The 71,142-nt window shown below is 39.0% G+C and overlaps 6 protein-coding genes across 10 annotated transcripts; 5 read left to right on the plus strand and 1 right to left on the minus strand.

The window, feature by feature from the left end:
* Window positions 1–2,156: 2,156 nt before the first annotated feature.
* LOC138904632 (uncharacterized) lies at window positions 2,157–4,548 on the plus strand. The gene is made up of 2 exons (XM_070193137.1): window positions 2,157–2,444; window positions 3,979–4,548. The coding sequence occupies exons 1-2, from the start codon at window positions 2,157–2,159 to the stop codon at window positions 4,546–4,548; spliced, it is 858 nt and encodes a 285-aa protein (XP_070049238.1).
* Window positions 4,549–17,376: 12,828 nt separating this feature from the next.
* LOC104115958 (elongator complex protein 5) lies at window positions 17,377–22,838 on the plus strand. Its single transcript, XM_009626705.4, has 9 exons — window positions 17,377–17,688; window positions 17,802–17,894; window positions 17,984–18,150; window positions 18,235–18,281; window positions 20,192–20,261; window positions 21,422–21,648; window positions 21,734–21,823; window positions 21,984–22,059; window positions 22,216–22,838. The coding sequence occupies exons 1-9, from the start codon at window positions 17,522–17,524 to the stop codon at window positions 22,407–22,409; spliced, it is 1,131 nt and encodes a 376-aa protein (XP_009625000.1). The 5' UTR covers window positions 17,377–17,521; the 3' UTR covers window positions 22,410–22,838.
* A 3,153-nt stretch (window positions 22,839–25,991) lies between these two features.
* LOC117281403 (uncharacterized) lies at window positions 25,992–26,594 on the plus strand. Its single transcript, XM_033661242.2, has 2 exons — window positions 25,992–26,194; window positions 26,294–26,594. Exons 1-2 carry the CDS (start codon window positions 25,992–25,994, stop codon window positions 26,592–26,594), a joined length of 504 nt encoding a protein of 167 aa, XP_033517133.2.
* A 40-nt stretch (window positions 26,595–26,634) lies between these two features.
* Window positions 26,635–27,355, plus strand: LOC138904633 (uncharacterized). The gene is made up of 3 exons (XM_070193138.1): window positions 26,635–26,694; window positions 26,754–27,292; window positions 27,352–27,355. The coding sequence occupies exons 1-3, from the start codon at window positions 26,635–26,637 to the stop codon at window positions 27,353–27,355; spliced, it is 603 nt and encodes a 200-aa protein (XP_070049239.1).
* Window positions 27,356–33,499: 6,144 nt separating this feature from the next.
* Window positions 33,500–39,429, minus strand: LOC104115956 (uncharacterized). The gene is made up of 10 exons (XM_009626703.4): window positions 39,227–39,429; window positions 38,963–39,058; window positions 35,160–35,244; window positions 34,835–34,956; window positions 34,676–34,700; window positions 34,499–34,582; window positions 34,392–34,421; window positions 34,204–34,309; window positions 34,062–34,126; window positions 33,500–33,815 (listed from the first exon to the last, which is right to left on the minus strand). The coding sequence occupies exons 1-9, from the start codon at window positions 39,317–39,319 to the stop codon at window positions 34,063–34,065; spliced, it is 705 nt and encodes a 234-aa protein (XP_009624998.1). The 5' UTR covers window positions 39,320–39,429; the 3' UTR covers window positions 33,500–33,815; window position 34,062.
* A 17,838-nt stretch (window positions 39,430–57,267) lies between these two features.
* On the plus strand, window positions 57,268–60,258 carry LOC104104417 (probable tRNA-splicing endonuclease subunit sen54). Of its 5 annotated transcripts, XR_011413788.1 has the most exons (6): window positions 57,268–57,418; window positions 58,143–58,299; window positions 58,406–58,537; window positions 59,180–59,575; window positions 59,662–59,721; window positions 59,884–60,020. XR_011413788.1 is itself a non-coding variant. In XM_009612494.4 (5 exons), the coding sequence occupies exons 2-5, from the start codon at window positions 58,172–58,174 to the stop codon at window positions 59,663–59,665; spliced, it is 660 nt and encodes a 219-aa protein (XP_009610789.1). In that variant the 5' UTR covers window positions 57,268–57,418; window positions 58,143–58,171; the 3' UTR covers window positions 59,666–60,027. The 5 variants fall into 5 exon arrangements, 3 of the variants coding, with proteins under 3 accessions (XP_009610789.1, XP_009610788.1, XP_009610787.1); XR_011413787.1 differs by having other exon boundaries at window positions 59,180–59,721; XM_009612494.4 differs by having other exon boundaries at window positions 59,662–60,027.
* Window positions 60,259–71,142: the final 10,884 nt, after the last annotated feature.

The following is a 71,142-nucleotide window of genomic DNA, read 5'->3' on the forward strand; positions in this document are numbered from 1 at the left end:
ATTCCTCAAGAATTGGGGAAGTGGTCTACTAGAGAACTCAAAATTGAGTAAGTTGTTTTAGTTGAAGAAAGAGAGGCGAGGAAAACAAGGCTCTGTTTTGTTGAAGAAAAAGAGAAGGTGAGGAACAAGGTTATGTTTTGTGGATTTTCCATAGTGGTTGGCGTTGACTGATGTATTTGAAGCCAAATATTCCAATTGGTACCAACTCAACATGGTTATCACCATCAAATTCTGGAAGGGAAAAACCATGGCCGCCCAATTTGGCATAGACTCAGACAATTGCATAAATTAACGCGGTAAAAAGGAACAAGCTTTTCGACTGAGGTGGTGGTAGCGGCAACTAGATCTGAACAAAAAGGAAAAAAATAGTTGACTTGGTCGATATAGCCAGAGAAGAGAAGAATGTAGGCTAAAAAAGATGATCGTTGGATTTTTATTTTTCTGCAAGAACTTGAGTTTCCGGTAGGATAGTGTTAAATTAATGCTTTTACACTTTAGGAAGAAGTGAGAACCACACGTTTTTACACATCAGCAAAAACTGTTTAAAAGACATATTTTTTACAACATTAGGTGTCTAATAGGTACAAGTCTTGGTATAAGTAAGCGGAAAAAGGTGCAAGTTTAAGGGGCTGCCTATGTATTCAGCCATATATTTATAAACTACTATAAATCTGCAATACTTCTGCACATTTATTTGCCTCCTCCTAAACTTAGTACTTAGTAGTGGTATTATTCGCTTGTGAGATTTTTTGCAGCGAAAACTATCCTATATATGATCTTATGCGTGCGGGCCTTCCTCTTAAGATAAGTTAGTAAGTATGAGGATAATGCTATTTCCATGCCTAACTCTGTGAGACATTGTTTAATGCTCTATAATTCTAGCAAGTCTTAATGTAAGTTAAATCTTTGTTTTGGCAGGCATATTTGTTTGACCAAAAAATGTGACTTCCGGTTAAACTATTAAATTTATGTAATACTGGATTAAATCTAGTTAGGGATAACAACTCTAGATGCTAATCTCGAAAACGTGCAGTAGATGGGGACAGATCCCGTAAATGATGGATGGCGATAAGTGTAACATATTCTTAAAGCATAAACATTAATGGAGATATAACTAACCATAAATGGCAATAGATGATATTTAAGTAAATAACGAGAATGATTCACCCAATAATGGAATGATTGGACAAATATTTCTCCTCACAATGATGAGTGACAGAAAGGTCCAAGATTTGTATGAACAATCTTCGGATTTGGTAGAGAGGAGGAAATAATATGAGCAAGAATCTTTATCAAAATGTAATCTTTGTATTTTTATATGAGAGAGAGAATCTTATTCTTAAAAGTGTTATTATCAAATGAATATATCATGCCCCTATCATTGTCTCTTCTTTTTATATATATGGGGTATTTTCCTAAAAAACCCTAATAATACAAATAAAGAGAATATCCATTAGAATATTCCCTTTTAATACTCTATCCTTACAAATTAGCCGTTACAGCTCCTATCATCAATAGTCAACCTCGACCTCGACCTTTGTTGACATCTCGACCACGGCTCTCGTCGGCACCTCGGCCAATGACTTTGATGCACCTTGGGCGACCTCGACCGACTCTTTTCTCAATGCCATATTACGCTAAATATCCTTAGAGCGGATTTTGGCTTATACAGTTAGTCCCTCCGCTTATTAAGGCCAACACCAAAAGGCTTTGATGAGCGGACTCTGTGTAACGTGACCGAAGTGTTTAGACGAGATGGATAAGCCATAGTGACTAGGGGCGAGTAAGCAGCGTGTGCCATTGTGAACCGTAAGTTATGGGGTCGCAAATCGAGGTGACGTCATGGCAGCTGACGTCATGGCAGCTGACGTCATTATGGCACAAATTCCCTAGACATTGCTTCGTATTGCGCTTGCTTCCCACCAGAGCATGCCACTTCGGTTACAGTGTCACGCAATGATGGTCAGTTTCTTGGTTTCGATGCGTGCATTCTTATAAATAGTGGTGTGTGTGTAACATCTTAAGATTTACGAATTTTCTTATACTCAGCAAACTCTGCATCTTCTTCTTCCTCTATTGTATGAAATTTTTTACCGGTTTTAGTGATTCTCGTTGTTTCCCACATTTCCTTGTTCGAGCATCTTCCCCTAATTAACATGACTAAGGCATCCTCTGTTCTTGGTATGGCAACTGATCCTACCCCTTTGGCGGTGTTGATACCCCCTCATGCCGATAGGATTTCTATCGCTACTGAGGAAGAGAACTTCCCTATGGTTGAGGAAATAGTTTCCCGTACTGAAAAAACTAGGTCCGATTTCTCGAAGATGCCTGAGGACGATCCTGAGGTCCCGGAATCGATGATGAAGGAGATCGATCTTGCTGAGTTTAAGGCGAGGTTCAAGATTCCTGCCCATATCGATCTGATCCCAGCGGGGCGCGATGTGGTACAAATACACCGCCCTAGGTATTGCGCGTTTTATGTGTATCCTTTCTACGTCGACTATTCCTTTCCTCTTCTCGTATTGGCAGAGGAATTTTATCGCTATTACGGCGTGTGCCCGGCCCAACTCTCTCCATACATATACAAGTTTATCCGCATATTAACGAAATTTGTGGAATTAGCGAGGGTCGAGATCACACATCGCCACCTGATGCATCTCTTCGCCCCTAGTTTCTATAAGGGGACGATGTTGCACCTTCGCTACAGATGGACGATAAGGCAAATCGTCAGTTCTGGCTCAACTATTTTTTTTGTCAAAACCGAGGATAGGTGGACAACGCGAGCGGATTCCCTGAGACTTGGAATTACACCCGTAAGTATCTCTTTTTCACCCAAGCATTTGTTTTGCCTGCTTTAGTCGTGGTCTGACATTCCGTCCCTTCTTCGCGTAGCCGAAACTATGCCCCCTTCTTTGGTCGGGCACATTTACGACTGGGTCAGCCGCACTCTGCCTCACATAGTGGGGGTTCGTGAATGGCCGGCCTTTCTCAAGAAGTTCGGGCATGCGCCTTCCGCGATCGGTGAGTTCACCTGTACATCTTTTCATCTATATTATTTTGACCTCACGGTCATTTGCCCGTTGTAGTTTTGTGTAGGAAGTGAATATTTTATTCTATCTTTTTTAGGCCGAGGACCTTCGTACAGACCGAAGGCCCCTCCTCTTGCATTTCATAAGAGGAAGGATGTTTCTTCGGGGTTCGTTCCCATTATGACCGCGACCAAGCCCGCCCGATTGTCCGCTTCTATTCCTTCTTCTACCGCGGCTAGGTCTGCCCAGTCGTCGACCACACCTGCAGCAGAACTTCCGATTTCCCCTATGTATCATCTAGTAGATGAGGACGATGAAGCGGAATCGACGCCGAGTAGAGATAACTTGCTTCCACGCAACAGGAGATCAGTGATGGAAGATTTTGTTATCCGAGAGACGACGACCATAGAGCTTAGAGGTGACGCCGAGTTGCCGCCCGTGATTCCGTCCTCGTGTGAAGCCGAAGATGGTATATCTCTCCCTGAGACCGTGATAGGATTCGAAGGGCCATCAGCGAGAGTCCCTGACGACTTGCGGTAGGACAGGCCATTGACTTCACGATCGGCCGAGGATCTTTATTCGAGGGCCGATTTAAAAGGAAAATGCATAGTCGGGGATGGTTACGAGACGGGCTCTGACATGGATGCCGAGGAGGTGAGGATAATGGGGGGAGGACTTACGTGACTCGAGGTGAGATTGGAGGGTACCGCGCGGACTATTGCGATCCCTTTGGATCGGGACTTGCTGGTAGACACGCAGGACATGGTCCCTTCTCTCGGTCCCCTTTTCTCTGATGTGGAGGGTAAAACCCTCGAGAAGTTGAAGGATGTCACTCTATCTAGAAGCATAGCCAGCCTCGCTCTTAGGCTACGTTTTTCGATCCCTCTTCGTTTTCGTATGGCGAGTTCAAAGTTTCGTTCTTACTTTTCATTTTCTGTTTTTCTTTCAGACCGTGATTTTGGAGATTGAGAGCGCCCGACGAGAGAAGAGGCATGAGACTATTTTTCAGAAGATGGAGCGAAAATATCATAAATACCGTGCCAAGCATCGCGAGATCTATAGACGGTTTGGCGAGAGCGACACCTTCCAGGCTCTCCGAGATGAACTGAAGGAGAAGAATGACGAGTTGGTAAAAGTCATTGGAAAATGCAGCGTTCTCGAGGGAGCGTTGAGGGAAAAAGATGAGGAGCTTGAGGTGAGCAGGGGGGTCGAGGACCAATGTGCCGACCTTCAAGCCCAAGTGGTCTCATTGCGCGCCGAGCTCGAGGAGTGTCAACTTAAGGCGGACGCTTTGAGTGGCGAGGTCACTGAGAAGGCAATGGGTTTAGATAAGGCAGAGTTAGCCCAATTATCGGCTGTGAAGAAAGCGGAGGCTTTGGAGATCGTGATCCGTGTTCTCCGTTCTGAGCGGGAGGGTGTTCTGGAGACGGCCAGGCTCAGAGATGAGCGACTTGATGAGCAGATAGGGGAGCTGGAAAAAGAGGCTTCGAGCCTTAGTGATCGTGTTGTTGCTCTCTAGGCCGAGAAGGCGCAGTTATTGGCTCAACCGTCCTCTTCCCATACTTTTGCTTTTCCTGATGTTCCGCGGGATTTGTACGAGGAATGGATTCACGCCGAGGCTCAGCTGGATATATTCAGGGTTCTGATAGGGGCGGGGGTTGTTTCAGAAGCCGACTTCGAGGATGCTCGTGCTAAGGCACGTAAAGCTCGGTTTGCTTGTGGCTATGACCCCGCTACACCGGAAGCCGATGATGACGAGGGTGCGGGGATGAGTATCCCGCTGGCGAAGAGGTAAGGTGGAGATGGTCTGGCCGATCAAGCTGGTGGTGCTTCTGGGCCAGGCAGTGATTAGTTATTTTTCCTTTTTTGTTGTTTAGCCGCAGACTTGTGTGTATTTTTTATAGGCGCGTATTCGAGCCTTTGTAAAAAAATATTATGAGTATGAAATGTTAGTTCGGTTATTCGTACCTGATTCTTTTTCTTTGTTCGGGTTTGTATGTTTTTTTGATTTTGTTGCTTGGTTGCCTTCATCATAACCAATTTGTTCGAGTAGGTTGAACGAGGTAGAAATGAAGTTTAGGTTTGATCTCGGCCAAGGGCCGATTAGGTGTTCATTCGAATGCGATCGAATATAACCTTCGTTTGGTTAAGGTTGTGGGCCGATTAGGTGTTAATTTGAACAAGGTCGAATGTGACCTTCATTTAGTTAAGGTTGTGGGTCGATTAGGTGTTCATTCGAACGTGATCAAATATAACCTTCATTTGGTTAAGGTCGTGGGCCGAGTAGGTATTAATTCGAACGAGGTCGAATATAACCTTCATTTAGTTAGGAGGTCTTAATTCGAACGAGGTCGAATGTAACCTTTATTTAGTTAAGGCTGTGGGCCGAGTAGGTGTTAATTCGAACGAGGTCGAATGTAACCTTTATTTAATTAAAGCCGTGGGCTGAGTAGGTGTTAATTCGAACGAGATCGAATGTAACATTTATTTGGGGAGAGCAGAGATGAATTTCGTGTACTTGTGCTTTGTTCATATTCTTGGAGAGATTTACATATTTTCTGGGTGTTAGCTGGTGGTCCAGTCCCAGTCCCAGTCTATCTAGTCCCTTAATTGGTCGTGCGCACTAGTCTTCTAGTGCCTTCGTCTGTGCGCACTTCAATCCTGAATTATCCCCGTCATCCCCTCATTAAAAACCTCCTCGAGAAAACCCAATTGGGGCAAAACTCTAGTGAGGGAAAATGAGTGTGACTTTGGGGACCTCATCCTTTAAAAGTTGAAGTACTTGAGGTATGTAATATTCCAGTTGTTTGGTAGTCGCTTTCCTTCCATTGTTTCTAGTGTGAATGACCTTTTGTTTGCTGCCGCCGTGATTTTGTAGGGACCGTCCCAGTTTGTTTCTAGTTTGCCTTCATGTGGGTCTTTGCTTGGTTGTGTTTAAACTTTAAGCACGTAGTCCCCGACTTTGAGTGGCCTAATCTTCACCCTTTTGTTATAGTAGAGTTCTGCTTGTTGTTTTTAGGCGAACATTCTCACGTAGTCCATATCTCTTCGTTCCCCGACTTCGTCGAGTTCCTGCCTTCTACTGTCATCGTTCTGGGGTCCGCTTTTGCGGAAGTATCTTAAGTTGGGCTCTCCGACCTCGACTGGTATTGTATGGCGTTTCCCTGGTGCTCGCTTTTGGCATTGTTCGGTAGGCCCAGAGTACTTTTGGTAATATTTCCGGCCATAGTCCCTTGGCGTCTTCGAGTTTCTTCTTCATGATGTTTAATATTGACTTGTTGTAGGATTCTGCTTGCTCGTTGCCCACGGGGTGGTAATGCGTTGAGAGTATTCTTTTGATATGCCATTTTTTGCAAAAGTCGGCGACCTTCTTTCCTGCAAATTGAGGTCTGTTGTCGCAACTGATTTCTTTGGGGAGACCGAAATGCCATATGATGTTTTTCCATATGAAGGCGATCACTGCCTGTTCGCGAATTTGGGCGAATGCTCCTGCGTCCACCCATTTAGAGAAATAGTCAGTTAAAACTAAGAGAAATCGTACGTTACCTCGTCCTGCCGGTAGGGGACCCACGATGTCCATTCCCCATTTGATGAACGGCCAATAGGAAGTTACTGAGTGTAGGTGTTCGCGTGCTCGGTGGATCATTGGGGCGTACTTCTGGCATTGTTCGTATTTTTCACGAAATCCGCAGCCTTATTTTTCATGGTGGGCCAGTAATACCCCGCTCGTATGAGGCATCTGACCAAAGCTCGATTGCCGGAGTGAGCTCCAAAGTGGCCTTCGTGTACTTCTTCAAGGACGTGTCGCGTCGGATTTGGGCCTAAGCATTTCGCCAGAGGGCCTCCATACGTCCTTTTGTACATGTTGTTGTGTACGATGATGTATCTAGCCGTTTGCATTCGCAACTTCTTGGCCTCTTTTTTATCGTTAGGGAGTACGTCGTCCTACAAATATGTAATAATACAGTTGCGCCAGTCCCAAGTCAAATTTATGGTTCTTACCTCGATTTGGTTTACCGACAAGTGTAGGAGGTGGACCACATTTCGGTCTCCGGTTGCAATGTTTTTGGTGGCTGCTGCTAATTTGGCTAGGCCGTCCGCCTCGATGTTCTGTGCTCGGGGAATCTGGTCGAGCTGACATTCATTGAACTCGGGTAGTAGTTTGCAGATTTTGGTATGGTATTTTTGTAACCTTTGCTCCTTGATTTGGAAAGTCCTTGTGACTTTGTTGACCACGAGCTGAGAATCGCAATGCAACCTTAGCCGCTTCACGCCGTATTTGAGTGCTAGTCTTAGTCCTGCAATTACGGCCTTATACTCAGCCTCGTTATTAGTCATGTCCGAGCACCTTATAGACTGGAGAATCACTCCGCCTGTTGGGACTTCGAGTATAAGTCCCAACCCAGACCCTGACGCGTTAGACGCGACGTCGGTGTATAGGACCCAAGGGTTTTGTGTTTGGTGAGAAGCGTAGACGGCTTCCTGTTCAACTTCGGGCATTATTTGCACACTGAAGTCGGCGACGAATTCGGCAAGGACCTGTGAATTTATCATCGTTCGCGGCCGATATGTAATATCGTGCTCGCTTAGTTCGATATCCCATTTGCCCAACCTGCCCGATAGTTCAGTTTTATGTAAAATGCTTCTTAAGGGGAAAGTCGTGATGACCGAGATGGGGTGGCATTGGAAATACGGTCTAAGATTTCGTGAAGCTAAGACTAATGCCAGGGCTAGTTTTTTAAGATGGGGGTATCTGGTCTCGAGGTCGACTAATGTCTTGCTAATATAATAAATGGGAGATTGCGTACCTTTAATTTCTTGGACTAAGATTGCGCTCACAACTACTTCGGACACAACGAGATAGACGAAGAGAGGTTGTCCTGGTTCTGGTTTTGAGAGCAACAGTGACGAGGACAAGTACACCTTTAACTCTTTCAGGGCTTGGATGCACTCAGGGGTCTATTGGAGGTCGTTTTCCTTTTTGAGTACGCCGAAGAACTTGTGGCACCTATCAAAGGATCTTAAGATGAACCTAGAAAGGGCAGCGATACAACCAGTCAGCTTCTGGACCTGCTTTTTGGTGGTCAAGTGCTCTGGTATCCCTTCGATGGCCTTGATTTGGTCGGGATTGACCTCGATACCTCGCTGCGACACCAGGAAACCCAAGAATTTTCCTGAGGCTACGCTGAATGCACACTTTTCGGGGTTCAGTTTCATGTCGTATTGTCTGAGTATGTCGAAGGCTTCTCTCAAGTGGTCGATGTGATCTTCTTTCCTTTTGGATTTGACCCGCATGTCGTCGATGTAGACTTCCATCATTTTTCCGAGTTGTTCTTTGAACATTTTCGTCACCAGCCTTTGGTAAGTTGCCCCCGTATTTGTCTATCCGAAGGGCATGACCCTGTAGCAGTATGTCCCCTAGTGGGTGATAAAGGTGTTTTTTTCCTTTTCCTCTTCCTCTATGAGGATCTGATTATAGCCCGAGTAGGCATCCAAGAAACTTAGTAGTTTGTTCCCAGCTATTGCGTCGATGAGTTGGTCGATATGAGGTAATGGAAATGAATCCTTGGGGCAAGCTTTGTTCAAGTCAGTGAAATCTACGCACATACACCACTTGCCTTTCTTCTTTTTCACCATGACTACGTTGGCGACCCATTGGGGATACTTCGACTCCCTGACGGAGCCGTTTTCCAATAATTTTCCCACTTCTTTGCGTACTGCATCATTAATTGCAGAGTTGAACTTACGCCTAACTTGCCTCACCGGAGGGTAGAGTGGATGAACGTTCAATTTGTGCGTGACTATTTCCTTTGGGATACCTGGCATATCTACATGGCTAAAAGTGAACAAGTCCGCGTTATCAGTTAAAAATTTCCGAAAACTTACCTAGTTCCTGAACTTTGCAACCGATGTAAGCATTCTTATTGTGATCGTTGTTGTCCAATTGAACTGGGTCGAGGTCCTCTATGGTCGATCCTGCGGCCTTGACCATATTGGGGTCTCTGATGATGTCCTCGTCGTCATCGCATACCGAACTCGACCCTGCTGATTGCTATGCCTCTTTTCCTTTATCCTTTGTTTGTTGGGTGGCCGTGCAGTCTAGGGCGATGCGGTAACATTCCTGGGATATGTGCTACTCCCCTCGTATACTAAATATGCCTCATGGAGTTGGGAATTTGATGACTTGGTACAAGCTGGAGGGTATAGCTCTCATGGTGTGTATCTGTGATCGTCCTATTATAGTGTTGTATGCCGTGTCCCGGTCCATGATGTGGAATGTGGTCTCCAGAGTGACACCGCCCGCCAGGACGGGGAGTGTGATCTCACCAGATGTTCGCTCAACTGCATTATTAAAGCCCGTTAATGTGATGCAACGTAGCACTATCTTGTCCTCAAGTTTCATTTGAGCGAGTACTCGAGGATGGATAATACATGTGCCGCTCCCATCGTCTACCATAATCCATCTTACGTCGGTATCTAAAATTCATAAAGTGATAACGAGAGCATCATAGCGAGGGAAAGCCAAACCGTTGGTATCTGACTTATCGAAGATGATACTTTCTTCGATTTCATCATACAGTTCGTGAGTGATCGACTGTTTGAGCTTTTGGGTTGTGGTGAACTTCACGTTGTTGATGGAGGCGTCATCCCCGCCACCGATGATCATGTGTATGGTGCGGGCTGGCGAGGGCAGCTTCGGCGGTCCTTGAGGTTGTTCGCGTCCTTTGGCAAAGTTGGTCCTTCCCCGATCGCTCAGCAATTCTTTGATGTGTCCTTGTCGCAGCATGTTTACGACCTCCTGTCTTAGGGCGATGCAATCTTCGGTTGATTGTCCTCGCTATTGATAGAACTGGCAGAGGGCGTCTGATTTTCTGGTATTCGGGTCCGACCTTATCTTTTGTGGCCACTTTACCTTTAGTCCGAGCTTCTCTAAGGCGTAGACAATCTCTGTAGGTGACACGCAAAAATTGTGAGCGGATAGTAAATGGGGCATACCTCTCTCATTCCGGTGAGTCCCTGTTCTTGATCAGGGTAGGCGTTCTTCATGGCGAGATGAGGATGCAACGGTAGTTCTAATATATGTGAGATGACGTTCCCTATTTGGTCGTGAGGCCACGGGATCTCTTCTGATATCATTTCTCTGATCTTTTTTGGATTCTGCTTATACTGAGGTTAGTCGATGAGTCGGCCCATTGAGGTCGTCTTCGTCTGCTCGGACTTCGGCACAGTATGCATTATGTATTTCGTCCCAAGTTGTTGGGGGATATTTCATAAGCCGACTTAATAATTTTCTTGTCGCCCTTGAACTATTTCTGCTCATCCCGTTTTGAAAAGCATCTACCGCCATTCCTTCTGATACATTGGGCAAAGTCATTCTTACTCGGTTAAAACGGGCGAGGAAGTCCCTCAGTCCTTCTCCCGGAGATTGTTTGATAGCAAATATGTCATTCACTCTTGCCTCGACCTTCTTGGCCCCGGCATGGGCCGTTATGAACTTATCGGCCATTTTCTCAAAGGTTTTGATGGAACGTACCTGCAGTTGTGAGTACCAGGTTAATGCACCTCCCGTGAGGCTTTCACCGAATTTCTTTAGCAGAATAGAGGATACTTGTTCCTTGGCGAGATCATTGCCTTTCACGGTGGTGACGTAATGGGTCACACGGTCCTCGGGGTCGGTTGTGCCATCATATATTTTCAGATAAGGCGTCATTTTAAAGGTCTTTGGTATGGCATGCGGGGCAGCGCTATCACTGTACGACTGCTCGACGGACCGAACGACATCTCTTTTCGGAAATAACTTAGGAGCGCCCGGTATTTTATCGACCCTTTTTTGGTGTTCTCTCATTTGGTCCCGAAGTGCCTTGTTTTCGTTTTCCATTCCCTCCATCCTTTTAAGAATGGCTGTGAGAGCATCGCCGTCTGCATTGTTAACAACACTGTGAGTAATACATGTCGTCGTGGGCGGAGGAGGAGGTTGATCATGTTGCTCGTCCACTGGTGGCGCAGCACAGGTTCTCGCATTTACTGCGGCCGCATCCTGAACGTGCTTATGGAGGACGATGGTCAATGTATCAGTTAGCCAGGCCACGAGGAGCTTCTTTATCGCTGGTGGTGTCTCCTCTTCCACGGATGTGGAAGCTGTCTTGCCAAGGGATTTTGTGATACTGCAGAGGGGATGGGGTGATCCACCTCGCGTAGGAGAGGCATTGGGTGTTGTGTCCTCGTCCACTGCTTCAGAGCTTTCGTGGATGATGTTCATGAGGTTGGTTGGGAGGTCACTCATTATCTTCGTTCTTTCTTCTCTGTTACCCGCCATGTTAGATCTATGTGTGCAGGGAGGAAAAAGGTTCTTGTTTTTTTTGTTAGTGATCAGTGTCGATTGTAGATCTAGAAGAAATTAAAGGCTTAACTAGAAAATCCCCACTGACGGCGCCAAATTGTTTGACCCAAAAATGTGACTTCCGGTAAACTATTAAATTTATATAATAATGGGTTAAATCTAGTTAAGGATATTTACTCTAGATGCTAATCTCGAAAACGTGCAGTAGATGGAGACATATCCCGTAAATGATGGATGACGATAAGTACAACATATTCTTAAAGCATAAACATTAATGGAGATATAACTAACAATAAATGGCAATATATGTCATTTAAGTAAATAAGGAGAATGATTCACCAAATAATGGAAAGATTGGACAAATATTTCTCCTGACAATGATGAGTGAGAGAAAGGTCCAAGATTCGTATGAACAATCCTCGGATCTGGTAGAGATGAGGGAATAGTATGAGCAAGAATCTTTATCAAAAGGTAATCTTTGTATTTTTATATGAGAGAGAAAATCTTATTCTTAAAAGTGTTCTTATCAAATAACTATATCATGCCCCTATCGTTGTCTCTTCTTTCTATATATATGGGGTATTTTTCTAAGAAACCCTAACAGTACAAATAAAGAGAATATCCACTAGAATATTCCCTTTTAATACCTTATCTTGATAAATTAGCCGTTACAGCTCCTATCATCAATAGTCAACCTCGACCTCGATCCTTGTTGACATCTCGACTACGGCTCTCGTCGGCATCTCGGCCAATGACTTTGCTGCACTTTGGGCGACCTCAACCAACTCTTTCCTCAATGCCATATTACGCTAAATATCTTTAGGGCGGATTTTGGCTTACACAATATTTTTCTTGATCATTCAAAAGATTCCGTCTAAAGCAGCATGACCAGTTTGGTTCTTAAGAAATCCATCAATGTTAAATTAATATTTACATGTACAAGGATGAGCTATGCTATTAATACAGCTCCTTTTTCCAACGACTTGTTAGTGAAAAATTTCTCCTATTTAAGGCGTGTTTATTACTTGTACTAACAACTGCGAATTGTGGTACAAATATATTTAGGTGGCAGCTACTTAATATTCTCCATAATTACCTTGATAGTTTTCAATTTAAGCCAAATAAAGGCTATTAATCTATATTTCCTTGGATGTGTACACACGTGAAATGATTTCTTAAAGATAACATATTAACGAAAATTAAGATTCTTCATGCTGGATATTGTCTTTATTCATTAAAACTATATGTGCTAATATATCAAGATTGGAAAACGTTTCGGGTCCATGTACTAATATATCTTCCGACACCCGTACCACCAACCATTGCTACCTCTCAGTCACGAATTTATAATTTACTGTCACTAAATTTTAAGTGATTATAGTTTTACATATTTTAATAGTATATTTATATATGATATTAGTACCGAGTTAAAGAAAGAAACAATAAACATTTAGATAATCCCTTCTCGCCCTTTGAATTACAAATCCATCTTTATCATAATCATTTTATAGTTTGATGGACTAATAATTGAGGGAGAGAAAGGACATTTTGTGACAAGTTAGACATAGACTTCAAAAGAATTATTCTAAGTGTTAGAGCGTTACAGTCAATGTGCCAACAATATTCCATCTAACTACAATTCTTCAATTCCTCTACTTAAAAAAAAAGCAATTTGCAACTTTATCCTTCAAGACTTATTGGACAACCTTTGTTCACCCAATTATTGAACGCCACACCGGAGATAAAGGCGCTACAACCTAGGAGGAATACTCCTAGGTTATAGTCATTAATTTGTTATCCTCTTGGGTTGTTTTTGAGGATCCAATGGATTAGAAGGTTGGAATATACATTTCAACCTACCGAAATTCTTTGACTTTCTACATTTTTAATCATTACCATACTTAATCAAATATTTTTTGAAAGACGCTGATCATGTTTAATTTAAGCTTATCTTGGGCCAATATTATGTAGTATTATTAAACAAGATGAATAATGTTGATACATAAATACCGGTTTACTTTTAGTTCTTCATTATTATTTATAGTATAATATTCTTAAATAACATAAAACCTTGAACTTCACATAACAATATTATTATTTATATTAGTCAGGATAATTTTACATAAATAAGATGTTAGCATGTATTTACAATATATTACCTTTACTATTGTTGTAAGAAATTATATTTACTAATATGAAGATTTAGGTAATTCAATTCAAAGTTCTAAAATATTTTTAATATTAAAGAGCAGACAGTCTTCCTTTCTTTCTTTTCTTACAAAATTTTTGTACCTTTTATTTTTTGCAAATTTTAATATTATCTAAATAGTGTTCTAAAAGGCGGATTTGGGGCGAGCCCTAGGGCGACGTGTAGGAAAAATTCCTAGGGCAACCCTGGGGGAGGGGGCGAAAGTATCGAAAAGCGCACATTGCACTGCCTTAAGCGTTCACCTAGGCATGAGGTGCATTTTTGTCGTGGGGTGTAAGTCCAAAAGACTATCCCAAATTAAAACAAAATTTTTCTAATAAGTTTTTAATTGGGAAAAGGGCCAAATTTACGCTCTACTTTAGTATATTGTTCATATCTACCCTCCGTTATACTATCGGGTCATATCTACCCTTACCGTTAACCAAACTTTTTAAAATTACCCTCCACCTAATGGAAAATCACCAAATTAAAAAAATACTTATTTTTTAAAAATCCATTAATAACCCGTTAAATCTTTTTTATTTACTGCACTTCTTCCTTACAGATTAGTCATCTCCTTCGTATTCATTTGTTGAACTTAAGACGTGAAAGACATAAAAATACCGATAATCATATATTTATTTATACATTGAGTCACGATTCTTTTAATATCCATCTACCTTTTCAATTTTTTCTTCTTCTAGCTTTTCTCTTTATTTTTTCCCACCATGCAGAATTGTGCCAAGTATTCACCATAATTTTTTTCCACCATGAGTCCATGACTGAATGTTTATAGCATCTTATTAGGTTGACAATTATGAAGTCTTAAGGCAGCTACTGAGGTATTTCTTCCTCCAACAATGAGCATTTGTTGATGAGTATTCATGCACCATATTTTCTTATTCTGCTTTAAGCATTTGAGCAACGAGTAATTATCACCAAATCACGCCTTAAGAATCAAAGTTAGATTTCAAGCTATGGGATGTGATACTCATAATTCTTAGTAGCAACTGAACTTATAAGGAACAAAAATTATAAAATAATTAGAGGAGATTCAATTTAATATCAAGTTAGAGTCTACGAAAATCATCAAGAATGAAAGAAAGTACACCAACAAGTTGGAAAGTAACTTAATAACCTAAGTGCACTAACTTCATGCATTAACCAAACACAAATATTGATAAAGTATATATCAGTTGTTACCGACATACAAACTAACTATCAAGTGTGCATTGTATTAGACAAAGGGATGCCATATTATAACCACAAAAAATACAACCAAAAGTGATAACATGACATCCCAACACCATCATGAACAACTAAGAACCAAAAATATAAATTCTTACTAATCCTACTTCCATCATTATTTTCGATCTCTCTCTAAATAAAATAAAATGTGTTAAGACGTCTCAGAAATCTAGGTTCCGTATTTTTATATGATGGGTTTAATGGGTTATGGGTTAATGATTTTTTTTAAATGATTATTTTATTAATCTGGTGAATTCCGTTAGATGAGGGATATTTTAAAAAGTTTTGTTAACGGTAATAATAGATATGTCCCGATAGTATAACGGAGTATAGATATAAATAATATACTAAAATAGAGGGGTATATTTGGCCCAATCCCCTTCTTAATTTAAGCCTAAATACTCAAGTACTACTTGTTAAATACCCAAAAGTAAAAGAAAAACGTAGTCAAATTATCAAAAGTTTTTTTATACTTAGCGCTGGCCTTTTTATTCTTTCACTTTTCTTCTTCTGCACAAGGTGAAACGAACAGTTCTTTTCAAACTACAAAAGTGAATACTTATGTAATTTTTTTTGTTCGTCAAGATAGGATTACTGTTCAAATTTGCTTCATCCTGAGCCAAAGAAATGCAAGACCATTGCTGTTAAATTTTTACGAGATGGAGTGAGTATTCTGTTTTCTAAATATAAGAATCGAAAGTGCTTTATTTTGATTACAAATGATGTGATTAAATAAAAATAGTTTAGATTCGGGACTAAGAGTACAAATCTTTTACTCGTTCTACTCATTTGTTGCTATATTTCAATATTTTTGAAGTAATATGAGTGCGTCGTGAGAAACTGTGTTGCTTGTACTAGGCATCATATGGTTGTTTCTTGTTAAGGCAGTGAAATGCTTCTACTAAAAAAACAGGTTTATATACATTGACTTGTTTTATATTTTTTTTGATTTTTTATAATTTCTCTGAAATTTTACATTTTTTAACTATTTTTTTCAAATATGTTATTTAAAAAATATTAAAAATTAAAAGTTTCATGTGCTTACACCTAGTGTCTCTCGGCTTACGCCTTGTCCCATAACAGTTAAAACTCCTTGTCTTATACCTACGTCTTTTAAAACACAGATATAAACTAAAATAATCATAAAATCTACCATTAAAATATCCTGGAGCCTCAAAATTTTGAGGAGCTAAATTAAGGCTTTACTAACCTCCTCTTTGAGCCACTCGTCCGTCCCTGACATTCTCAGTCAAAATTTATAAAGTATCAATTAAGATAAGAAACCAATGGAAAAGAACAGTAAAGGTAGTGACCGTGTCATTCAGTTACCAAATATAAATAAAGTAGGTTAAACAACATATTCGTGGGGCTGCGGTCTCAATAGAACCGGTGACCTAAAATCAAAATATACTAAAAGACCCCTAAACTTCTTTCATAACATCCGGTGGGAGCGCAACGCATGGTGTGTCGGTTAGGCATTCATCAGATATTAAACTCTCTCCTATATAAAAATATGATATTAAGTGAAACTCATAAAGGGGTGACCCATTATTCATCAAGCTTTGAATCTTGCGATACTTACCTCGAAATTTTCTAGTTAAAAAAGACGAGGCATGAAAGAACTTGCTTTATGATGTATGGATCTATCAAATGTGATAAAAAAAAAGAAGCTAAATTAGAGAATCTAAGTTAAAATTAGAAAGTAAAAACATAAGACACATGAAAAAAACTATACATGAGGAAGAAAAATAAAATTGACGAGAAGACAAATATATTATTTAATTTAATGAGACAAAAAAATATACTCATTCACTCAATCCTACAACAACAAACCCAGATTAATCTCATATATGAAGTATGAGGAGGATAGTGTATACGCAAAACTTACTCCTGCCTATTGAGGAATTCATTCAATCCTACCTTTATCAAATTTAAAAAAATATTAAAATTTAAAATTTTATATTAATAGTTATTTAAATTATATTTTCGGATCTTAAATATTTCGGGGCCTAAGGCAAGGACAACACCTGCCTTACCCTAAACTAAAGCCACCCTTGCAAACAAGATAAAGAAGAATATTACTTAAGAAGGTCGTTGTGCAAACTTGGTTGCTGTTTCATTTTATTTCTAATTTCCATCATCCCGTATAACTTTTTTTTTTTCCACAATTCATGGTTTGTTTCAATTAAATTTTAACAAAAGTTCAATTATGTTTTTACTTGTAACTAGTCTGAACTAATAATTGAGGGAGAGAAAGGTGATTGGTCCAATTTGTTTTTGAGGAATGTTATATGACTCTTTCTAAAAATATTACTCTCGCTGTTCTAATAGTTAGAGGCGCAAAAAATTAAGAATATTACTTATTTTCTCAAATTATGCTTGCTTCTATTAACTTTTATAATATTTATGCGTGCATATGAATATAGAAATTAAAATATATATATATATATATATATATCATCAAAAGTTGAATTAATTATATGATTGAAATTGGACTATTCACTAAGAAAATGGAGGATATTTTTGAGCTATTTAGCTATCACGTTCGGGCCAAAAAACGAAATTGATTCAAATAGTTCAGGCAAAATTGGTCACTTTCCTAAGAAAAAAAGAGTGGGTGTCGAGTGAATAATATCAAATCCAAGGGGCCAAAATAAACATTACGAGGTTTTTCTCCGCCATTTTCCCCCTTTGCAGCTCTTGGTGTGCTCTACAATGGCGGAAACAATCAGCAGAGCTCTCCGTGACGGAGCATTCGAAGGAGAACATGCTCCCGCTCTTAGTATAAAGGATACTATCCACACGCCTCTCGGTTCCGTTGTCTTCAACCATATTCTCACGCAACTCACTTCCAACATTCTCGCTGGTAAATCACAGTCTCGGTCAGTTCACCTCTTCACGCGATTTATTACTTAGTATTTATCACGCTAATAAGAATATCATGTTTTAATTTATGTGATAATTTGATAAATTCGTTGATTGATGGTTCATACAGAGGTGTTGTGCTGGTTGCTTTAACTCGGCCTCCGTCGTTCTATGCTGAACTGTTGAAAAATAAAGGTTTCGACATTTCTTCATCAAGTAAATGGTTAGAATCATCCTTCTTTTAGTGAATAAATTTTATTTATTATGAGAATAAAATGCGTGTTTTTTGTTAATGTACTGAATTTTGCTCAGGCTAAGAGTTTTAGATTGCTATTCCGATCCTCTTGGATGGAAAAACAAGTTGATGGAGAGAGGAACTGTAAAAAATCCGTACGAAGAGACCTTACTTAAAACTAGTTTGTGTAAAAACTTGAAAGAATTGGACAAGGTTTTGTCTTCGATTGTTGAACTTGGAAAAGGTAAGGCTTTGAGAATTTTTGTTAATGTAAAAATTATGTTGTGTTTTGATGAATTCAGACTGATCTTATTTTTGTAATTGGCAGAAATTGTTGAAGAGGGAAAAGGGAGATTTGCAGTTGCAATAGACTCGGTAATGCTACTTAATGTCAGTTTTGGTTTAATGAGCTAAGAGTGGATGTTGCTTGTGTGTCAAGTGACTTCGTCATTGATTAGGAACGGTTGGTTTGGTTGTCATATCTGCATACTGTAGTTTGTTGCGAAGATGTGTAGTGATCACTAGATTTTGAGCAACCAATAAGTAGTTTGTCCTTAGTTAGATTTTGTTGAAGGAAACTTCTTCATAGAAGTCGTGTAGAAAACTTGGTCCTGCATTCACAGAGAAGGTTCTCTTCTCTTATTACTGCGAAGTAGGAATCCTGACTTAAGCGAAAAGCACTTATGCCTTCAGTCATGCATTTCGACGGATGAAAATTTATTCTATACATTCTCTAAAGTTGAAATATCAATCACATAGAAAGCATGGCAATCGGCAGACTTAATGTACTATTGCACCTTCTATTTTGTCAATATGTTATTGGTCCTGCTATCTATGACCAGTTAGAACTGTGTGCTTGTTTGATGAGGAAACTTCCTAGATTTTTCTTAGTTTAGTTTTTCTGCATTGCTTTCCAGATATAAGACATGATAGTTCTTTTGTCCCTTAGTGAATGGCTGAATGCACACATTCAGTATTCATGTACTTTTACATGAGGAAACGTCTCTGTTTCTTATTTTAACTACTTTGATACATCCAGTACTAAATCAGAGCTATCATTTTGTTTTACTACAATCAGCAGTGCCTATCTTGGCTTTAGTGGCTATACACAGATAGTTCTTATCGTCTCTCATCAACTGATCCACTCTAGTTTTTTTGTGATGCTTAGAAAATTGTGGATATAATAAGTTGGGGTTCCATGATTTGTCAAATTATGGAAAATGTAACTGATTGCCTCATCTGGTTGACCACAATGGGAAAATCTTCTGCGTACGCAGTCGAGGCATCAGTTGCTTTGTTAAATTTCTTAAGTAATAAAGACCTCGATTAGGTTCAGAGAATTCTTGTTTTACCATTCTTGATTTAACTATCAAAAGATGGAACGTAAATAAGATATGGTTCCTAAATAGTTGCATAACCTTGAACTCTTTCTACTCAAAAAAACTGTTTCAGTTGAATGGATCGAGAAATTTTATAATGAGTTTGTGCAGAAACTGATACTTCAGAAATAGAAAATGTGTTTAAGAAGGCATTTATATCTCACTGAAACATGGTGTTCTACTAGGTTTCTCACTTCTTTTAAGTTTATTTATTTGTCTTCGCCAAATAGAAGGTGACACATAATTTATCTGGTGAAGCATAACATCACTAGCTCTGTGAAACTGAACTCTGTTTAGAATGCAATGGTCCATCGCATGTGCACCTGCTTTTGGAAATTCACTGCACCACAGTAATTCATTTACTTGGGCATGATAAAGTCTCTGATATACCGTCCTTAACTTTGCTTATTTAACTTCTCAAAAAAGAGCTGATATTTCATATTCATCTTAGATCAGTTTAATTCGAAATTCTAATGCAAAGTTTTTCCGCCACTAAAAGGTAAAATTGAAATAAAAGTATTTAACAAAATAAATAAGAAAAACTGACCGCTTAAATCTGTACTTTAGTATTAACTCTAAAATGAATCACTTTAAATAAGCTACAGCTTTGGTTGATTGCTTATGATAGCAGTGAATCAACTATTTAAATGTTTTATCATTACAAATAGATACTAAGGCACGTACAGTTTGAAGGCTATGATGATAAAATGAAGTGAACTACTTAAGTTTCAGTTTTTGAAAGAGACAAACTGTATTCCGCACTAAGATTTAGTCATGCGTAGCTTTTAATACTCAGAAATCCATTGATATTAGTTTGAACATTTGCATATTAGTGTTCATTTCGATACAGCAAATCTCTCCCTTCTCATCCTTCTTCCATTTATCTTAATACCGTTCCTTTTCCAGGTAAGTGAGATCTTGAGACATTCATCTCTACCTTCTGTTGCAAGAATCTTAAGTCATCTTCGCAGTCATGGTAGGCACAATTTTTATTCGGCCATCATGTGTTGTAGCTTAGTAATGAAAATATGTGGTGAAAATGTTATGACAGCTGGCTATGAAATCAAGATTTGCTGTTGGTTTCCATCTTTATCAATTCACTGCCACATTATATGTTAACATAGACAACTAGATATTCCTGCCAGAAACTCATGATATCTGCATCTCCCAGATTTAGGCACCAAAATTTTCCTTATGCTAGGTATATGCTGTATTCAGTATATCGTGGTATGCTTTAGGAGATGTCATGCTGCCTTCATAACTTCTTTCTGATTTAGATGTGGTGGCCTTGCTATCTATAGCAAATTGTAATTTGTTCTTATAACTGCTGCTTTGTCTGGATGTATCTTATTCTGGAAACATTTGATCCACTATTTTTGTTTACCTGACATAAACATGATGTAACACATGGAGGAAGTCGAAAAAAGAAGTCCACAAGCTTTGTTAATGCCGTCAAACAGAGCCCAAATGGAATATGAATGCCAGGTGCATTAGCCATTGAACCAAACATATTGACAGTTCTCTGTATTGCAAGTTATATAGCTAAAAGATTACTTGGTATTAATACAGTGTCCAGTATTGAGTATCCTCTCTGGAGAAGACACATTGGCAGAAGAAGCTTCTTTGTCATTTGCCTAAGAACTCTTTTCTGTTAAGGTGCATCTAATGTAGTGGGTTGATTTATATAGCTGATCTTTGAGGTAGGCTTAAGGTCCTCATCAGTTCAATTCATTAATTTATTCTTGGAGTCTCTTAGCTATTACTGTGTGCACTAAGAAATCAGAAAATCAAAATCGTACAAAGGCTAATCATTTTATTGATAATTAGCTTGAAACTTTTTGATATAGATAAGGATGGACATTCTTCGAAGGTAAGATTTCAAAACTATCAATTGGTAACCTTGTTCTCCTATTTGAAATGTATTAGGCAACTTTTTTTTAATCACCTGATATGTGGAAATGCTTTTCTTGGCTGAAAAATTCCATTCAGTAAATTCCTAAAAAATAAAGGAGGGAGAAATTGAGAATGGAAGAATTTGTCAAAGAATTTCTTTTTTTGTATTTTTGTTCCAACCAAATTTGCTTTCACTAGTTTGCATCGCAAGGAGTTGCTTAAACTAATTTATTTTTCTTGCAGACCAGGTCTCATGCATATTTTGCTTGTTGCATGTGGACCTTCATGAGGCCAAGGTGGCTGCCACTCTTGAATATTTGTCCACTATGCATGCGGATGTGGAACCAATAGTTCAAAGAACAAACGGACAGAGAAGCGCCTCAGAGGACCTCCTGATGGCGGAACAATGCTTTAAAAGAGGGAAATTTCATGTACGCTTTAAACGCAGAAATGGTCGTGTCAGAGTGATGGTAAAGGAAAAGCTATTGTTCCTTTGCATATTAAGATAGCACGAGCACTTATATTTATCTTATACTGGTAATGATCTATTCTTAGAGGGAAGAACTTTATGTTGAGGGATCAGGCATCAAATTTAAAGAAGTTTCATCTGAAGATGGTATGACTGCTCAAAGTCTTGTTCCAAAGGTGAGTTATTTTGCAGTTCAAACCTAGTAGTAGTTTCTTCCCATTTCGAATGGTGCAGCATACAGCTACAGTGAGCTCCTTTTGATATACATCCACGTGTTAGGAGGAGTTAGAAGTCAAATCATTTTACATCTATGTTAATGAATAATATTTGTGATAGGTTCAATTCAATTTAGAGCTGTCAGAGAAGGAGAGACTGGACCGGGCGAAAGTCGTACTCCCATTTGAGCACCAAGGTATGGGTGGACTTCTAGTTTAGGTTGTTATTATAGATTCAGTCCTTTTCTGTGAAGATAAAATGGAAACTCAGCCTATAAACCTACTTTTTTCATTCCTTTCGGCTTGTTTATCTTTTAGTTTGGAAGTAAATATTGTTGTTTTGCCTCTCTCAGGAACTGGTAGACCCATTCAAATCTATGATGGTCGCAGATCGCTTAATGAAAGCGAAATTGAGCAGCAACAAGCGTCAGTTGAGAAACCACAAACAACTGAGGATTCTGGCAGGGGTGAAATAATATATTTTCGGGATTCAGATGATGAGATGCCAGATTCAGATGAGGACCCCGATGATGATTTGGACATATGATAATGCGTATTACCACTTTTAAACATGAGGGTACCAGATTTGTACGATGAAGCTTCTAGCGACCAACTTACAATCTAAATTATGTCAAAAGGTCAGGCTGCTATTACCAAGTCCCATGCCCCAAATCTTTTGCTGGTAGGATACATGTACAATAGAACATCCTTGACCTTACTAGAATTGTAGGTTGATTGGCATGCCTGGTAAGTAGTCGGTTTAGTTGGTACGCTGCAAGTAATTTAAGCGCAGGGTTTACCGTGTTATGCCTGTTGCGTTTGACTACTCGTAGGTATAAGGGGTTGGATTTTACTGAACCAGTTAACCATTTGGGATTAGTACGTGGTAAATTTTGCTCATATCTGTGATTGTGCAACAGTGTTGCAACTTTTACTAAACTATTACATGTGTTATCTGAAGTTTGGCTGTGTGCAATTAACTGTCCCAAATGCTTGCTCTCTTTGCATATTAATGATCTATTGGTCCAGTATAGGAGAGCTGAATAGAAAGTTGATTGATTCGATTTTTTAATACAGACTTGAGATTTTGAGTACTAGCATTACAAATTCTATACGTTGTAACTTTGTGAATCAAAATGACCGAACGGATATGATTAAGAATCTCAGTTATCACTTCGTTCGACTCTTCGGAAATGAAATGGAACAATCCTTTTGGAAAAATGGAAGGAATTCTAAATAGAACAAGTTCCTTGATGTATCTAATGCAGGATGAGGGTGCATAATTTTAGTCCTTTATTGACCAACTTGGAATATAAAACCTGAAATGTGGTTGCCTTGGAATGGTAAAACGAGAAAATTATCAAAACTTGGAGGAATTTGCAGGTAGCACTTGAAAGGATAGTGTAACACACCTCAAATCTATAAAAGTTTCAAGACACGCTAAATATAGAATTTTATTTATTTATTTATTAATCTTAAATTATACTTCTATTACGGATTTAAACCCTTGTGATTGATTTTTGAGTAACTTTTCTATTTATAAATAATTGGATATACAATTAGAGGAATATTAATAATTTTAATATTATTAATTATTAAAAGTGGGTATCATTAATTATTAGTTAAGTGAAAATAAAATAAAACAAAAATAAATAAATAAAAACAATAAAACAAAACAATAGGAGGACAAACCTACAAGCCCATAAAGGGCTGTTGGAACCAAAAAGGATTGAAAAATCCTTTATACGAAAACAGAAGAGCCTTCTGTTCATTCTCACGAACAGAGAACCCCGAAACGGAGGCAGCAAATCTAGCGAATTATTTCACGTAGACAACACGAAAATTCTAGGCTTCTTTACAAATAACTAGTTCTTGAACACAGGTATGTAAAATTTCCTATTCTCAACTATCCTGCAGTATAAGAATTGGATAGTTAATTCCCTTCTTTCTCTATATCAACAATAAATTTCATGTTTAGGTATGAAACTTTGAAATTAATTAAAATGCATTGGTTGTTGTAGAATCAATTATTTGACGGGTATAAATTGGACTGGGGCCTACGTATTGCCTCGAGAAGTTTTGAGGTGAGTTGATATAACCCTTTACTAAAGTGGTTTAACTCACAAAAGCACACATACAGGGTGTTTGATGAATTGCTTAAAAGAGTTTATATGTACTTAATTGGAGCGAGTGAGTATCTATTAACTTAGAATTGTTCTAGCTAAAGTTTAGATGATTTATTATGATACATGTGCATAAATTTTCAGATTTTTGTGTTATTCTTATATGCCATTTTCATGTTGAAAATTCATGAAGGAGCAAGAATCTTTAGATATACTTTTGAATATTTATTTCATTCTTATGCCATGCTTTACAATTAAGGATACCAGTATGAGTATGTATAGGATGTTTCAGAAAAGATTTAGACTTGAAAAGTCACAAGAAGAAGTTTTAGAAAGAAAAGATTTTTTTTGGGAGTATCCTCTATTCTGAGAAGGGGTCATCGTCTAGGTCGATGGTCCTGGCCAAGACGTTGACTTTCTGAAATTACTTGTGCCAAAGTAGGGAGCACACGAGCTGAGAGTCTCGTTGCTTAGAATTTGCCTAGCCAAGCTAAGGTATGGCACATGAGCGCTGAGAACCATAACGCGAGTGGCACCTCGTGGATTGGACCTATTTGATCAGGTTGGGATCGAACCCGTGCCGATCACACGGTGACTGAGACAGAATTAAATCAGGATAGTTGGAACTCCCAAAGTATAAAGTGAAGTATTTTTTTTAAAAGAAAAAGAAAATAATTTCTTTTAGAATATTCATAAACTACTATTATGCAATTATTTTAGAATTGTTCTTATAAGCTTTATGTTTTACATGCATTTAGAATCTTTGCTCGTAATGTATATGTTATTAAAGTTTCGTCCCCTGTCGTTGAGACTCACTGAGTACAATGGATGGTACTGACGTTCTCTTTTGGGAACCTACGTTGGTCTGCGGTACAACATAGGAACCGGTTTTGCAGGCGAGCAGGTTACGGGTTAGGACTTCCCTCACTTCTAGTGCTATTTGTGAGCTCCGCTTTTGTTCGTGGAGTACTCCTTTGAGTCGTCATTATTTAGCTGTTTCTTTGTTGACTTAGAGAACTGGCCAGAAAATCTCATGTCCTGAGCAGTGCGTCAGTTTATCAGTAGAGGCTTCATAGACACAGTCGGTGGGTTAAGATTCAGATGTTTTTGATAATAACTTAGCAGTATTTCAGTAGTTATTACGAATAAAGTTTTGGAGTTGATTTATTTTAAATATTTAAATTAATCAAAAGTATTTGGTTAAAGTATTGCCTTGTTGCATATAAAGTTTGAAGTTATAATAGATTTGATAAGCACAGATGGTTCGCTCGGTCATGTTTAGTGATCGGGTGCCAGTCACGGCTTGTTTAGAAAATAGGTCGTGACAAACTTGGTATCAGAGCGTCAGGTTTATTGAGTCCTAGGGGTCTATGAAGCCGTGTTAGTAGAGTCATATTTATGGGTATGAAGCGCGCCATACTTATAAACAGGAGGTTACAAGCATTTAGGAAAAGTCTCATTTTTTTTCATACTTTAGATCGTGCAGTAGATCCTACCTCTAAGAAATTATCTAATGTATTTGTTTCTCCAAAACTCGTAGAAATGGCTCGTACTCGCAACTCTGACACTGATACTCAGGATGCTGCTCAAGAAACTATTGCGGCTCAAGGTAGAACTAAGAAGGCTTCAACTCAGAAAAGGAAGAGTAAATCCACAAAGGGGGTTCAAGTACCCCGGGTTGAACATGAAGAAGGGGTGAAGCATGATGATCCAGTACATCAGGATCCAATGCCGCCCCCAACAGCAGCTCCGGCTCAGACTGCTATATCTCCGGAGGTGGGTCAGATATTTAGTGCTGTCAACAGTGCTATGAAGATGTTTAAAGCCTTCATGGCCAACCAGAACGAGAGAAGAGATGAGATTCCACCTCAATCAAATAGACAGAACAATTCCGAGTCCTCAAGAGTGAATGAATTTTTGAAGTTGAGTCCTCTATTGTTCCATGGTTCTATAGCTGATGAAGATCCAATGTTGTGGCTGAAGGGTGTCAAGAAAGCCCTCCAGCGATGAAGGCATTTGATGATAAAGTTGTGGAGCTGGCTGCTTACCAGCTTACAGATGTGGTCGGCGCTTGGTTTGAGATGTGGGAAAAGGAAAGAGATGAAGATGATGGTCCACCTACTTGGGAAGAATTTGAAGAGGCCTTCATGGCTAACTTTATCCCGGAAGAGGATAGGGAAGCTAAGGCTACAGAGTTCGAACAACTCAAGTAAGGGAATAAACGTGTGCAAGAGTACTATATGGAATTCATAAGGTTAGCTAAGCATGCTCTTTACATGGTTAAGACAAAAAAAGCAAAGATTCGCAGGTTTGTTGGCAGTTTGGCTTACCACATTAAGGATACTACATCAGTTGCAGCGGTAGGGATGACAGCCTTCTCCTCTGTTGTGGGATTCGCCAAGCACTTAGAAAAAGACAGACAACAAAGGAGAGAAGAAAGAGAGCATAACAAGAAAGGCCGGACAACGGGCAAGTTTAATGGTACATCCAGCGGAGGTGGAAGGGATTCCTCTAATAAGGAGTCATTAGCACCAGCTCAATCCAGTCATCAGTCAGGTGGTGGGTCTTCCTTCAAACGTACTCAGAGTTATGGAAACCAGTCTCGCTAGAATTAGAATTTTAGGACATCATCCTCACATAGCCAGAGTCATGCTGAGCAACATTCACAACAACAAGGTCTTTGTGGAACATGTAAGCGGCAACATTCAGGTCAGTGCAAGCTCGGGTTTCATGGTTGCTATCATTGTGGAGACATTGGTCATATAAAGGCCAACTGCCCAAAGTTGCGACGTAATTTCAGTGGGGGATCAACTCGTCCTTCTAGTTCCTTAGCTACTGCAGTTGCACCACCTCAGGCTCGTGGTTCTCATAATCAGACCGGGCATGGGGCAGGCAGAGGTGCAGAACGAGTTACTCAGGGAGGGGGACAATCCCGTTTGTTTGCTACACTTGATCGTCAGAGTGCAGAGGCATCTGCAGAAGTTATTACAGGTATACTTCTAGTCTGCTTACATAATGCTTTTGCCATAATTGATCCAAGTTCAACGTTTTCGTACGTGATTCCATACTTTTCAATTAACCTCGGGCTAGAACCTGAACAGCTTAGTGAGCCATTCCTAGTATCTACTTTAGTTGGCGAGTCAGTGAAAGTCACAAGAGTCTATAAAGGTTGTATAGTTTCAGTCCAAGGTCGCAGCATCAAGGCCGATCTCATAGAGTTAGAAATGGCGGATTTCGATGTGATCATGGGTATGGATTGGTTATCTTCCTGCTATGCCATATTGGATTTTCGTACCAAGTTAGTCAGGTTTCAATTTCCAAATGAAGAAATCTTAGAGTGGAAGGGTAGTTCATCATCGCTTGTAGGTAAGTTTATTTTTTACCTTAAAGCACAACGAATGATCAGTAAGGGGTGTCTCGTCTATTTGGCTCACATCATTAATCCAGAATCAGAACCACCAGCTCTTCACTCTGTGCCAGTTGTTAGAGAATTTCCAGAAGTTTTCCCAGATGACCTTCCCGGACTTCCTCCTGAAAGAATCATAGATTTTGGCATCGATCTCATGCCAGGCACTCAACCCATATCTATACCTCCTTATAGGATAGCTCCAGCAGAACTTAATGAGTTGAGAGAACAGTTGAAAGACCTTCTTGACAAGGGCTTCATCAGGCCGAGTGTTTCACCGCGGGGTGCCCCGGTCCTGTTTGTCAAGAAGAAAGATGGGTCCCTCAGAATATGCATCGACTATGGGCAGTTGAATAAAGTTACCATTAAGAACAAGTACCCACTGCCAAGAATTAATGATTTATTTGATCAACTTCAGGGTGCAAAGTACTTTTCAAAAATAGACTTGAGGTCGGGGTACCATCAGTTGAGAATCAGAGAAGAGGATATATCTAAAACAGCCTTTAGAACTCGCTATGAGCACTATGAATTTCTAGTGATGTCCTTCGGGTTGACAAATGCTCTAGCTGCATTCATGGACCTCATGAATAGAGTTTTCAAACCATTCCTTGATACCTTTATTATCGTGTTTATAGACGATATTTTGGTATACTCTAAGAGAAAGGATGAGCATGCAGACCACCTTAGGATAGCCTTGCAGACCTTGAAGGAGAATGAGCTTTACGCCAAGTTTTCAAAATGTGAGTTCTGGTTGCAGTCAGTGGCATTCTTAGGCCACGTGGTATCTAGTGAAGGCATAAAAGTAGACCCTCAGAAGACAGAAGCAGTCAAGAACTGGCCAAGGCCTACAACGCCAACCGAAATCAGAAGTTTCTTGGGGTTGGCTGGATACTATAGAAGGTTTGTAGAGGGATTTTCCTCACTTGCAGCTCCATTAACTAAGTTGACCTAGAAAGCAGTTAAGTTCCAGTGGTCAGACGCTTGTGAGCAGAGTTTTCAAGAGTTAAAGAAGAGGTTGACCACTGCACCTGTGTTAACCTTGCCGACAGGTTCGGGTGGATTCACAGTGTATTGTGATGCCTCTAGAGTGGGTCTTGGTTGTGTTCTTATGCAAGATGAAAAAGTTATTGCTTATGCTTCCAGGCAGTTAAAGAATCATGAAAAGAACTACCCCACTCACGACTTGGAACTTGCAAAGGTGGTATTTGCATTAAAGATATGGCAACACTACCTTTATTGCGAGCATTCTGAAGTGTTTACGGATCATAAAAGCCTCCAGTACATTTTCAAGCAAAAAGAATTAAATTTGAGACAAAGAAGGTGGCTCGAGCTATTGAAAGATTATGACATCAATATCCTTTATCACCCGAGCAAAGCTAATGTGGTAGCAGATGCACTTAGTAGGAAGTCAATGGGTGTCTTGGCCCATCTTGCAGTACAAAGGCGATCTTTGGGTCGAGAAATTCAAAAACTAGCAAATGATGGGATTAGATTGGATGAGACCGAAGAAAGAGGTATAACTGCTTATGCCTTAGCGCAATCCTCCCTTGTTGCGCATGTTAAGGCTAAGCAAGACGAAGATCCGTACTTAGTGAAGTTAAAAAAAGGAGTCAGAAACAAAGAATCACTGTTTTCACTCTAGGAAGTGACGGAGTTTTGAAGTTGAATGATCGGTTATGTGTGCTTGATGAATATGGTCTTAGAAAGGCCATAATGGAAGAAGCAAACAACTCGAGGTACTCTATCCACCCAGGTGCTACCAAAATATATCTGGACTTGAAAGGGTTGTATTGGTGGAAAGGCATGAAGAAGCAAGTAGCAGATCATGTGGCTAAATGTTTGAATTGCCAGCAAGTCAAAGCCGAGCATCAGAGGCCTGGTGGCCTAGCTCAAGATATAGAAATACCACAGTGGAAATAGGAGATGATTAATATGGATTTCGTAGTAGGTCTACCTCGCACATACCGTAAGCATGATTCAATTTGGGTTATTGTAGACCGACTGACAAAGTCCGCGCATTTCCTACCAGTAAAGACGACAGATTCCGCAGAGCAGTATGCGCAGTTGTACGTCAAAGAAATAGTCCGATTGCATGGTACTCCAGTTTCAATCATATCTGACAGAGGCCCTCAGTTCACGGCGCATTTTTGGAAGGCATTTAAGAAAAGATTAGGTACCAAGATCAATTTGAGCACTGCTTTCCATCCACAGACCGATGGCCAGGCAAAAAGGATCATTCAGACACTCGAAGATATGCTGCGAGCATGTGTTATAGATTTTGGAGGTAATTGGGATGATCACTTGCCACTTATAGAATTTGCTTATAATAACAGCTATCAGGCCAACATTGGTATGGCTCCTTATGAAGCGTTGTATGGGCAAAGATGTAGGTCTGCAGTGGGTTAGTTTGAACCAGCAGAGGTGCCATTGATTGTTCCAGAGTTTGTTTGTGAGGCGTTAGAGAAAGACTGAAAATGGCTCAGAGTCGTCAAAAGTCCTATTCTGACTAGAGGCATCGTGACTTAGAGTTCATGGTTGGTGACAAGGTGTTTTTAAAAGTTTCACCAATGAAAGGAGTTATGAGGTTTGGTAAGAAAGGAAAACTTAGTCCTAGATTTATCGGACCTTATGAAATTCTAGAAAAGAAAGGAAACGTGGCTTATGAGCTAGTGTTGCCCGTTGAGTTGTCCTCTGTTCATCCTGTCTTTCATGTGTCTATGCTTAGAAAGTACATTCATGATGAGTCATATATAATACCTGCCGATACCATAGAAATTAAAGAAGGCTTGACTTATGAAGAGGTACCTATAGAAATTCTCGATAGGCATGTAAGAAAGTTGAGAACAAAAGATTTAGCATCGGTAAAAGTTGTGAAGTAATCATGATTCAAAAGAGGCTACGTGGGAGGTCGAGGAGGATATGAGGAAGAAATATCCATATTTATTTGAGGAAAAAGGTATGTGAACCTAAGTTTGGTTTGGCATTTATATTGTAATTATTAAATACAAGTTAGCATGTGTTTATGTCCTTACTAGATTATACTTAGTTGTTGAAGTAATTTAGTTTCTGTCAGAATATATTTAGTTATTAAATAATTTAGTACCATGCCAGAGTAGATTTAATTCATTAAAGTGATTTACTTTTGCTGAAGTATTGTGCTTTAGATTTTGGTTGGTTATTGTGGTACCTCCTTGCCGGAGTGTGAGTAATTAGTTTATGAGCTGTGTATGGTGCCTATGAATGGCCTGTTATGGTATATTTGATTGTTGTTGGTTTAGTTGTGTGGTATTGGTAACAGGGATATCTTTTTTTGGATAGTCCAATTTACAAGGGAAATTCTGCCGAAATTTTTGAAAATTTAGGGAGTTAGCCAAAATTTTGAGTCCCTTGGAAGAGTGAATAGTGCTAAGAAAGGTTCAAGGACCTAAGGAGTGATTGTTAGCTCAAGAATAAGGCCCTAACAACATTCGAGCACGAATGTTTTTAAGGAGGGAAGATTGTAACACACCTCAAATCTATAAAAGTTTCAAGACACGCTAAATATAGAATATATTTTATTTTTTCATAATCTTAAATTATACTTCTATTACGGATTTAAATCCTTGTGATTGATTTTTGAGTTATTTTTTTATTTATAAATAATTGGATATACAATTAGAGAAATATTAATAATTTTAATATTATTAATTATTAAAAGTGGATATCATTAATTATTAGTTAAGTGAAAACAAAACAAAACAAAAATAAATAAATAAAAGCAATAAAACAAAACAATAGGGGGACAAACCTACAAGCCCATAAAGGGCTGTTGGAACCAAAAAGGATTGAAAAATCCTTTATACGAAAACAGAAGAGCCTTCTGTTCATTCTCACGAACAGAGAACCTCGAAACGGAGGCAGCAATTCCAGCGAATTATTTTACGCAGACAACACGAAAATTCTAGGCTTCTTTACAAATAACTAGTTCTTGAATGCAGGTATGTAAAATTTCTTATTCTCAACTATCCTGCAGTATAAGAATTGGATAGTTAATTCCCTTATTTCTCTATATCAACAATAAATCTCATATTTAGGTATGAAACTTTGAAATTAATTAAAATGCACTGGTTGTTGTAGAATCAATTATTTGACGGGTATAAATTGGACTGGGGCCTACGTATTGCCTCGAAAAGTTTTGAGGTGAGTTGATATAACACTTTACTAAAGTGGTTTAACTCACAAAAGCACACATACAAGGTGTTTTATGAATTGCTTAAAAGAGTTTATATGTACTTAATTGGAGCGAGTGAGTACCTATTAACTTAGAATTGTTCTAGCTAAAGTTTAGATGATTTATTATAATACATGTGCATAAATTTTCAGATTTTTGTGTTATTCTTATATGCCATTTTCATGTTGAAAATTCATGAAGGAGCAAGAATCTTTAGATATACTTTTGAATATTTATTTCATTCTTATACCATGCTTTACAATTAAGGATACTAGTATGAGTATGTATAGGATGTTTCGGAAAAGATTTAGACTTGAAAAGTCACAAGAAGAAGTTTTAGAAAGAAAAGATTTTTTTTTTGGGATTATCCTCTATTCTGAGAAGGGGTCATCGTCCATGCCGAGGGTCCTGACCAAGGCGTTGACTTTCTGAAACTACTTGTGCCAAAGTAGGGAGCACACAAGCCAGGGGTCTCGTTGCTGAGAATTTGCCTAGCCAAACTAAGGTATGGCACATGAGTGCTGAGAACCATGAAGCGAGTGGCACCTCGTGGATTAGGCCTATTCGATCAGGTTGGGATCAAACCCGTGCCGATCACACTGTGACTGAGACAGAATTAAGTCAGGATAGTTAGAACTCCCAAAGTATAAAGTAAAGTATTTTTTTTTTAAAAGAAAAAGAAAAGAATTTCTTTTAGAATATTCATAAACTGCTATTATGCAATTATTTTAGAATTGTTCTTATAAGCTTTATGTTTTACATGCATTTAGAATCTTTGCTCGTAATGTATATGTTATTAAAGTTTCGTCCCCTGTCGTTGAGACTCACTGAGTACAATGGATGGTACTGACGTTCTCTTTTGGGAACCTACGTTGGTCTGCGGTACAACATAGGAACCGGTTTTGCAGGCGAGCAGGCTACGGGTTAGGACTTCCCTCACTTCTAGTGCTATTGGTGAGCTCCGCTTTTGTTCGTGGAGTACTCCTTTGAGTCGTCATTATTTAGCTGTTTCTTTGTTGACTTAGAGAACTGGCCAGGAAATCTCATGTCCTGAGTAGTGCGTCAGTTTATCAGTAGAGGCTTCATAGACACAGTCGGTGGGTTAAGATTCAGATATTTTTGATAATAACTTAGCAGTATTTCAGTAGTTATTACGAATAAAGTTTTGGAGTTGATTTATTTTAAATATTTAAATTAATCAAAAGTATTTGGTTAAAGTATTGCCTTGTTGCATATAAAGTTTGAAGTTAGAATAGATTTGATAAGCACAAATGGTTCGCTCGGTCATGTTTAGTGATCGGGTGCCAGTCACGGCTTGTTTAGAAAATGGGTCGTGACAATCAATGCCAAAACGAAAAGGAAGGAAAAACGATAATCCAGGCTAGAGCTAGTTACTCCCCGTAGCAAGAACAATATTATAAATGACACTGTATAGCCGTTATAAAAATAATAGCCAAAAAAATATATTAAATTTGTATATTTTTTGTATATATATATACATTCTGTATGTTATATACAAAAATTATAGTACAAGTTTTATACACTTTCGGTTACCAATAAATAGTTTCTGGCACGATTTAAAAGTGATAACACCCCTTCAAATGACGAGTTAAATTCATGTATAGTCACTAACTTTACCCACTATAACAGTAGAGTAACAAAACTATTTTTGACTCATTAAAGTAATTGAATTATGTATGAATTGCTCGAACAACAATAACAACAAGCCCAGTAATTTCCCACAAGTGGGATCTGGGGAGGGTAAGATGTACGCAACGTTACCCTACCCTGGAAGGGCAGAGAGACTGTTATGAATTGCTCCAAAAAAAAAAAAAAAAAAAAAGAACGGGAGCTGCAAGTCCTGTTCAGGCATCAAACATCCACTATAAACTGCAAATCTGATCTATAGTAAAACCAAAATTAATAGGCTCTAAAAAATTTCTATTTCCCCAGTCCAGTCTAGGAACCAGCTGAACTAGAAGCCATGGTATTTGATTTTGCTATACAAAAGTAAGTCATAACTGTACTAATCCCATCTAAGAAGGGTAAAACAAATGTGGCCAGGTTTATGATAAGAGTGCACCCTTGGACAAAAATGAATGTCACATCTAAGGTTGGTGAATACTATACAACAGCTATTTAAAGAATAAAAAGAATGATGAGACACAAGTTTGCTCTGCCATATTGTAAGGACCTTAACCCATCAGAATGAACCTAAAAAGGTGAAAAGAATCAGATTCTGAGGTAAACCATAACTAAAAGCTTTATGATGCACATAACTCTAGCGCCTTTAGTCCAAAAGAAGTATATAAAACAGTGTAAGTCACAGAGAACCTAAATGAACAAATCAAGCTTTCTCATAGCATTAATTAAGACCATGTAAAATGTGATAAACAGCCGTCAAACAGACTGATAAAACCGTAGAGATAAAAAAGAGGAAGTTTACAACCAGGAAAATACCTCAAGATAAAAGGACAAGTCCAAGGTACATAGCTCCACAAAGAAAAACAAATGATATCATTCCCCTGCACAACAAATGAGCAAATGATGTATGACCGCAAAATGTGAGAAAAATCAGATCCTGTTTAATGCTATGACTAACCAGAGAACTCCCCAAAAAATACCAGCACAACAGCACGGACAAAGTTCAGCAAACTTCTCAGCATCACTTGTGTTCACTCTTCGAGATATTAAATCATCATAGATATCTGCAATGTCATATTTGTTAGACCATGTCACATTCCGAATGCAGAATTTTATTATTCCACAAAGAGAAAGGATAGTTCGTACCATATACTGAAAACAAGCTGTTCATAACACCTGCAGTAAATGAGAGAACCCATATAAGCAACACAACAGAATTGTAAGGGAGAGAAAGGAAGAAGAGAAGCACATACCTATGAAGAGAATTACGTAACGAAGCATACGAACTTCCGTTTGTATTTGCAGAACCCAAATTCCACCAATGAAAATGATAAATCCTGGAAAATCCAGTTTGTTGAGATCAATGACTAAACATAAAAAGCAGTTATAAATCAAGTACTAAAACTTATCAGGATAGTGAATGTACAAACCGATGCAAAGTCCTCGAAGTGTCCACTGTTCAAGAAAGTAAAGCAAGTTAGATTACACAAGTAAAAAGTACAGCTTGAGATATAATAAGTTTAAGGACTTGATTATTTGCTATCATTGTACAACACATAAATGCAAGTTTTTCTTACTTAGTTTCATACATTTTTTGCAAGGAAGAACACGATAAGCAAAGCGGCAATAAAACAACCAGCAGCTATCATTGCTGTGAGAACATATGTCGACGCAAGTATGAGAACCATTCCCCAAAAAGACGAACCCAGATCTTTAGGCAAAAAACAAAAAGAGAGCACAACAATAGTCAGTGAAAGAAAGGTTGTCAGCACTGAAATAGACAAAGCAAACTATAGTAGATGAGCTAACTTGAAATGCATATCAATTTGGAACTTAAGCGGACACTTCATTTTGTCTTTTAGGAAATGAAAGCTTAAAGTTGTATTGGAAATTGTTTCAAGGAAGAGAAATTACATCCAGCAGGCAAGATAAGCCAAGAAACACCTCCACGGGTCTGTGTCACTCCCCCCTCATTGGCATGAACTTCTATGCCCACCACCTGTACTAGTAAACCAGAAAAAGTGTGGTTCAGAATATAAAGACTACGAACTTATTATAATATGTTGTATTGATCTGGGGAACCATCCATCATATGTTGTTAGTTTTCCTCTTCCTCTATCCTTTCTGTTTCTAGCTTTCATTTTCTATAGGTAAGGGCCATTGCCAGCCATTCCACTATTTGTACATTGTCAGTTTTCCTCTTCCTCTATCATTTCTGTTTCTAATCTTCCTTTTTAAAGATAAGGGATGCAAGCCATTCTTTGGATATGTCGAGATAGCCAAGCCAGCTTAACCATTTCTCTGAACTCAGCTTCAAGCCTTATGTAAAAGGTGGCCTTATTTTTAGGCTTTTTATTTGTGAACTTTGTTGGCACATTTGGATCCTTTTATTTAAGGCCTTGTTGGCCAAATAAATGGCCTTGTATTTTGAGAGGATGTGGCCAATTGTTGGCCAAGCATTTCTTTCTTCTCTTTCTATATAATGAGGACTCTCTACTCATTTGTAAACACACCAACAAGACTTGTCTACAATTCTTGTTTTTTTCTTTTTTCCTTTATTAAGAGTGTTTTGTATGAGAGTTAGTGTTGGGAAGCACTTGTGTGAACCCTTTCTTTGGAGTGATCTTGTGAGGTTATTCTCTTAGGGTATTTGGGATTAATTAGAGTGTTTACTCTAATTTTGTACTCTCTTTTGTTCTCTCATTGTTATAGTAAATTGCTCCTCTCCGCTTGTGGACGTAGGTCACTTTGATCGAACCACGTTAAATTTGTGTCTTCTTTATCTACTTTAATTGTCGTTGTTATCAGCTTCCATTGTCTTTGTTATTGCCATTATACCGTTGTTTGGCTATATTCTGCACTACCCGGGTTTCCGATCCTAACAAATTGGTATCAGAGCCGGATCTAACCGGGTTAGTTTCAATAGCCAAAATAACTCTAACAAAGACCTATGTTGAGAAATTTGATCGAAGTGCAAACTTCGGAATTTGGCAATTAAAGATGGAAGCTATCCTAATTCATGATGACTTAGACTTGGCGTTACAAGGAAAGGAGAAGAAGCCGGATAAAATGACGGATGAAGAGTTTGCCATCATAGACAAAAAGGCAAAAGCAGGTATCATTTTAAATCTCTCAAATGAGGTTTTATGTGAAGTTTATGTAGAAACCACAGCTAAAGGTATGTGGGAAAAATTGAAAACCTTATATATGAAGAGGACAGTGGAAAATAGACTTTACCTGAAGCAGAAGCTTTACACAATTCGTATGGGTGAAGGTACCTCTATTCTCTCTCATCTTGACACTTTCGATTCCATTCTTATGGATTTGATTAATATAGATGCTGAAATTAAAGACGAGGATCAAGCCGTGTTACTGCTTTGTTCTCTACCCCCATCTTTTAAGCATATAAGAGATACTATATTTTATGCAAAGGATAATATCTCTTATAAGGATATTAAATCTATCTTAAAATCAAAAGAACAGATAGATAGTGATATTACTGGGGAAACTAGTGGAACTTAAGCGGAAGTTGGCTTGTTTGTTAGGGGCAAATCCGACTCAATATCCAGATATAATAATTTAGAGTGTCGCTATTGTCATAAGAAAGGTCACAATATCTCTGAATGCTATAAGCTGAAAAATAAAGAAAAGCATAAGGAAAGGAAAAATGAGCACAAAAATACTGACACTGTCGAAGCAAGTGTAGCAACTGATGAGATTGAAGGAACTATATTTTTAGCAACTGAAACTAGTTTCAGATTAGACAATAAGTGAATTTTAGATTCCGGTTGTTCATATCATATGTGTCCTAGCAGGGATTTGTTTTCTACATATGATTCAGTTGCAGGTGGAGTTGTCCAAATGGGTAACAATGTTACTTGCAACGTTATTGGCAAAGGTACAATTCGGTTTAGAATGCACGATGATGTGGTGAGAACTCTCACCGATGTTAGATATGTTCCTGAGTTGAAGAAAAATCTCATATCTTTGGGAACTTTAGAATCCCTTGGGTGCAAATTCACTAGTGAAGGTGGAGTTTTAAAAGTTTTTCAAGATGCTCTTGTAATCATGAAAGCACACAGATCTGGTTCGTTGTATACTTTATTGAGCTCCACTGTTATAGGCCATACTGCAGTTTTGGTATCAAACAACTTGTCTGATTTTGATGGCATTAAATTTTGACATATGCCCATTGAGGCTTTTGCGGAGAAGGTGAAGCAAATTTACTATATCAGCCAAAATTAGGCCAAGGTGGAGATTTGTAAAAGGTGGCCTTATTTTTAGGCTTTTTATTTGTGAGCTTTGTTGGCACATTTGGAGCCTTTTATTTAAGGCCTTGTTGGCCAAATAAATGGCCTTGTATTTTGAGAGGATGTGGCCAATTGTTGGCCAAGCATTTCTTTCTTCTCTTTCTATATAACGAGGACTCTCTACTCATTTGGAAACACACCAACAAGACTTGTCTTCAATTCTTGTTTCTTCCTTTCTTCCTTTATTAAGAGTGTTTTGTATGAGAGTTAGTGTTGGGAAGCACTTGTGTGAACCCTTTCTTTGGAGTGATCTTGTGAGGTTATTCTCTTAGGGTATTTGGGATTAATTAGAGTGTTTACTCTAATTTTGTACTCTCTTTTGTTCTCTTATTGTTATAGTAAATTGCTCCTCTCCGCTTGTGGACGTAGGTCACTTTGACCGAACCACGTTAAATTTGTGTCTTTTTTATCTACTTTAATTGTCGTTGTTATCAACTTTCATTATCTTTGTTATTGCCATTATACCGTTGTTTGGCTATATTCCGCACTACCCGGGTTCCCGATCCTAACACCTTCAATACTTACTACTAAACCATTTCTTAAGTTCCTCACATCTTGTTAATCCTTTCTTGTTCTGCAACTAAGCCATCACGGTGTTTGTCGTGTATTTAATATGCTAATTCTTGGAAAAATAAAAGAAAGGAAGGAAATAATAGAAGTTCATTAAGGTTTTATAGCTAATTCATTGATACAGTGTATAAAGACGATTCCTTTGTCCCAACAGAGTTCTATTTTTCCTTTATGGATTATCCCACTAGTGCACCTTTCTAAAGATGAAAGCTTCTAGGGGTATAATACAGGTTATACTATAGAGAAATATTAGTTCCGTCTCATTTTAATATTGATCCTACCATAATATTTTCCTCTAAACTTATCATTATGAATTAGTAGATCTTTTAAAGTATATAGGACTTCTTGAGAAATTCTGGAACTCGAAAATCTCTGCAAGATTAACACTCAAAGGGCTTCTCAAGATAAGAAGTTGTTAAGTTCATGCATGAATTTAAGTATCAAGTAGCCATGCTCAAAACATAAGGGAATAATAGAGAAATTTGAACCAAAACAGAAAATGGTCAAATTCATCTACAACTACAATGTTGGAATATCTAGTCTAGGTTCAACTTGATCTGCACAACAGTTCAAAGTGAATGTTAACATGTGATATAAATTGAGTCTTTAGAGTTTCTGAAATAACTGACACCTATATTTCTCTGTCTAAACATCAGAGAGCAAGCAATTAACCAAATGCTAGTAAATTGCAGAACATATATATACATTGAAGTGAAGCTGAAAACTATCACTTATTATTAGAATGGAATTGGATTGATATCCGAGTAGAAGTACAGAAGCTTTGATGAGATTCCAAAATCATTTTACATCTAAAGTGTAGAGGAGAGAGATTATTACCTCACCACATGTGAGCTTACAAGCAATTGCATGGCTTAGTTCATGAAGAAACACAGTGATGAGCTTGAAAGGTGTTATAATAAATGTTCTCCATAGCTGTTATTCAATTATTAAAAGGAATTACAAGCAAAAATGAGTACAAAAGGAAGAATCAGTCAATTATTGAATAGTCAAAATTCAAATAGAAAGCAATATTATTTTCCATGACAAAAATTACGTACGTAATTAAGATATAAAAGGAGAAGTAGAGAGAGAGAAGGTTACGATAAAAATGAAGACGGTATAAACACCAATGGTGACAAGAAAGATGACTTGATCGTTGTTACAACAATCCTTAATCTCCCAATTCGCCTTCATTCTTTTAATTTCAGCTGTAATTACCTGATATTTTATCCAACACAATCCTTCAAGTTTCAATCGATCCTCGATTGCAGGCGTCAAGAGGTAGGGTTTTTTTTTGTATATTTTTCACAGAATTGAAGAGGCTAAGTTTAATTGGTTATAGTTTGTGCATTGTACGTAACGGTTATAACAATGTGAGAGACGCCAGAAGGAGGCGGCGTTTGCTGGTGCAGCTCCTCCCACTGGTCGGCCGATGACTCTACGTCGTCGTTGATTTTTCCGAATTGCTGCCTTTACACCAGCAGAATTTTGTTGCTTTTTTTCCGGTCACATTGTTGACGAAAACGGCAGATCCAACCTTCGTTTTTGCCGCCTTTATTTCTTGCTCCACCTGGTCCACTCTAAGGGCGGCAATAAGGTTGGCAAGTGAGCCGGGCCCGATCTTAAGTGGGCTTCGTGGGCTCGGTCCTAAGCGGGCCGGTCCTAAGTGGTCCGGTTCTAAACGGTCCCGGGCTTCGCGGGCTTATTGCTGGAATCGGCTCGGGACCGGGACCACGAACTAACGGTCCCGGGTTAAGTGAGCCGGTCCCTGGCCTAAACGGGCCCAACAAAAACTTTCTATTTTTAATTTTTTTTTATAGAAGTTAGAGAAAAAAATAGTAATAAAGATATATAAGCTATATTCGATTTATATACTATATATACATCTTAAAATATATATATCGATTTATATCCTATATATACATCTTAAAATATATATATACTATATTATATATACATAATATACATCTTAAAATATACTATATATACATCTTAAGATATACTATATATATATAGTATAGTATAGTAGATCTTAAGATATATATACATCTTAAGATATATAAGCTATATATATATATATAGTAAGATGTATATATAGTATATCTTAAGATGTATACTATCGAATATGACTTATAAACTATGTATATATATTATAGTATATATATAGTATATTATAGTATATATATACATCTTAAGATATATATATATATATATATATATATACACACACACACACACACACACACACATATACACTATACTATATATACATAGTATATTCGATATACTCAATATACATATATATATATATATATAAGCTTATATATATACTATACTATACTATATATACATCTTAAGATATATAAGCTATATTCGATTTATATACTATATATACATCTTAAGATATATATATATATATATATATATATACACACACACACACACTATACTATATATACATAGTATATAAGTCATATTCGATAGTATACATCTTAAGATATACTATATATACATCTTAAGATATATATATACACACACACACTATACTATATATACATAGTATATAAGTCATATTCGATAGTATACATCTTAAGATATATATATCTTAAGATATATATACACACACACACACACACACACACACACACACACACACACACGCACACACACTATACTATATATACATAGTATATAAGTCATATTCAATAGTATACATCTTAAGATATATATATATACACACACTATACTATATATACATCTTATATATACACACACTATACTATATATACATAGTATATAAGTCATATTCGATAGTATACATCTTAAGATATATATAATACATATAGTAAGATGTATATATATTATAGTATAGTATAGTATATATAGTATATCTTAAGATGTATATATAGTATATCGAATATAGCTTATATATATCTTAAGTTGTATATAAACTTATATATATACTATACTATACTATACTATATATACATAGTATATAAGCCATATTCGATAGTATACATCTTAAGATATACTATATATACATGTATATCTACTATACTATACTATACTATATATATATATATCTAGTATATCTAGTATACTTAGTATATCTTAAGATGTATATATAGTATAGTAGAGTATATATATAAGTTTATATATATATGTATATCGAATATAGCTTATATATCTTATGAGATGTATATATAGTATAGACTATAGTATAGTATAAATATAAGCTTTTATATATATATATATATATATATATATATATATATATAACTATACTATACTATATTATACTATATGTATAACTTAAGATATATAAAAAGACAAAAATATTGTAAAAAGATATTTAAATCAATGCGTTATATTTTTATTATAGCTTTAAAAATCATGGCAATATCTTTCTTAGTTTTCCTCCCCCCTATGGAATGAACACAACAAGGTGCTAATACCACCATTGAGAAGAAAACGAAACTAATCAAGATGTGCCAAAATACAAGTTACATATTAATTTACATGGTATCTCTTACAAATTTCATAAATCCTTCAAGGTCCGGAGGAATTTCCGTTGGTGGTGGCGGAAATGAAGCTTGGTCATCACCGCTTCCAGGCGAAGCATCATCCTCCGTAAGTTCAGCTAGCATTTCTTCGTAAGCTTCGTCTACCTTTGGTTGTGATTTAGCAAGTCCAAAATTTCTTCTTTCCGAACGGATCCAATCTCTGAAAAGTATTGATTTTTCCAAGCTCTCCCTCATAGACGCTCTATAATCACCGAGTTGAAGTCTTGCTTGACTGAAAGCGCTCTCTGATGCCACTGTTGAAGTTTGAATAGTTAAAATATCTCGGGCCATCCTTGAAAGAATCGGAAAGTGTTTTTCTTTGTCTTTCCACCATTCCAAAATATTAAAGGAGTCGTCGGGATTCACTTCCTCAATTCCCTGTGACAAATAAACTTCAAGCTCATTTAGTTGTGAAAAATCACTAGTACTAGAACCTTGAGAACCCCTGAACCCTGCCCAAGCACTAAGTGCTCTTACTCCCGCAGTTCTTTTAGATGATTGAGAACTAGAAGAAGAAGGAGTTGGAACATTTGGTCTAGCATGATCTAATGCAACTTGATAAGCATTATAAATAGTTTGAACATTTATTTTAATTGAGGCTATTGCGTTCGGAAGTTTAGACAACTCCTCATCTTCAAGTGCTAAACCATTATAAACAGTTTCATACCAAAATTGAGGACCTCCTAATTTCATAGTAGGATTTAACAATGCAGCAATACCATAAATAGGGGAAATAGGGAAAAAATATTTTTTAAACTTTTTTCTCATGGAATCAATAGCAAGTTGATAAATTTCCCCACCCTCTGAAAAATGATCAAACAAATTTGCAAGTTCTGCAATATAAACATAAACAGTTAGAAATAGTAGGATAATATTGCCCAGAAAATTCATTTGTAGCAATATAGAATTTTTCTAAAAAATCTACAAGCATTTTAACATTAGCCCAATCCGCATTTGTAAGGTGCTCATCATCATCACTTACATGAGCATTAAACGTTGAGTTTATGGGGTTTCTATATTCATATGCAACAACTAAACTTTCATACATGTAATTCCATCTAGTTGGACAAGGTTTAGGAACCTTTCTTTCTCTTAGGCCAAATTCATCGCATCTTTTAAAATATTCTCTAAGTCTACTTCTACGGTTTGAATAAAAAATCCAATTAAGAGCCATTTTAACCTTTTCAATTTCAACATTTAAAATTCGCATACCATCACCTACAATTAAATGGTAAATATGACAAATACATCTAACATGAAAAATGTTACTAAATACAGGACTTAGTATAGTGGTAAGCAAGGCTACAACATTTGTGTTACTAGTAGCATTATCCATTGAAACTGACATTATTTTATCACTAATGCAAAAATATCTACAAATATCCGCAATCGTGCTAGAAATAAACTGCCCTGTGTGACGTGAATTAATTATTCTATAAGCAATAATGCGCTTTTGCATTATCCAATGCTCATCAATCCAATGACTGGTAACAGTAAGGTAATCACAGTCATTACCACTTCTACCAATATCAGTTGTAATAGCAAGACGACAATTTATATGAGTAAATAAATAGAAAAATTTTTGTTCATATTCATGTTTATATTTATAAATATCACTCTTTACGGTTGTGCGAGGAAAACCTTTATAAGTAGGATTATAAACTTTTCTAATATAATGGGCAAAGTGGGGGTTAGAAGAAAAACTATAGGGTAAGCACATAACAGTAACTATTTTTGCCAATTTTTCCCGATCTTTTTTTGGATCATAATATAAAATACCACCGGTAACAGTGTTAATTCCCGGTTGAAATTGATTTGACCCAGTACTAAGGTCAGCCTGACTAGGTGCACTTGTCTCCTCAGCCAAAACTTTCATACGAAAATATCTAGCTTTATCCTGAGGGTGTAGCAATATGTGTCTAGTCAAACTTCCCGTCCCCTCCCCTCCCCGCGACTTCCAACATATTGAAAAACTAACTCTTTTCCACAAGTTTTACATTTAACCTTATTTTTTCTCTTAGTTGAGTAAAAAATTACCAAACAAGAGATGTTTCTGCCCGTTTAGAAGGTTGTCTAGAAAAAGTAGGGGCACTAATAGGAGGGTCAGACGGGGGATCATCTGGATTATTATTAGTTGGGTTAACTTCAGGAGCAGGACTAGTGGGTGTATCGTCATCCGGTTGCGTTTCATCAAAATCTATTTCTTCATCATTATTTTCATCAATAGTTGGATTACCATAAAGAGTATTCATATATTCATGGTTTAATTGTTCACCGGGTGCAATATTATGGAAAAATTGACTCTCGATAAATTGTAATAAACTATTATCGCTATCAAGAATAGGAGGTGTAGGACGGGTAACAGGTTTGGGTCGGGGAGCCGGGGAAAGTGGAGGAGGAACAGATTGGCCACTAGATTCACCACTCTTCGATTTTTTCTTATTTTTACTAAACATATTTTTTAAGGAATAAGCCATCTTAATTAATCAAGCAAAGTAAATAAAACAAACAAAATTATAATATTAAAACTTAAGAGTTGGAACGAGTTTACCGAATTGTCGAACAACTTGTTGGAAATTGATTATCGTTGAAGACTTCAATTCACCAACTTCACAATTGTTTCACAAATTGTAACAATAAAGTAAGAAATAGTAGCAATTATAGAAGTAAATTAGAGAGAGATTGTGATAGATTGATGATTTTGTAAGAAAAAATAAAATAATGATGGGGTATTTATAGTTAAAAATAGAAAAAAAGTGTAATTATAAAAAGTTTGGGATTAAAACAAAGTTGGGGTGGGGGGGTTAAATGGCTATTTTATAAATAGCCAACGACTATTTTTGACAGCCCAACAGCTAACTTTTTTTATAAAAAATAGCCGTTGGGACCGTTTGGCCCTCTAAGGGACCGGGCCCTGGCGGGCCTGACGGGCCCTAATCATAGGACCGGTCCACGAGACCGGACCAGGCCCGCTACAACCAGACCAAACAGTCCTGGCCCGTTTAGCCGTTTGGCCCGCGGTCCCGGACCGGTCCCGGACCGGTCCCGGGCCTGGACCGGCCCACTTGCCAACCCTAGTCCACTCTAATCCAACACTCCTCTCCACCTCAGGGAAGTCCATATTTTTCTTTTTTCTTTTTTAAATCTTTTTCCTTTTTTTTCAATTGAAATCGATAGATTGTATTACTATTACCAATAATAATAATAATCTATATTTATCCATATCTATCTATCTATCTATCTATCTATCTATACTATATTAAAAATACGAAAACCTTTAGCGAAATGCCGTTCGCTTTTTTTACCCTTTAAAAATTAATTTTACGATGGACAAAATTATAATTTAATTTACGCTCTTAATATTTAGGACTTTGAAATTGATTTGATAGTATAACGTTGAAAGTGTAGTCACCCGAACATGTATTTGGTAGTATATGTCTTATATTAAAAAAACCCTATAAATAACCGAAAAAATCGGAAATAACATAAACCGAATTGATTAAAAACCGACTTAATTGATTTGATTTGGTTATCTTCAAATGCCTTACTGAATTATTCACATATTAATAAATTTCATTAAAACAACATGAATGTCACTTTTTTAATTAATTAACTTGCATCTTATTTATAACAAGCCTTTTCTTTGGTATCCTCTAAATTGAAGAGTTAATATTAATTAACTAAATCCTTATCTCTCAATCAACCTAGTTAAGAAGCTATTAGATCGGTAGCCCTAGCTCAAGTTACTTACTCCTGCATTATTATGTAAATCAAACTTTACTTTTTCCACGAGAAAGCATTGGATGTGAATTTGAAATTAGAAGTCTATATAAAATTATTCAAATAATTATCTAGTGTTATTTTATAAGCGGCATTAGTATTTAGTTAACATGTCTCCCTTTTATAATTTGATAGCTTTTTTATTTTATTCAAACAATGAGCAACTCTTTGATAAGATAATTAAAGAGTGAGTGTGTACGGTCAAAACCGATTCTCAGTCATAATGGCCGGTCGAGACAATGACGTTTCAATCAAAGGGTATCCACATGACAAGTTCGGACGAATTCCGAAGTAGGACGTCGAGTTTCGCGAAATAAACGGCAAAACTTAATATCAATCAAAGGGTATCCACATGACGTTTTATTGTGCTTATTTTTCTAATTCATTTCAGTCTTCCCGTCCATCATTCCCATTGTATAGCAAAAATACATGTATTGTCATTTTGTATCAAAGAGATTCGCATACCCTTAGAACCATATTTAAATTTAACGTTATCCGATTTTTTGAGTAAACAGTTTGGCGCCCACCGTGGGGCTAAGGGTAACAGTGATTGTTTGATATAAATCTACAGTACACTCAAGCTCACAACTTAAAAATGGCTCTACCTATCGACCTCGAAGCCGGCCTTCAAGATGAAACCAACAACTTGGCGCCCGGGGCCGGAAGGCTACCTGACGACGGCAACGAGGCTTGAATCGAAGAACCCGAAATTCGAGCCGAAGTACCATTGGATATCAATTCACAAATAGCTCTAGAAGCGAATCATCGTTCTGAACCGGAAAAAAAGCATTCAGGGCGGTGCTCGACCCATAGCCCGAGGCACCTACAACACGGGGAAAATCGGGGTCAGCTTGCGTATAATTTTTGAAATGTTACAAGGCCAACAAACATCGATAGCTCAGTTGCAAAGCCGAACTCATATGCAAAGCGGGCCGAACTCCAATCCGCTTCTTCGAGAAGTCACCCCCAGAACAGAGCCCGACGTAGTGAAATCAAACGAGCAGGAATCGGGGACCACTCCTGAAATTGCTAAATTGCTCGAGGAACTCACAAAACGAGTCGAAGCCAACGACAAAAAAATGAAAACGTATAACGCTAGGGTCGATCAAATCCCGGGGGCTCCGCCAATGATAAAAGGGCTCGATTCGAAAAAATTCATACAAAAGCCTTTTCCCTCGAGCGCGACCCCAAAACCAATCCCCAAAAAATTCCGTATGCTCGAAATTCCCAAATATAACGGTACGACCAATCCTAACGAACTCGTCACCTCCTACACATGTGCCATCAAAGGAAACGATTTAGAGGATGATGAGATCGAATCCGTGTTGTTAAAAAAGTTCGGAGAGACTCTCGCAAAGGGAGCAATGATCTGGTATCACAACTTACCACCAAATTCCATCGATTCTTTTGCCATGTTAGCAGATTCGTTCGTAAAAGCACATGCTGGTGCCATAAAGGTTGCAATAAGGAAATCAGATCTCTTCAAAGTGAAACAAAGGGGTAACGAAATGCTGAGGGAATTCGTATCCCGATTTCAAATGGAACGTATGGACTTGCCACCGGTCACAGACGATTGGGCCGTACAAGCTTTCACCCAAGGACTGAACGAGCTAAGTTTGACAGCATCACGTTGGCTGAAATAAAATTTGATCGAGTACCCAGCAACAACTTGGGCAGATGTACACAACCGGTACCAATCAAAAATCAGGGTTGAAGATGATCAATTGGGAGCTCCGTATGGGCCCGTACGTCAGAACCACACAACCACTAAAAATCAGAGGGAAATCAACAGAGAACAAAGGTCGAACAGAGACCGATACCAACCGTACGGCAAAAATCGGATGAACAACAGTTCAGCACGTGATGCGGTTCGGAACAACCGAAAGACTGATCGGGGACAAAATTCTCGAGGACTTATGAGCAAGAGCAGCTTTGATAAATATGCCGAACCTATAGAAGTCCCTCGATTATCGGAGTATAACTTCAACATTGGTACATCCGCTATCGTATCGGCCATCAGACGCATCAAATACACTAGATGGCCTCAACCCATGCAGGCTGATCCTGCCCAAAGGAATACTAATCAAATGTGCGAATATCATGGCACCCATGGCCACAGAATAGAAGATTGCAGGCAACTAAGAGAGGAAGTGGCCCGCTTATTTAACAAAGGACACCTTCGGGAATTTCTGAGTGATAGGGCGAATAACCATTTTAGGAACAAGGAATTTGGCAAGCAAAACGCGCTAGAAGAACCGCAACACGTCATTCACATGATCATCGGCGGCGTCGATGCCCCTCAGGGACCGATGCTTAAACGCACTAAAACATCGATTGTGAGGGAAAAGCGATCTCGAACTCAAGATTATACACCCATAGGGACTTTGTCCTTCAATGATGAAGATACAGAGGGAATCATCCAAACCCATAACGATGCACTGGTAATATCCGTACTCATGAATAAAACTAAGATTAAGCATGTGTTAATTGATCCAGGTAGGTCGGCCAATATTATCAGATCGAGGGTCGTAGAATAGCTCGGCCTGTAAGATCAGGTCGTACCCGCAACTCTGGTTCTAAACGGATTCAATATGGCATGTGAAACCACCAAATGTGAGATTACCCTAACAATAAATGTGGCCGGAACCATCCAGGAAACAAAGTTTCACGTGATCGAAGGTGATATGAGATATAACGCCCTTTTCGAAAGGCCGTAGATCCACAGCATGAGAGCCGTACCCTCGACCCTACACCAGGTCCTCAAATTCCCAACATCGGGAGGTATCAAAATAGTGTACGGAGAACAACCGGCCGCAAAGGAAATGTTCTCTGTCGAAGAAGCAAAATCAATATCCTTGTCTTCGCCGATAAAAGGATCAAGTTCAGAAGGAGACACAATCGGAGAGCAGAGCGCCAAATAGCAATCACAGACATCGGCTTTGACCCAGCCAGGTAAGCAGAACATTAGAGAAGAAGATGACGACCAATGGATCCCTCGATCCTTCGTAACCCCCGATGATTTCGATGCCACCAAATCAACAATTGAGGAACTGGAGCAAATCATACTGATCGAACACTGGACCGAACGAAAGGTATACCTGGGAACGGGTTTGAGCCCCGAACTCAGGAAAAAACTCATTCAATTTCTTATCAATAACATCGACTGTTTTTCCTGGTCCCATTTAGATATAACAGGGATCCCGCCGGACATAACAACGCACCAGCTAAGCTTGAACCCTAGGTTCAGACCGGTGAAGCAAAAAAGAAGGCCCCAGTCTGAGGAAAAGCACACATTCATAAAGGACGAGGTAACCAAACTTCTCAAGATAGGGTCCATTCGGGAGTTCAAATACCCCGAATGGTTAGCCAATGTAGTTGTAGTACCTAAAAAAGGAAATAAACATAGAATGTGTGTGGACTATAAGGATTTGAACAAAGCATGCCCCAAAGATTCCTTTCCACTGTCCAACATCGATCGCATGATCGATGCCACGGCCGGCCACGAGATCCTTACCTTTCTCGATGCTTATTCCGGGTATAATCAAATTCAGATAAACCCGGACGACCGGGAAAAGACTTCATTTGTGACCCGACATGGAACGTATTGTTATAACGTAATGCCCTTCGGGCTAAAAAATGCAGGAGCTACTTATCAACGCCTAGTAAACAGAATGTTCGAAGAACAAATAGGTAAAACAATGGAAGTCTATATTGATGACATACTAGTTAAGTCCCTGCGCGTAGAGGACCATTTGGCCCATTTGCAGGAAATGTTCGAGATTCTGCGGAAATACAACATGAAGCTCAACCCTGAAAAATATGCTTTCGGGGTCAGTTCGGGCAAGTTCCTCGGCTTCATGGTGTCAAATCGGGAAATTGAGATCAACCCCGACACAATCAAGGCCATCGAAGACATCACCATCGTAGACAGCGTGAAAGCTGTACAAAGGTTAACGGGAAGAATTGCAGCCTTAGGCCGGTTCATTTCAAGATCATCAGATCGAAGTCACAAATTTTTCTCCCTACTCAAAAAGAAGAACGACTTCGCCTAGACACCGGAATGCCAACAAGCATTACAGGATTTGAAACGATATCTATCAAGCCCACCACTGCTTCATACTCCAAAAATCGACGAAAAACTATACTTGTACTTGGCGATATCGGAAGTCGCCGTAAGCAGTGTCCTAGTTCGAGAAGATCAAGGTACGCAATTTCCCATTTATTACGTAAGTCAGACCTTAGGAGAAGCGGAAACTAGGTATCCGCACTTAGAAAAATTGGCACTTGCGCTGGTAAGTGCATCTAGAAAGTTAAGGCCGTACTTTCAATGTCACCCCATAAGTATATTAACCACCTGCCCACTCCGTAATATTTTACATAGGCCCGAATTATCAGGCCGATTGGCCAAATGGGCCATCGAACTCAGTGGGCACGATATCGAATATCAACCCCGTACGGCCATAAAGTCTCAAATTTTGGCAGACTTCGTGGCCGACTTCACACAAACCTTCATACCCGAAGTCGAAAAGGAACTCCTTTTGAAATCAGGTATATCGTCCGGGGTATGGATCCTTTTACGGACGGTGCTTCGAATATAAAGGGGTCCGGGTTAGGCATAGTTTTGAAACATTCCATTGGTAACATTATTAGGCAAGCTATTAAAACTATCAGATTAACTAACAACGAGGCCGAGTATGAAGCCATGATTGCAGGTCTCGAACTAGCTAGAAACCTGGGAGCAGAAATCATTGAGGCGCATTGTGACTCTTTGCTGGTGGTGAATCAAGTAAACAAAACCTTCGAAGTCCGAGAAGGTAGGATGTAAAGGTATTTGGACAAATTGTTTATCACTTTACACCATTTCAAATAATGGACCATACGACATGTTCCATGAGAACGGAATAATGAGGCCGATGCTCTTGCAAATTTGGGATCGTCGGTCGAGATAGATGATTTGAGCTCGGGGACTGTCGTTCAACTTTCAAGATCGGTAATCGAAGATGGGCACGCTGAAATAAATTCTACTAGCTTAACTTGGGATTGGAGAAACAAGTATATTGAATACTTAAGAAACGGAAAGCTCCCTTCAGACCCTAAAGATTCCATGGCCCTACGGACTAAAGCTGCTCGATTCACGTTGGCTGCGGACGGAACACTATATCGAAGAACATTAGATGGACTGATGGCAGTATGTGTGGGTCCGGGAGATACCAATTACATCCTCCGGGAAGTACACGAGGGCACTTGTGGCAATCACTCCGGTGCCGACACATTAGTTCGAAAAGTGATTAGAGCGGGGTATTATTGGATCGATATGGGCAAGGATGCAAGAGAATTTGTTCGTAAATGTGACAAATGTCAAAGGTTTGCGCCAATGATCCATCAACCCGGAGAGCAACTTCACTCGGTCCTATCCCCATGGCCATTCATGAAATGGGGAATGGACATCGTCGGCCCTCTGCCATCGACCCCAGGTAAAGCCAAATTTATTTTATTTATGACTGACTATTTTTCTAAATGGGTTGAAGCGCAGGCGTTCGAGAAAATAAGAGAGAAAGAAGTTATAGACTTTATTTGGGATCATATCATATGCCGATTCGGGATACCCGCCGAAATAGTGTGTGACAATAGGAAGCAATTCGTTGGCAGCAAAATTACAAAATTCTTCGAAGATCACAAAATAAGGAGGATATTATCAACACCATACCAACCCAGTGGGAACGGTCAGGCCGAATCAACGAACAAGACTATTCTTCAAAACCTGAAGAAGAGATTGAACGACGCAAAGGGAAAATGGAAAGAAATCCTGCCCGAAGTCCTTTGGGCATACCGAACAACGTCAAAATCCAGTACAGGGGTGACCTCATTCTCCTTAGTATATGGTTCCGAAGCATTAATACCAGTCGAATTCGGTGAACCTAGTCCCAGATTTCGATTCATGACTGAAGAATCAAATAACGAGGCTATGAACACCAGCCTTGAATTATCGGATGAAGGACGAGAAGCTGCCCTCATCCGATCGGCCGCCCAAAAGTAACGAATCGAAAGGTATTATAATCTAAGAACTAAACTTTGCCATTTCAAGCCCGGGGACCTAGTATTAAGAAAAGTCACCATCAATACTCGAAATCCAAACGAAGAAAAATTAGGACCAAATTGGGAAGGACCATACCAGGTGCTCAAGAGCGTGGGAAAAAGGATCATACAAACTCGACATCATAAACGACAAACAACTATCAAGCAGTTGGAATGTATCACATATAAAACGGTACTACTGCTAAGGTACGACCTTTCCATATTCATCTAACTGACCCATGCAGAAGTCCGAACAAGTGCTGAAGAAGATCTTTCGCTTAAAAGCACGCGTTGCACTCTTTTTCCCTTAGACCGGTTTTCTCCCAAATGGGTTTTTCGGCAAGATTTTTAATGAGGCAACCATCGATTGTGTTGCACTTTTGACAATATCCGAGGCCTCTTTCCAACCGACCTCGAGTACCGGGGGGGGGAGGGGGCATCAGGGCCCTAAAATACATCGAGTTCAGATGTAAGAAAGTCATCTCACAACAATAGGGTTCTAACAAGAAAAATTGTAAGAGCCAAATGGTCAAAATGAACCATGCTCATATAGATTGACCCAAACATAAACACATGTGCAATGACTTGAGATTTATTGTGCAAACAATATTAAGCCTACGGGCTACTTCCATTACTTCGAGTTCGAATCATTCACTCGACTATTAAGCCTACGGGCTATCTTTATTTCAAGTTCAAGCAAGCACTCACTCGACTATTGCGCCTAGGGGCCACATTATCTCGAGTTCGAAACATTCACTCGACCATTACGCCTACGGGTTACTTACATTACTTCGAGTTCGAATCATTTACTCGACTAAGCCTACAGGCTATCTTTATTTCGAGTTCGAGCAAACACTTATTCGACCATTGCACCTACGGGCCACATTACTTCGAGTTCGAATAATTCACTCGACTAAGCCTACGGGCTATCTTTATTTCGAGTTCGAGCAAACACTCACTTGACCATTGCACCTACGGGCCACATTACTTCGAGTTCGAACCATTCACTCGACTAAGCCTACGGGTTATCATTATCTCGAGTTCGAAACACTCACTCGACCATTGCGCCTATGGGCCACATTACTTCGAGTTCGAATCATTCACTCGACTAAGCCTACAGGCTATCTTTATTTCGAGTTCGAGCAAACACTCACTCGATCATTGCGCCTATGGGCCATATTACTTCGAGTTCGAACCATTCACTCGACTAAGCCTACGGGCTATCTTTATTTCGAGTTCGAGTAAACACTCACTCGACCATTGCGCCTACGAGCCACACTATCTCGAGTTCGAAATATTCACTCGACTATTAAGCCTATGGGCTACTGTTATTTCGAGTTCGAACAAGCACCCACCCGACCATTACGCCTACGGGATACAATATTTTAAGTTCAAAACATTCACTCAACGTCTAATAAGCTACTCTTACTCTGAGTTTACATTAACTTAACCAGTACATTATACCTACGGATTATGTTCCTTCAAAGTCCGAATCATTGACTCAACAAGCAAACCCGGGGCTACAAATCTGATCGATCAGAGAGATTACAAGGTCAACATTCGATCAAAAGTCTTCACAAAACAAAAACAAGTCGACCTCGTTATATATATATATATACAAAAATTGCCTACGTGATTAAATTGCAAACATGGAGAATTAGAAATTAAGCTTCCTGGTCGAGCTCTTCCCCATCCTCAGATCCGCTTTTGCTACCATCATCATCATCATCATCAGAGGCCAAGGCTTCGGCTTCGGCTTCCGCTTCGAGCTCTTTTGCCTTTTTTACATCTTCGATAAGGTCGAAACCTAGAGCGTGTATCTCCTCGAGGGTCTCCCTCCGAGACCTACACTTGGCAAGTTCGGCAACCTAATGAGCTCGAGTATCGGCGGTCTTCGCCGCTTCCCGGGCCTCCATATGAGCAGCCTCAGCATCAGCCTGATATACAACAATGGACTTATCCTCCAAGACTTTCGACAACTCAACCTCCGCCTTAGCCTCAGCAAGTCGTGTTTCAAGCTCCCCGATCTTCTTAGCTTGAACCGACCCCTTTTGCTTGGCACTTCGAAGTTGAACGTCGGCCGATAATAATATTGTTAAAGATGGTTTCTTTTTCCGCTGCCAGGCGGTCGAGGGTCTCCTTCCACCGATTGCATTCAGCTCGGATTTGATTGACTTCTTCTCGAAGTAACCCGATCTTTTCGATATTTTGCTGCAACTGAGACAACAAAGGGTTAACTTCCACAGTTGAGTCAGACCCATACTTTAATAGAACGAGGCTCACCTGCTTATCGAGCTCGACCCCTTCTTCACGGGCCTTAGCCAAATCCGCTTGGAGGTCCTTTATAGCTTCGTCCTTTTGGCTGCAAAGAAGCCGCATGGCATCTCTCTCACCTGAGACCTTCCGGAACTTGGCCTCACACTGGCTAAGATCGGCTCGAAACCTACTAATGGCCTGCACAGTAAGAAATACGAGTCAAGTATGGAAAAGAACAAAGAAACCAAGTATGGAAGAATCATTACCCGAGTAATGAAATTTTGAGCCTCCTCTAATAAAAGAGAAGCATCACCAATATCGAAACCATCGTCGACTCCAGTAAAACAATCCCTAAAAGGATCCCCTGCACGAGAGCCTTCGACGATATCGGGAGCCTTCAACTCTCGAGCTTCCTTCAACGCCTCCTCAGAAAAAGATGGAAGAGAAGGAGAATGACCTATTGTCATAGCCCCGAGCAAATCACACGGAGTACTCCGGTCGAGACTCAGGTCTTCGGAAACAACCCCGGCAGCCACATCCGCCATCGGCTCGGGAGCTCTGGCAACCTCGATGGCCTCCGTAGATCAGACTACCAAAGCCGATGAGCTATTTTCTTCTTCTTCTTCTTCTTCTTCTTCTTCTTCTCTCAGTCGATGGACCGAGTCAATCGAAATGGCAATTACTTTTCTCCTCACCCTTCGAGTTTTGGGCTTGGGGTCCTCTGACCGAGAGAAAGCTCTTCGCTTCTTATATTCCCCCTGTTTAGGGACTTGGGACTTGTTTCTTTCTTCACCGCTCGAAGGCCTCAAAGCGGCATCCCTGGTTACGCCTGCACAAAAGGAAATCGGTAACGAATATAACACAAAGAATACTTCGAAGGAAACAAAAAGCAAACCTCACCATGGTTCTTGGCCTCCCATCTGCCTTTTGCCAAATCGTGCCAAGCGCGCTCTGCGTAAGAGGAGGTCGAGGCTAACTTTCGAACCCAGTCCTCGAGGTCAGGCACCGCTTGTGGCATCCAAGGGGCAGCTGAACATCAGGGAAAGACATCAGAAAAAATCGAAAAGGGACATGAAAAGTGAACAAAAATCACTTACGGTCAAAATTCCATTCTTCAGGGAACGACATCTTCTCCTCCGGAATGAGATCACGGGTCCTCACTCGGATATAACGACCCATCCAACCCCGATCCTTGTCTTCATCGATGCTCGACATCAAAGCCTTCGATGCCCGACGATGGAGTCTGATTAGTCCTCAAAAGATCTGAGGCCGATACAGTCGTATGAGGTAGTTTAGAGAAAAATCCAACCCCCCGGCTTTGATAGAGAAAAAACACAACAAGATCACTATACGCCATAGAGAGGGATGAATTTGGCCAAGGGTGACTTGATACCTTTTGCAGAAATCAATAATCACTAGGTCGACGGGTCCTAGTGTGAAGGTATAAGTATAAACACTTAAAAAACCCTCCACGTAAGTGGTAACACTCTCATCGGAAGATGGAATTTACAGCACGACCTCGGAACCCCAGTTGCAGTCTTTTCGGACGACCTCAAGGTGATCCTCCGTTATGGAGCACGTATACATCGATACGTGTTCACATCGACCCGGAACGAAGGAAGGATTCTCTACCTTAAAATCGGTATTCAAAGTGCACGGGCCAGGAACATAGGCATGAACTGACGGCTCCACCGGTGCCTTATCATCAGGCGGCCGTGAGGAAGAAGCTTTCTCCTTCTGAGGTACGGTTTTGGAAGTTTTCGCCATTGATATGAAAGGAAAGAGTGCAAAGGAAGGTGAAGAAATAGGCAGCACCAAAATTCTGGTATGGACGACCCCGTAGCAGCGAAATAGAGAGGATAGATAAGAAAGTTTGGAAGAAGAGAAGGCGCAAAAATGGTAAAGGTTGTATGAAAAGACTATTTATAGACTAAGGCATGACGGTTCGGTATCAGCGGTGGCTGACCACCATCTGACACACATTAAATGCTTTGGTAAAATCGAGTCGATGGGACAGCTATCACATACGTCAAGATCGGGTTCGATAGAAACATCAGCATAAATTTGATCGAACAGCAGGGAAATCATATTCCTCGCCACATCCTTTCCGAGAAACGAGGGGACTATCTGTGTACGGTCAAAACCGATTCTCAGTCATAATGGCCGGTCGAGACAATGACGTTTCAATCGAAGGGTATCCACATGATAAGCTCGGACGAATTCCGAAGTAGGGACATCAAGCTTCGCGCTATAAACGGCAAAACTCGATATCATTATCGAGCCCGTGTTCGAATCGAACTACGGGGCAACACCGATCGATACGGGCCCCGAATATCGATGCCCCAAGGCAGAACCAAGCTCGAACCAAGACTGGGGGTTCGACCTAACACCGAGCTCGAGCCAGTGCCAAGCTCGCAGACAAGAGCCGTTACAACCGCACCGAGAGAGAGAATCTTGGCGAGAATCAAGGAAGAGATAAACCATCATGGGTCCTCCACTATATGTATTATTTTATTATGTTATTATAGATAAAGCAGCTATCCTCTACTATAAAAAGGGGGATAGACTGCAATAGAGGCAAGTTCTCCAAGACACATTAAGATTTCATTGTGCTTGTTTTTCTAATTCATTTCAGTCTTCCCGTCCATCATTCCCATTTTATAGCAAAAATACATGTATTGTCATTTTGTATCAAATGGATTCGCATACTCTTAGAACCATATCTAAATTTAATGTTATCCGATTTTTCGGGTAAACAGAAAGTATTAAGCAAAAAAGAGTTTAGATTAATAATTAAAACTTGGATCATAAATCAGTTAATGTTATGTCAACATGCTAATAAACCACTTATGAGAACATTTTTGTTCTCAACTCTATGTGAGCAAAGCAGCCATAAAGTCCAAGTCGATCGATTTTAATTTTTCCCTTTCCTCCTGTTTATTCATAGTGTCGTTAGGATTGAGATTTGGATTAGTCGAGATAATTCATAGGCATAAATATTTTAATTGTATTTAATCATACTTTAAGTCTAAGATTTATATAAAATAAGGTTGTAATAGTTTTAAAGTCCTAAATATAAAGACTTCTTACTTAATTCAAATACGAAAAGATTAAATAAATAAAATTTGATTAATTTCAAGCTCCTAAATATTAGTTAGAAGAATAATCAAATGACTGTTATGTATAGTGTGAACTTTATTCTAAAAGGGTAAAAAAAAACGAACAACATTTCGACAGGATTTCGTGCTTTTAATACGGTATATATATATATATATATATATATATATATATATATATATATATATGTCACAACTCAAAACACATTAAGTAGTAGATATAAGAGAGATGGAGAGAGATTTTTTCAAAATTTATATTCATGAATATAGGATTTACCTTAAGACTAAGTAGTAGTAGTAGTATATAGGCTTCTTCAAAAGACATTAGTAAATAATGGGCTTCTTCTTCATTTGGGCCGAGGCCCATTAACGTGACCCGCCAGCATACAACTTCACTTATGGGGAAATGCTTGTTTTGCGCTCTCTCTCTGCTACTCGTCTTCTACTGCTATTCTGCTAACATCTTCAGCCTCTCTCGAATCAACGGCACAGGCCACAATAAGGTCACTTCTCTTCTTTTCCTCTTTTAAAAGTATATGTGAAATAAAAAGGGATGAAGAAACGGCTCCCAACATTCCCACTATATAAACTCTGTGCATAGGCCGTGTAGCTGCAAATTCCCAACATAGAACTATGAATAAACGCTATAGTTCTCTTTGATTATTTCCTTTTTCCTTATCGTTCGTTGTGGTTTTATTATTTTATTTTTATATTGTAAAATTGAAATTGTTATTGAGTAGCAGCAGCAACATTGAAGTGAAATCCGAAAACATCTCAGAAGCAAGTTGGATTTTTGTTGGCTTCAATGTGTGTGTGTGTGAGAGAGAGAAGTTTATATTGCAATTATTTAATTTTTTATATTGAAATTGTTAGTTTAGTTATAAATTCTTGTCCTTTTATTATTTGTGTTAGTTTAGTTATTATATGCTATCGTTCCTTTTCTGGTTAGTTAAATTTATTTTGTGTTGCATTTTTTATTTTATTTGTGTTACATTCGAATTCCGCAACCGTAAATAACTTTAAATTGCTTAGAGAATATGCACAATCATCAACTGTGTCACATTTTTCAGTATAACTTTTACTTGCTAATTGGTGAGATTATTGGAGTTATTTACATCATAATGTATTTAGCTAATATTTGTCTCTACTTTTTGTTTAATAATCAATTATAATTGTCTCCACTTGCTAAGGTGGCTGTAATTCGTGCATTTTTTTTTCTTCTGGTAGGCTATAGGAATTTGTAATACATTCCATCTATGGAAACTGATAAGTGGGCAAGTTTTGTGGAAGGAACTAGTGATTCTGAAGGTTATGGGGAGGATCTTGATGATGATGACATTTGCTGTGCATATGCATCAACCGATATACCCCAGTTGCAGTGCAGGTTTCATCTCGTGATATAGAAGCGTGTTGTCTTGTTCCGAATTTTATCTTTATTTATTAAAAATGAACTTGCTAAAAGCAATGTGAATGTGCATTTTTTACTTCAGGAAAGATATTTCAAGATCACGGTGGCTTGACCAGTTTGGTATGGCTGAGGTTGTGGAGAGGAAGGGTGGATTGTGGACAACTACTGGTATAGTTCGTAATGGCAAGATATACTGCTTCATTGAAGAGATTTTGTAGGTGATGAAAATTCTATTTTTGTTATCTCCTTTTAGTTGAAGAGTTAAAACTATTACTTTGAGTTGAGGCATAATTTGGAATAAGCTATGAGAAAAATAAGAACAGAGGACAACGACTTTGTTTTCAGAATATTTGGTCAGAGTTCAAATTTTTGATCCTGTTAGGTTGAGAAGACAAAAGAACGTATTTTTCTTTAATATCTTAACAAACCTCGAAAGACATATTATATCTCTTGTTTTTATGGGCTGCAAAAGTGAAAATTGAATAATTTGGTTAATAATTTGGGATACTTTTTCTGTTGATCTTTTCCTCATGAATGACTATGGGAGCTGATTTTGGTATAAAATTTGGATACTCCCGAGTGATATTTTAATTACCTCTGAGTTATGCTTGTGTATTTTAGTTGTACACTCGTTTATTGCTTCAACATGTTAGAAAGAGTAGTCTGGGTGGAGAAAGAGAGTAGAAGCAAATGGATAAAGTCTATAAATAGACAGATAACAGGTATTTAATGGTCAGTATGTCACTTGACAAATTTATTTGTATGAGGAATTGATATGAAAAATTTATGTTTAATTTGAGATTTTCTCTTCTGCAATTGCCTGTGTTTAAAGAATGATACTGTTTTTCTCATGTAGATATCTTGCTGAAATTGGGGCTCTGCATCTCTTAGGTAATGATGATGCACCCCTTTCTCTGGAACACATATACAGCAAGGTTGCAGAAGGAAAAAGTGGATGTTCCTTGGAATACTTTGAAGCATATAAGCACTTGAAATATCTTGGTTATATAGTCGGGCGTCATGGTATTCCTTGGTCAGTGAGAAGGTCAAAAGTAAATTGTGCTATTAACCAAGACTCGCTGGAGACTGCTCAAACTGGTGATGAAGAATCAAGAAACAACGTTCTCATCTCTGAAATGTTTAGTAACATGCAAATTGGTGGACTGAGACTGGCTTTTGACGTTTACCCTCCTAATAGCAGATTCAGAAAGTCTGTTCCTGGTGATCCCTATTTTGTACTTTGCCTTGCTAGGTACGGTACCTTGTTAATGTGGTTCATTATATTATTGTGCTTAGTGCTTATTAAAATTATCTGAATTTTTGCCTCCTATTATTTAGCTGATTATAGGGACTTGTAGTTCAGCAACTCTATGGGTGAGCATTGCTGAATGTTTAAGAGTAAGATAGATTTGCCAGCTTGGATGATATTCCGACAAAAGTAGTACTAGGTTTTTTATGTTCCTCTTTATTCCTAACTCCTGACATATCTCATTCCCTGCACTGTTTTGTATGACCTTGTTGTTGATCCACATTAATTGTCGAAGTAGCTTTCTTGGGCAGTGAGTATCCACCTTCCAAAGAAGAAATCGAAGATCTTGAGAGACATTCTCATGGTATTCCTTTGAAATTCTGTCTGGTTGAGCATGGGCGTGTGAGCTTTTTCTCGTTGAACAAAGTTGAGCTTCCTATCCTTTCATGATCCCTTCGAGCAATGAATGCAAATCTTGGCATGCCCTGAGAAGAGCTATGGTACAATTATGGATTTTAAGTTTGTGGATTGATGTTTCATTTCACCATTGTGTAATTGCAACACATTATTCAGACAAGAGATATATTTGACTGATGAAGGTGGACCTTGTCTCCTCTGTTATACAAGTCTTATGATGTTCTCTTCTCTTCCCTCAAATGTTGTTAAAGCTGAAGGTTGATATATGTTATTGCCTGCCATACGTGTTACAGTGGTGAAATTTACTCTAGTTATTATATAACCAGTATAGGCATTTGAAAAGATTCTAGTCTTTTTTCTTGTTAAATGTATATATTGGAATAGTATCTTCACTACTCACTAGTAGGAGTACAATTTTCCTTGGCACTTTTAATTCTAAAAGTCAATCTATCAGGACAAATATTTTTTCTGTGAGATAATTGCACATAAGTACAGACTACAGTCCACATATATACATTGCAACTAGATGGTCCAGTCATAATTTTACAAATTTATAGCCCAAAAATAATGGGAAATTTTCATAAATACATATGTTATATAAGAGTAAATTTCATAATATACAACGACAATTGAAATCACGTTTTGTACAACATTTGTATTATTTCATAAAATTAAATATCTACAATTAGTATTCAAAATATGGCAGAATCCCTACAATTAAGGAAACTGACTAATGTTCAAATCAATTCAAACCTAAAAAATCTCCATTTAGTTAAGATATTAATTAACCAATTACTAAGAGATATCATATGTCATTTTTGCACAAATGACTTTGTAGATCTCCTCGTTAGAGCTTTCAGTTGTTGTTTGTTCATAGTCATATTCATCACTTTTATAATTTTTCACATTTTTCAACTTCTTGCTGATGCTTTTTCCAACACTCATATCCATCACCATCTTCACAATGTTATATGTATGTATATATACATACATATATCAACAATTCCGATGATAAAGAATATTTTGTATCAATAGTACATGCTAAATCAAAGTCTGTTGGTAGAGAATATCTTTGGGGATATATGAGAAGTATTGCATCTACTATCACAGCTCCAGGGGCAGTATGTGGTGATTTTAATAGCATTTTAGCAGTAGAAGAGAAAATAGGGGGCAAACCACATAGACTTAACAAGAGTATCCCTTTTATGGAGTGTATTCATGATTGTGGCCTGGTGGATATTGGATACTCTGGGAGCAGATTCATATGGTGCAATGAGAGGAAGAAGGAGGAGATTATTTGGAAAAGACTGGATAGATTGGTTGCCAATGACAATTGGAGTGAGTAGTTTTCTTTAACAGAGGTCCTACATCTTCCTAGAGTCGGCTCAGATCACTTTCATATTTTGATTTCTTTTGGAAATACCTAGGAGGAATACATAAAATAACGATCCGGCCAGTCATTTTGAGAGTTGTAGCCCCCTTCCCCCATTTACTGCTCATTTTGTACTTTATAACTGCTATGTGACTTGCTGGGGTAGTCAGTTCGGGTCCGGTGAGGTTTTGAAATGAATTGAGACACTTAGTCTCTAAGATGAAAACTTAAGTTGAGAAGGGTGAGCGAGTGTTGACTTATGTGTAAACGACTCCGGAATAGAATTTTGATGATTCCAATAGCTCTGTATGGTGATTTTGGACTAAGGAGCGTGTCCGAAAAATTATTTGGAAGTCCATAGTTAAATTAGACTTGAAATGGCTAAAATAGAAATTTAAGTTTGGAAGTTTGACCGAGGAGTTGACTTTTTGATATCGGGGTCAAAATCCAGTTCTAAAAATTTTCACAGGTCCGTTATGTCATTTATGAATTGTGTGCAAAATTTGAGGTCAATCAGACTTGATTTGATAGGTTTCGGCATCGAATGTAGAAGTTGAAAATTCTTAAGTTCATTAAACTTGAATTTGGGGTATGATTCATGGTTTTAGCATTGTTTGATATGATTTGAGGTTTCGACTAAGTTCGTATGACGTTTTAGGACTTGTTGGTACATTCGGACGGGGTCCCGAGTGGTTCGGGTGTGTTTCGGGGTGAGTTTTGAGCGAGTCTGCGCATTTCGGCACTCTGATGATGTTTTGGGACAGTTGAAGTGCGAAGGGCACATTTTGGAGTGCGGATGTGCGTCCGAAAACTCCCAAAGTGCGGAGGCAGTGGTAATTGTGCGAACCGCAGTTGAAACTGTGCTGTCCGCAAAATTTCTCTAGCGGCCGCATAAAGGAGATTTTCAGGTTCGATGGTCCGACTTCGGAAGCTTATATCTTTTAATCTACAAGGCATTTGGAGATGATTCAAAAACGAAACTTGTAGCTCTTTGAGTCTAGTTTCCAAAAAAGTGGAATCATTAATTATTTGAACATTTGTACAGAAAATTATGGTCAATTTAGTAAAGCCTGATAGTGCAGTCACACTGAAGTGCGGCCGCAAGATTTGGATCGCGGCCGCGGAACTTGGAAATGTGCGGACCACAATAAAAATGTGTGGTCAGCATAATGGGAGTTCAGATTTTTGTACTTATAAACGAGGGTTAGAGTATTATTTCATATTTGGACTTTGGGAGCTCGGTTGGTGGCGATGTTTTGTGGGATTTTTAAGAAATTCATTGGGGTAAGTGATTATAACTCGGATTTGGTTAATATACATGAATATATCATTGTTTTCATCATTTAATTAGTATTTTGAGATGAAAATTTGAGGAAAATTGTAGAAATTTCATAAAATAATTTTTTTGGGATTTAAATATCGATTCAGAGTCGGATTTGAGTGAAACTAGTATGGTTGAACTCGTAATTGAATGGGTTATCGGATTTTATGAGTTCCGTCGGATTCCGAGACGTGGCCCCACATACGATTTTTGAGTTAAATTTTGAATTTTTGTTGGAAAATTTGTATTTTCGTATGAAATTTGTTCCTATAATTTGTATTGACTGAATCGAATTAATTGTGACTAGATTCGAGCCGATCGGAGTCGGAAAATCGAGGAAAATGCATTCTTATTGACTGATTGAGCATGGTTTGACGTAAGTGGCTTGTCTAACCCTGTGTGGGGGAAATCCCCTTAGGATTTGGTACTGTTATAATATTTTGTGATATATGAGCGCTGTGTACGCAAGGTGACGAGTGCGTACACGGGCTAAATTTGGAAATATCGATTCTTGCTAAGTAGTCTTCTTTTAAATTCTTTAACTGATTGCTTTAGTATATGTAGTGATCATATTTAGTCTAGTATCACATGTCCACGTGCCCTAACTCTTACTTGCAATATGTGCAACATGCTTAGCTTAATTGCCTGCTTATTTGATTTGATTTAAATCTTTAACTATGAGATTCTTGCTGTAAATTCGTTGTTTCCTTCCGATATCTGTTGCATATTTACTTTTGGGACTACGAGGCGATTCCTTGGGAGATCCCCCTCTACTGCATATTTACTTTTGGGACTACGAGGCGGTTCCTCGGGAGATCCCCCTGCACTGCATATTTACTTTTGGACTACGAGGCGGTACCTCGGGAGCGCCCCTATTTTTTTTACCTCTATTTGTTGTGTTGTTCACTTTTCAGTCATTTCGTTATATTATTATATCCTCTGTCTTAATTTTCTATTATTTCTAGTAGGGCCTGACCTGACCTCGTCACTACTCTACCGAGGTTAGGTTTGGCACTTACTTGGTACCGTTGTGGTGTACTCATACTACGCTTCTGCACATCTTTTTTTGCAGATCCAAGTACTTCTTACCAGCCCATACATCAATGAGCTACCTGTGTGCGGAGACTTCAAGGTACATCTGCCAGCGTCCGCAGACCTCGGAGTCTCCCTTTATTCTTATCATGTTGTTTTCCTTTATTTAGTAGACTCTGATGTATAGAGACATTAGTATATCTCTTAGAAGCTTGTGACTTATTTCTACTGGGTTTTGGGAGAATGTAGTTCTTTGACTTGCAGTTTTCATTTATTAGAACTATTGAGGTTTGAGTTTCCGACTCTTATTATGTTATTCCGCAATTTGTTAAGCTTACCTAGTCTTAGAGACTAGGTGCCATCACGACATCCTACGGAGGGTAAATTGGGGTCGTGACAAGTTGGTATCAGAGCTCTAGGTTCATAGGTGTTATGAGTCACAAGCAGGTTTAGTGGATTCTCACGGATCGGTACGGAGACGTCTGTACTTATCTTCGGAAGGCTATGGAACTGTTAGGAAAAATGTTCACTTCTTTGATTCCTTATCGTGTGCATTTTTTGACTTCGAAATTCTAAACTCTTGTCTTTCCATTCTCTCACATATGGCGAGAACACGCACAATTGGATCCGATGATCAGACACCCACGCCCCCTGTTGGAGCCGCAAGAGGCCGGGGCCGAGGAAGACCACGTGGTGCAGTCAGAGCACATGCATGAGCTACTGCAGTAGAGCCACCAGTAGCTCCAGTTGCAGAGTAGGCACCTGAGATGCCTGTTACTACTCCTGCACTTCAGGAGACTCTTGCTCAGTTTTTGAGCATGTTTGGCACTCTAGCTCAGGCAGGGTTAATTCCACTTGCTCCTACCACATCTCAGGCCGAGCGAGGAGCACAGACTCCCGTCGCCCGTACCCCATAGCCACGAGCCCAGGTTGACCATGCCCCAGAGGTTATAGCAGTGCAGCCAGTTGTCCCAGTTTGGCCCGAGGTTAGGGCAGCAGTTTCGGAGGGGGAGCAACTCAGACTCGAGAGGTACAAAAAGTACCACCCTCCCACTTTCAGCAGTTTGGCTCCAGAAGATGCTCAGGGTTTTCTTGAGGAATGTCACCGTATTCTCCGTACTATGGGTATTGTGGATTCTAGTGGGGTTTCTTTCACGGCATTTCAGCCTAGAGGAGTAGCCTACCAGTGGTGGCGGGCATACTAGTTGGATAGTCCGGTTGAGGTAGCTTCACTCACTTGGACTCAGTTTTCAGATATGTTCCTTAGAGCCTTAGAGATACATGGCGCCCAGAGTTTGAGCAGTTGCGCCAAGGTTCTATGACCGTGTCAGAGTATGCGGCCCGATTTAGTGATTTGGCTAGGCATGCACCAGCCTTGGTTGCTACTGTTTGAGAGCGGGTTTGTCAATTTATTGAGGAGCTCCACCCTAGTATCAGATTCAGTATGGCTCGAGAGATGGAGATGGACATCGCATACCAGCAGGTGGTGTCAATTGCTAGGAGATTGGAGGGTATGCGGATCCAGGAGAGAGAAGAGAGAGAAGTTAAGAGACCTCGAGATTCTGGCATGTATAACAGTTCTCGTGCCCCAGCTACAGCTCGTCAGGGTAGGGGTTATGGGAGTCGTCCTGTTCATTCAGCACTTCCAGCCGCCAGCGGTACTACGGCCATTCCTAGGCCCCGAGATCCCTATTATGCACTGCTAGTGTCTAGTGTACCTCCTGTACAGGGTGCTTTCAGCGGTCAGTCCAGTCGATCAGGCCCGAGCCAGTCACAGCAGCCACGTCCTCCGAGAGCTTATTTTGAGTGTGGTAACACTCATCATATGGTGAGGGATTGCCCCAGATTCAGAAGGGGTGCACCTCCACCGATTTCGCTGGCCCCACCTATTCTACAAGGCCCTCAGGCTTCTCAGGCCATGATTACTGCACCAGTTACCACTCCACCTGCACAGCCAACTAGAGGTGGAGGTCGGACAGGTAGAGGTCACCCTAGAGGGGGAGGCTAGGCCAGATATTTTGCCCTTCCTGCTAGGACAGAGGCCGTTGCATCCGATTCTGTTATCACATGTATTGTTCCAGTCTGTCATAGAGATGCATCAGTCTTATTTGATCCAGGCTCCACTTATTCTTATATGTTATCTTATTTTGCCTCGTATTTGGGCGCATCCCGTGATTCTTTGAGTTCTTCTGTTTATGTATCTACACATGTGGGTGATTCTATTATTGTTGACCGCGTGTATAGGTTATGTTTGATTGTTATCAGTGGTTTTGAGACCAGAGCTGATTTATTATTGCCCAGTATGGTGGATTTCGATATTATTTTGGGCATGGACTGGTTGTCGCCCTATCATGCTATCCTTGATTGTTACGCCAAGATGGTGACGTTGGCTATGCCAGGTCTACCGCGGCTAGAGTAGAGAGGTACCTTGGATTATGTGCCTAGCAGGGTTGTTTCATTTCTTAAGGCTCAACGAATGGTTGAGAAGGGGTGTGATGTGTATCTGGCCTATGTTAGAGATGTTAGTGTTGATACTCCTACCGTGGAGTCAGTTCCGGTAGTAAGGGACTTTCCCGATGTATTCCCAGCAGATCTTCCGGGTATGCTACCCGACAGGGATATTGACTTTGGCATTGATTTGTTACCGGGCACTCTGTCCATTTTTATTCCACCATATCGTATAGCCCCAACAGAATTGAAAGAATTAAAAGAGCTGTTACATGAGCTGCTTGATAAGGGTTTTGTTTGGCCCAGTATATCGCCTTGGGATGCTCTTGTCTTATTTGTAAAGAAGAAGGATGGTTCTATGCAGATGTGTATTGATTACCGCCAGTTGAACAAGGTTACAGTGAAGAATAGGTATCCATTACCTCGTATTGATGACCTATTTGATTAGCTTCAGGGTGTCAGAGTGTTCTCGAAGATCGACTTGCGTTCAGGCTATCATCAGTTGAAGATTCGGGAGCCAGATATCCCGAAGACTGCTTTCAGGACTCGGTATGGTTATTATGAGTTCCTTGTAATGTCATTTGGGTTGACTAACGCCCCAGCAGCATTTAGGCACTTGATGCACAGTGTATTTCAGCCCTATCATGATTCTTTTGTCATTGTGTTTATTGACGACATTTTGATGTTTTCCCAGAGTCGGGAGGATCATGAGCAACACATGAGGACTGTGCTTCAGACTTTGAGAGAAAGAAGTTATATCAAACTTTTCAAAGTATGATTTCTGGCTTAATTCAGTGTGATTCTTGGGTCATATAGTTTCGTGCGAAGGGATCAAGGTAGATTCGAAGAAGATTGAAACAATGCAGAGTTGGTCCAGACCTTCCTCAGCTACGGAGATTCGGAGTTCCCTTGGTCTGGCAGGGTATTATCGCCGATTTGTAGAGGGTTTCTCTTCTATTGCTGCACCTATGACCAAATTGACCCAGAAGGGTGCTCCGTTCAGGAGGACTGAGGAATGTAAGGAGAGCCTTCAAAAGCTCAAGACAATTTTGACTACAACTCCAGTATTGGTGTTGCCTACAGGTTCATGATCTTATTCTGTGTATTGTGATGCGTCACGTATTTGTCTCGGCGTAGTGTTGACGTAAGACGGTAGGGTGATTGCCTATGAGTCCAGACAGTTAAAGGTACATGAGAAGTATTATCCGGTCCACGACCTTGAGTTAGTAGCTATTGTTCATGCCTTGAAGATTTGGCGGAATTATTTGTACGGTGTCCATTGTAAGGTTTATACCAATCACCGGAGTCTACAACATCTGTTTAAACAGAAGGATCTTCATTTGCGGCAGCGAAGATGGTTGGAGTTGCTTAAGGATTATGATATCACCATTCTCTATCATCCCGGAAAGGCCAATGTAGTGGTCGATGCCTTGAGTTGTAAGGTGGATAGTTTGGGTAGCTTAGCATTTTACCGGTAGTAGAAAGGCCTTTAGCCTTGGATGTTCAGGCCTTGGCCAATCAGTTTGTTAGATTGGATATTTCCGAGCCAAGCCGAGCCATGTTTTGGCTTGTGTGATTTCTCAGTCTTCTCTTTATGATCGTATCAGAGAGCGTCAGTATGATGACCCCCATCTATTTATCCTTAAGGACACAGTTCAGCACGGCGATGCCAATGAAGTGACTATTGGAGATGACGATGTATTACGGATGCATGGCAGGTTATGTGTGCCCCATGTAGATGGTTTGCGTGAGTTCATTCTCCAGGAGGCTCACAGTTCACGGTACTCCATTCATCCGGGTGCTGCAAAGATGTATCAGGACTTGATACAACACTATTGGTGGAGGCAGATGAAGAAAGATATAGTGGAATATGTAGCTCGGTGCCTAAATTGTCAACATGTGAAGTATGAGCATCAACGATCAGGTGGATTGCTTCAGAAGTTAGAGATTCCAGAATGAAAATGAGAGCGGATCACTATGGATTTTGTTGTTGGACAAGGATCTATCTTACGTTGAGGAACCAATGGCCATTTTGGACCGACAAGTTAGAAAGTTAAGATCAAAGAGCATTGCTTCAGTAAAAGTACAGTGGAGGGGTCATCCGGTCGAGGAGGCGACTTGGGAGACCGAACATGATATGCATAGCTGTTATCCTCATCTTTTCACCACTCCAGGTATAATTCTAAACCCGTTCGAAGACGAACGTTTGTTTAAGAGGGGGAGGATGTAACGACCCGGCCAATCGTTTTGAGAGTTGTAGTCCCTTCCCCTATTTACTGCTCATTTTGTACTTTGTAGCTGTTATGTGACTTTCCGGGGTAGTCAGTTCAGGTCCGGTGAGATTTTGAAATGAATTGAGACACTTAGTCTCTAAGATAAAAACTTAAGTTGAAAAGGGTGACGTGATGCTGACTTATGTGTAAACGACCATGGAATAGAATTTCGAAGATTCCAATAGCTCTGTATGGTTATTTTGGACGTAAGAGCATGTCCGAAAAATTATTTGGAAGTCTATAGTTAAATTAGACTTGAAATGACTAAAATAGAAATTTAAGTTTGGAAGTTTGACCGGGGAGTTAACTTTTTAATATCGTGGTCGGAATACAGTTTTGAAAATTTTCATACGTCCGTTATGCCATTTATGACTTTTGTGCAAAATTTGAGGTCAATCGGACTTGATTTGATAGGTTTCGGCATCGAATGTAGAAGTTGAAAATTCCTAAGTTCATTACACTTGAATTTGGGGTATGATTCATGGTTTTAGCATTGTTTGATGTGATTTTAGGTTTCGACTAAGTTTGTATGACGTTTAGGACTTGTTGGTACATTCGGACGGGGTCCCGAGTGGCTCTGGTGTGTTTCGGGGTGTGGTTTGAGCGAGTCTGGGCATTTCGACACTGTGATGATGTTTTGGGACAATTGAAGTTCGGAGGGCACATTTTGGAGTGCGGATATGCGGCCGCAAACTCCCAAAGTGCGGAGGCAGTGGTAATTGTACGGACCATAGTTGAAATTGTGGTGTCCGCAGAATTTCTCTCGCGGCCGCAAAAAGGAGATTTTCAGGTTCGATGGTCCGACTTCGGAAACTTATATCTTTTAATCTACAAGGCATTTGGAGATGATTCAAAAATGAAAGTTATAACCCTTTGAGTCTAGTTTCTAGAAAATTATAACCATTAATTATTTGGATATTTGTACAGAAAGTTATGGTTAATTTACTAAAGCCTGATAGTACAGTCACACTAAAGTGCGGTCGCAAGATTTGGACCGCGGCCGCGAAACTTGGAAATGTGCGGACCGCAATAAAAATGTGAGGTCAGCACAATGGGATGTCATATTTTTATACTTTATAAACAAGGGTTAGAGTATTATTTAATATTTGGACTTTGGGAGCTCGGTTGGTGGTAATTGTTCGTGGAATTTTTAAGAAATTCATCGGGATAAGTGATTCTATCTCGGATTTGGTTAATATACATGAATATATCATTATTTTCATCATTTAATTAGTATTTTTGAGATGGAAATTTGGGAAGAATTGTAGAAATTTCATAAAACAATTTTTTGGGATTTAAATATCGATTCGGAGTTAGATTTGAGTGAAACTAGTATGGTTGGACTCGTAATTGAATGGGTTATTGGATTTTATGAGTTTCGTCGGATTCCGAGACGTGGTCTTCACGGGCAATTTTTGAGTTAAATTTCGAATTTTGTTGAAAAATTTGTATTTTCATATGGAATTTGTTCCTATAATTTGTATTGACTAAATTGAATTAATTGTGACTAGATCGAGCCGATCGGAGTTAGAAAATCGAGGGAAATGCATTCTTATTGACTGATTGAGCTTGGCTTGAGGTAAATGGCTTGTCTAACCCTGTGTGGGGGAAATTCCCATAGGATTTGATACTGTTGTAATATTTTGTGATATGTGAGCGCCGTGTACGCAAGGTGACGAGTGCGTATACGGTCTAAATTTGGAAATATCGGTTCTTGTTGAGTAGTCTTCTTTTAAATTCTTTAACTGAGTTGATTTAGTTTATGTGGTGATCATATTTAGTCTAGTATCACATGTCTACGTGTCCTAACTCTTACTTGCAATATGTTCAACATGCTTAGCTGAATTACCTGCTTATTTGATTTGATTTAAATCTTTAACTGTGAGATTCTTGCTGTAAATTCGTTGTTTCTTTCGGATATCTATTGCATATTTACTTTTGGGACTATGAGGTGGTTACTCGGGAGATCCCCATGCACTACATATTTACTTTTGGGACTACGAGGCGGTACCTCGGGAGGGCCCCTGTTGTTTACTTCTATTTCCTGTGTTGTTCACTTTTCAGTTATTTCGTTATATTATTATATCCTCTGTCTTACTTTTCTATTATTTACAGTAGGGCCTGACCTGACCTCATCACTACTTTACCGAGGTTAGGTTTGGCACTTACTAGGTACCGCTGTGGTATACTCATACTACGCTTCTGCATATTATTTTGTGCAGATCTAGGTACTTCTTACCAACCTATACATCAGTGAGCTACGTGTGTGCGGAGACTTCAAGGTACATCTGCCAGCGTCCGCAGACCTTGGAGTCTCTCTCTATCCTTATCATATTATTTTTCTTATTTTAGTAGACTCTGATGTATAGAGATATTAGTATTTCTCTTAGAAGCTTGTGACTTATTTCTACCGGATTTTGGGAGATTGTAGTTCTTTGACTTGCAGTTTTTATTTATTACAACTATTGAGGTTTGAGTTTCAGACTCTTATTATGTTATTCCGCAATTTGTTATGCTTACCTAGTCTTAAAGAGTAGGTACCATCACGACATCCTACGGAGGTGAATTGGGGTCGTGACAAGTCAACTCAGATCACTGTCCTATTTTGATTTCTTTTGTAAATACCCAGGAGGAATACATAAAATACTTTAAGTTTCTCAATTTCTGGGTTGATCATGATGACTTCTTAGAAGTAGTGAAAAGGAAC

Source organism: Nicotiana tomentosiformis, chromosome 2 (genome assembly GCF_000390325.3).
Source record: "Nicotiana tomentosiformis chromosome 2, ASM39032v3, whole genome shotgun sequence".
Taxonomy (NCBI): domain Eukaryota; kingdom Viridiplantae; phylum Streptophyta; class Magnoliopsida; order Solanales; family Solanaceae; genus Nicotiana; species Nicotiana tomentosiformis.

What these genes read in the sequence shown, in the direction of transcription:
- LOC117281403 (XM_033661242.2), top strand. Translation starts at nt 25,992, where the DNA reads ATGAAGGCATTTGATGATAAAGTTGTGGAGCTGGCTGCTTACCAGCTT. An exon ending in ACAGAGTTCGAACAACTCAA is followed by an intron (nt 26,195 to 26,293) that starts GTAAGGGAATAA and finishes AAAGATTCGCAG; the next exon opens with GTTTGTTGGCAGTTTGGCTT.
- LOC104115958 (XM_009626705.4), top strand. Translation starts at nt 17,522, where the DNA reads ATGGCGGAAACAATCAGCAGAGCTCTCCGTGACGGAGCATTCGAAGGA. An exon ending in ATGGTCGTGTCAGAGTGATG is followed by an intron (nt 21,649 to 21,733) that starts GTAAAGGAAAAG and finishes ATCTATTCTTAG; the next exon opens with AGGGAAGAACTTTATGTTGA. An exon ending in CTCAAAGTCTTGTTCCAAAG is followed by an intron (nt 21,824 to 21,983) that starts GTGAGTTATTTT and finishes TATTTGTGATAG; the next exon opens with GTTCAATTCAATTTAGAGCT.
- LOC104104417 (XM_009612492.4), top strand. Translation starts at nt 58,172, where the DNA reads ATGGAAACTGATAAGTGGGCAAGTTTTGTGGAAGGAACTAGTGATTCT. An exon ending in TGCTTCATTGAAGAGATTTT is followed by an intron (nt 58,538 to 59,179) that starts GTAGGTGATGAA and finishes TTTCTCATGTAG; the next exon opens with ATATCTTGCTGAAATTGGGG. An exon ending in TTTGTACTTTGCCTTGCTAG is followed by an intron (nt 59,576 to 59,883) that starts GTACGGTACCTT and finishes TTTCTTGGGCAG; the next exon opens with TGAGTATCCACCTTCCAAAG.
- LOC138904632 (XM_070193137.1), top strand. Translation starts at nt 2,157, where the DNA reads ATGACTAAGGCATCCTCTGTTCTTGGTATGGCAACTGATCCTACCCCT. An exon ending in TCCCAGCGGGGCGCGATGTG is followed by an intron (nt 2,445 to 3,978) that starts GTACAAATACAC and finishes TTTTTCTTTCAG; the next exon opens with ACCGTGATTTTGGAGATTGA.
- LOC104115956 (XM_009626703.4), bottom strand. Translation starts at nt 39,319, where the DNA reads ATGAAGGCGAATTGGGAGATTAAGGATTGTTGTAACAACGATCAAGTC. An exon ending in CAGCTTGTTTTCAGTATATG is followed by an intron (nt 34,310 to 34,391) that starts GTACGAACTATC and finishes ATGACATTGCAG; the next exon opens with ATATCTATGATGATTTAATA. An exon ending in ATTTTTTGGGGAGTTCTCTG is followed by an intron (nt 34,127 to 34,203) that starts GTTAGTCATAGC and finishes TTTGTTGTGCAG; the next exon opens with GGGAATGATATCATTTGTTT.
- LOC138904633 (XM_070193138.1), top strand. Translation starts at nt 26,635, where the DNA reads ATGCTGAGCAACATTCACAACAACAAGGTCTTTGTGGAACATGTAAGC. An exon ending in ATGTAAGCGGCAACATTCAG is followed by an intron (nt 26,695 to 26,753) that starts GTCAGTGCAAGC and finishes GGTCATATAAAG; the next exon opens with GCCAACTGCCCAAAGTTGCG.